The sequence below is a fragment of the Nicotiana sylvestris genome, chromosome 6 (genome assembly GCF_000393655.2).
Source record: "Nicotiana sylvestris chromosome 6, ASM39365v2, whole genome shotgun sequence".
In the NCBI taxonomy this organism is placed as follows: Eukaryota; Viridiplantae; Streptophyta; class Magnoliopsida; order Solanales; family Solanaceae; genus Nicotiana; species Nicotiana sylvestris.
Window position 1 is genome coordinate 165,093,020 of NC_091062.1, and position 72,089 is coordinate 165,165,108.

Consider the following 72,089-nt stretch of genomic DNA (forward strand, 5'->3'; position numbering starts at 1 on the left):
CTGCATTTACTGCTGTGTCGGGGTCATTTCCTTCGATATCACCTAAATACAATGCTCCTCTTGGCAATATTTTCCTTACGATGTATGGGCCTTTCCAATTTGGGGCAAACTTTCCTTTTGCTTCTTCATGATGCGGCAGAATACGCCTCAGTACCAGCTGACCTACTTCGAAATTCCGGGGTCGGACTTTCTTGTTGTAAGCACGGGCCATCCTTCGTTGGTATAACTGTCCGTGACAAACTGCGGCCATTCGCTTTTCATCAATCAACGTCAATTGCTCTAACCGAGTCTTGACCCACTCGTTGTCCTCGATTTCTGCTTCGACAATGATTCGAAGCGAAGGAATTTCTACCTCTGCCGGTATTACAGCCTCGGTCCCATAAACCAAAAGATAAGGAGTTGCTCCCACCGATGTGCGTACCGTAGTGCGGTACCCCAACAATGCAAAGGGCAACTGCTCATGCCACTGTCGGGAATTTTGGATCGTTTTCCTCAAAATCTTCTTGATATTTTTGTTCGCCGCTTCCACGGCACCATTGGCCTTTGGCCGATAAGGCGTGGAATTCCTATGCATTATCTTGAATTGCTCGCATACATCTCCCATCAAGTGACTGTTCAAGTTTGCTGCGTTATCTGTAATGATAGTCGCAGGAATACCGAAGCGACATATAAGATTTGAGTGTACAAAATCCACCACAGCTTTCTTAGTGACCGACTTGAGAGTGACAGCTTCTACCCATTTTGTGAAGTAATCGATGGCTACCAGTATAAACCTGTGTCCATTCGAAGCCTTTGGTTCAATCGGTCCAATGACGTCCATGCCCCAAGCGACAAATGGCCAAGGGGCGGACATGGGATGCAGTTCCGTGGGAGGTGCATGAATCAAATCACCGTGCACCTGACACTGATGACACTTCCGGACAAAGCTAAAGCAATCCTTTTCCATGGTCATCCAATAATAACCTGCTCGGAGGATTTTCTTCGCTAAGACATACCCGTTCATGTGAGGTCCGCACACACCTGCGTGTACTTCGTGCATGATCTTTCTCGATTCCTCGATATCGACACATCTTAGGAGATTGAGGTCCGGGGTCCTCTTATATAACAATTCACCGCTCAAAAAGAAACCACTTGCATGTCGCCTAATGGTCCTCTTTTGATCTCCAGTAGCGTGCTCGGGGTATTCTTGCGTCTTCAGGAACCTCTTGATGTCATGGTACCAAGGCTGCGTATTTGATCCCGCCTCGATTACACTGCAGTAACCGTGTCTTTCCTTGATTTGGATTTCCAAAGGATCGACGTGGGCGTTGCCCGGGTAGGGTAGCATTGAAGCCAAAGTAGCAAGTGCATCTGCCAGTTCATTGTGACACCTCGGAATGTACCTGAATTCTATTGATGTAAAGCGCTTGCTGAGGTCCTCCACATGTTGTCGGTATGGGATAAGTTTGACATCCCGAGTTTCCCATTCGCCTTGAGCTTGCCGGATGATCAGGTCAGAGTCTCCCATAATCAGTAAGTCTTCGACATCCTGATCGATTGCCATATGCATGCCCATAATGCAGGCTTCATACTCAGCTGTATTATTTGTGCAAAAGAAACAAAGTCTAGCTGTGGCGGGGTAATGCTGACCGGAAGGCGAGATCAGAATTGCCCCAATCCCTACACCCTTGGCATTCACGGCTCCGTCAAAGAACATCTTCCAAACATGAGCTTCCTCCGAGATCACTCTTACGGTGTTTACCTCTTCATCTGGAAAGTAGGTATCTAACGGTTGGTACTCCTCATCGACCGGATTTTCGTCCAAATGATCTGCTAACGCCTGGGCTTTCATTGCCGTGCGAGTGACATAAACTATGTCGAATTCCGTAAGCAAAATTTGCCATTTAGCCAGTCTCCCAGTAGGCATTGGTTTCTGAAATATATACTTCAAAGGATCCAACCTGCTTATGAGGAACGTAGTGTGGGCTTGGAGATAATGTCTCAGCTTTTGAGCAACCCATGTGAGAGCGCAACATGTCCTTTCCAGCAGAGTGTATTTGGCCTCGTAGCCGGTGAATTTCTTGCTCAAGTAGTAAATTGCTTGTTCCTTCTTTCCGGTTATGTCGTGTTGCCCGAGGACGCAACCGAAAGAGTTCTCCAAGACTGTTAGATACAAGAAAAGTGGCCTTCCTGGTTCTGGAGGGACCAAGACCGGGGGATTCGAAAGGTACTCTTTGACTTTATCAAAGGCTTCTTGACATTCGACTGTCCATTTGATCGCCGCGTCTTTCCTTAACAGCTTGAAGATGGGCTCGCACGTGCTCGTCAGCTGGGCAATGAACCGACTGATGTAATTCAACCTGCCCAACAAACTCATCACGTCCTTCTTTGTTCTTGGGGGAGGTAAATCTCTGATGGATTTTATCTTAGTTGGATCTAGCTCGATTCCTCTCCTGCTTACGATGAAGCCCAAAAGTTTGCCCGACGGAACTCCGAAAGCGCATTTGGCTGGGTTTAGCTTCAAGTCATACTTCCTTAATCTCTCGAAGAACTTCCTCAAGTCTTGGATGTGATTGTCTCTGCGTCCTGGACTTGACTATCACGTCGTCCACGTACACCTCTATTTCCTGATGCATCATGTCATGGAAAATGGCAGTCATGGCCCTCATGTAAGTAGCCCCAGCATTCTTCAAACCAAATGGCATGACCCGGTAACAGTAGGTGCCCCAAGGCGTGGTGAAGGCAGTTTTCTCGGCGTCCTCTTCATCCATCAATACCTGATGATACCCAGCATAACAATCTACAAAAGACTGTATCTCGTGTTTGGCGCAATTATCAACGAGGATGTGGATGTTGGGCAGCGGGAAATTATCTTTAGGACTTGCTCTGTTCAGATCTCGGTAATCTACACATACCCGAGTTTTCCCGTCCTTTTTCGGTACTGGAACCACATTCGCCAACCATGTTGTATATTGGACTACCCGGATCACTCCCGTTTTCAGCTGCTTGGTGATCTCCTCTTTAATCTTGTCACTGACCTCCGTTTTGAACTTTCGTTGCTTTTGTTGAACTGGAGGACAATCAGGATGAATCGGCAATTTATGAACCACTAGATCAACACCTAGTCCCGGCATGTCATCATATGACCAAGCAAACACGTCTTTGAATTCAAAAAGAAGTTGAATTATCGCCTCTCGCGTTTTCTTGTCCGTGTGAATGCTTATCTTGGTCTCCCGGATTTCTTCCGGGGTTCCTAAATTTACCGGTTCAGTGTCATTCAGATTTGGCTTAGGTTTATTCTCGAAATATTCCAACTCTCGGTTTATCTCCCTAAAAGCCTCTTCCGCATCATATTCTGGTTCTGGGTTCATTAATTCGCAGTTAAATAACTCATTGTGATCCGGGCGTGAAGTCCGCAAGCATGTCATATTTAAAGCCGCATTATTAGGACTGAAAAGGAAAATAAAAGGAAAAATGATAAAAATCAGAACAAAAGAAAGAATAGGAAAGCAATGATGATTTTTTTTTATATTTTCTTTGGAAAGTTGGAAGACAACAATGTTTACAACTAGGAATTCAAAGCAACAATTGAAAAGAAGAAAACGTTCAAGTTATGTCATGGAGATAACTTGTGACACAGGAAAGGTGGCAGGACAGGTCTACCCGGACTTCCGTCTAGTCGGGAATGGCGTAGCCTCCCAGTTTTGGAGTTGGGCGTTCGGCCCCATGTACAGCATCCCAGCAGTGCTTGTGCCTTCACCTGGTTGAACCATGTGGACCTCGTAGAGCATCTCTCTCATTGCCCCACATATCTCCTCGATTTCCTCAGCTGTGAAGACCTCATCATCTTCTTCTTCAGTGTACCTCGGCCTGATGAAGGTTGCATATAAATCCGGCAGTGGTTGAGGTAACTTCCAACCCTCATTTCTCCTTTTCTTTGCCCATTCTTCGTCTGCTGGAGTAGGTTTGAAACCTAGTCCAAAAGGTTTCTTGATGACTGGCAAAGTAATGGGTTCTGTTATTCCCTGAAGGGTTCGTCCAAGTCCCTTCCCTGGCCTAAATCCGTGTCGGATCATCTCTTTGGCCACCATAACCGAAGCGTTAGACAAGAAAGGCTGGGGGCAGGGTATTCCCTCTTCGTGCTGCTTTGCCAGTACAATCTCGAAAGCTTGATAGACCGTATGTTCGCTTCCTTCTCTCGATTCAAGGTACGGGATGGATGGATCCCGATAAATGGCATGCTCATCTTCCCCGTGGACCACGATCTCTCGGTCTTCGTACTCGAACTTCACCATCTGGTGAAGAGTGGAAGGAACGGCTCCTGCCGCATGGATCCAAGGTCTGCCAAGGAGAAAATTGTAGGATGTGTCCATGTCGATCACCTGGAAGGTTACTCGAAATTCGACTGGTCCTATGACCAACAACAGGTCTATTTCTCCCATGGTATCTCTCTTGATGCCGTCGAAAGCTCTTACGCAGACATTGTTGGGTCGGATTCTTCCTGTCCCAATTTCCATTCTTTGTAGCGTGGAGAGCGGGCAAATGTCAACGCCTGAGCCTCCATCCAACATTACCCGCTTGACATAGTAGTCCTCGCATTTAACTGTTAAATGCAAGGCCTTGTTGTGTGCTGCTCCTTCCGGGGGTAAATCGTTTTTGCTGAAAGAGATTTGGTTGACAGCGAAGAATCTTTCTGTCATCCGCTCTAGTTGTTCCACCGAGGTTTCAACTGGTACATATGCTTCATTCAGGGTTTTCAATAGGATCTTTTGATGCTCAGTCGACCTCATCAATAATGACAGCATGGATACTTGCTCAGGGTACTTGCGCAGCTGATCTATCACTTCGTAATCCGGCATCTTCATTTGTTGGAAGAACACTTCCGCTTCTTCAACACTCACATGCTTCTTTGGAGGGAAGCGCCTTTGTGTGGCGTTGTTCAGTTCTTGGGTATTTGAATACCTTCCAATGAAAGTATTTTCTGGAAGTTCTCCCATGACCTCTTTACCTTTGTACATTACCAAAGTCTTTTGATAATTCCACGGTACTGTGGACGGGTTGGTCATTGGCTTTTGTGGCACGCGTCCGATAACCACTGGCTCATTCAGCCGAGGTGGTTGAATCGTCCCCCGGACCACATAGGCCCCTTTCGGCACGTACATAGGTTTTGCCTTTTTGATCCCGAAGTTCTGCGTCTTTTCGGCTTGACCTCGTGGTATGTAAAGAACTCCACCCTTTGCTGGTACCACTTTCTTCTCCACCTTCTTTTCAGGCTTGCTCTTTACAGCCTTGGCCTCCTCCCCCTTTTCTGATTTTTGGTTTATTTCTGGCCTCTTCCCCGTGTCGACAATGGCAATTATGGCTTTCAAAGCAGGGTCGAACTCTTTGTCTTCACAAATCATGCCGATCAGCGGCCTATTATTGTGAGCGGGCAATGGATTGTTAGTCACATTTGGGATCTCTTCGTCCCTTAGCACTATTTTCCCCTGCTCTATCAAATTTTCGACCACTCTTTTCAATGACCAGCAGTCGTTTGTATCATGTCCCTCGGCTCCTGAATGATAGGCGCATCTGACTCCGGCTTTGTAAGAAGGCGATGTTGGGTTTTGCCTCGTTTGGGGAATTGGTTGCAAGAAACCCAACTGGACTAGCTTAGGGAACAAAGTAGAGTATTGTTCACCGATGGGCGTGAAAGTCCGCCGTCGAGGTGGCTCCTGGGGGCGGTAGTTATTCTGCGGGGGTTGTGGGTTATAGTGGTTGCGGTAAGGAGGCTGATTTCTGGGAGGTGGAGCTGGGCCTCGGTTGGCTTGTTGTGGTGGATGGTTATAAGGTTGGGCATTCATGACCATATAAGGCTGATGAGCATATGCCAAATTTGAGTGGGGGTAATAGTGTTGTGGGGCTCTTTCCGGAAAATGGGGCCTGGGATGACGATACTCCCTTGCTTCAGAGGCTGCCATAGTCGTTTCTTCCTTCTTCTTCCCCCTCGTCGTTCCTCCAGACCCGCTTTGGACGGCCTGGGAAGTTGCCCTTATGGCTGCTTGACTCAGAATCCTACCCGTTTTCAACCCATTTTCCACCATCTCTCCAATCTTGATCGCTTCCGCGAATGGCTTACCCATGGCCGACATCATGTTTTGGAAATAGTCAGACTCTTGAGCCTGGAGAAAGGTAGTGACCATTTCCACTTCATCCATGGGAGGCTTTACTCTCGACGCCTGTTCACGCCACTTAATAGCATATTCTCTAAAGCTTTCCGAAGGTTTCTTCTTCAAATTCGACAGAGAGTTTCGGTCTGGTGCAATGTCGATGTTATACTGGAATTGTTTTACAAAATCTCTGGCGAGATCATCCCATATATGTCATCGGGACATTTCCTGATCCATATACCATTCTGAAGCTATCCCTACTAGACTTTCCCCAAAATATGCCATTAGCAGTTTTTCTTTTCCGCCGGCTCCTCGCAATTGGTTGCAGTATTTCTTAAGATGCGCAATAGGGTCACCGTGCCCATCGTATTTCTCGAACTTAGGGGTCTTGAAACCCATTGGCAGGTGCACGTGAGGGAACATGCACAGGTCGGCGTAAGAGACGCTCTTTTGTCCACTTAATCCTTGCATATTCTTCAAACTTTGTTCAAGGCTTCTCATTCTCTTGGCAATCTCATTTTGTTCTGCAATTCTGGGGTTCTGATCCTGCCCGGGTGCAAGCTCGCACTGAGGTAGTAGAGGATTAGTGTTGGTAGCGAACCTGGTTGGTTCCATTGAGAATGATGGTGCTTGGAATGTAAAAGAGGATGAGTCAAAGCTTGGCTTGTATGTGGTAGGTTGTGCCGTAACCGGGCAAGGCGATGCAGTAAAGACGTTCATGCTTGCATCGGTGGCCGACATTCGGGGATGAGGCTCAGAAGGTGATCCAGCAGAGAAGGCGGAGGTAGCTGGGTACCCAAATGGGGTAGCAGGATAATTTATGGGGACATTAGACGTTCCACTTGACCTGGAGAATAATTCAGGGAATCCGGGGACGACACTTGGCGGCTCTTTCCCATTATTCCAATCGTCCAGCATTTCCAGCATGCGGAGCCGTAGGATTCTATTTTCCTCCGCAGTTGCGGATTCAGGTGTGAGGACGGCTGAGATTGAGCTCTCCTCAGAAACAGGGATCGTTTGCAATGGAATTTCTGAAGACATTTCCACACTTCCTTTTGACCTGGTGAAGTAAGTGTGAGTACTGCTTCTGGCCCTAACAACAGGTAGTTGAACACTTCTCCTTGACCTCGTGAAATATGAGTGCGAGGCTAGACTTTCACCAAACCAACCGTTCTTTCAAAAACCCTGGAGAAATGCTCAATGACAAACGCACGGTTAATTTGTAGCAAATAACAGATAGTTAATCTCACGTTGGGCATGATGCACCTATACAGTTAAGTGGATTACTATATGTTTGCTACGAGAGCATGCGTCATTCCGACATTTTTATTAGTTTTCTTTTTTCTTCCTTTTCTTTTTCTTTTTCTCATTTGTTTTTCTTTTATGTTTTTTTTTTTATTTTGCAGTAAAAGAAATGCGACCGGATCCGATGAGGATTGCCTACGTATCACGATGCCTACGTGAATCAGATCATTACATAGTTCGAAAAACACAGATGATCGTAAAAGAAACAAACTCTTTATTGTTGAAATGCTCTATTACAAACTACATTTTGCAAAAGAAAAAGCGAACTTTGAAAATAAACCTAGATTCAAAATAGACTAAAAATCACCCTGATGGGAAAAATGAGCAGAAGATGCTAAGATACAGATTTGACCTATGAACGCATTATGGTTTTGAAAATTGGTGTCCGCGGGGCATCGTTCGGCCTCACCGCGGTCCTAGGCGTGAGATCCCTCTCAAGTTGCTCTAGCTCGTGCATAGTCTGCTTGACATAAACCATTACTGCCGAGAGGAGGGTAACACTGGACATGTTCTCACATCGTAGACATCGTCTGGTGATGGCATGGGCAATGACCTTGATCCTATCTCTGGTTTGCTTCTTCTCTACAAACAGGCGTTTTATCTGATCGATGCATATCTTGAAGGCTTGAGCATCTTGTACATGCTGATGCTTCAGTCGCCGTACTTCCAACTTCATCTGGGCTATTGAGTCGTACCAGTATCTGCTCTCGATTTGGAAATCCTTGGCTTGATTAGCTGCTTTGATCTCAAGTGCAGCCATCTCTTTCTTTATTTTAGCAACAGTTTTTTCGTGGTCGTCTTCCAATTGATTCAAGTATCGACGATGCTTATCTGCTCTTGTATCCCATTGTGATTTGAGCTCTGCTATGACGTTTTCAGATTTCTCCAAACCATCTTGCCATTCTCTGATCTCGCTTTTTAACCTTTTTATCAGCTGCTCGTCTGATCGACGCCTTGGTTGTCTATCCACATCCACCCTTATTTGTTTGATTTGGGCTCTGAGCATCTCATTTTCTTGAATTAACCTGTTCCGCTCTCCCAGATTGGTAGCAACTTGCACGTTGTGTTCATATTTCAAGTTTTCCACTTGTTGCTTTAACCTGCTGATTTCGGCGCAATAGCCTCTTTCTTTTGCTAACCAATCCCACTGCTTTTGTGATGATTCGGTAAAATTCCGGATGTGGGGTCTCTTAGCTGGCCTTTCATGCTCAAGTTCCCTTCTGTACCATGCAAGGTAACCTGACGCCGTTTCTCCTTTGGCTCGATCCCGCACGCAAGTATCTGACTTCAAATATTGACCCTCATTCCAGATTTGGCGAATCTTTGCTTCTGGGAACTGTCCGTTAGGACTTATCTCAACTGCTTGAGTGCTAAGATCTTCCTCATGAGGTACTGTCTGGCATCTTCCGAACTGTCTCAAAACTCGGCAGGGTGCGTAAGGTTGAATGCTCTTAAGCCCCATCAGTAAGAAATGAGTTTTAGCTGCAGACATATATAGGATCTCATCAACAGGCAACCATCCCAACGTCCATTGTATTTGGCTGGCAGTAAGAGCTTGAAAGAACGAGGTCCATGCCAGGACTCCTTTGGGCAAACTGATCTCTTTGGTTCTCGTGTAAGATTCTTCTATGCAGGTCTTTTCCGGGGAACCATGGCTCAAAATCTCGGAATGATGGCAGAGGTGCTCGGTCATCCATATCTGTAGGAGCAAGTTACAACCTTCGAAGAAATTTCCCCCAGCTTTACAAGCTGTGAGAGCTCGAAAGATGTCGGATACCACCATAGGCGCGAGAGTACTGTCACTTTGCGTGAGTAAAGTGCTGACGACCCCAGATATCTTCAAATCAATGTTTCCATCTTTCCTTGGAAATACCAGAAGGCCCAGGAACATCATCATGAATGCTACCCGTCTGTGCTTGTCCCACTTCTGACGAACTCCCTTGCTGCACATTTTGTTGATTGGATTATTGAATCCCCCCTCATGACCGTACCTATCATATATGAAGCATGGAGTACAAAATCCGGCCGCTAGATCCGGGTTGTGGACTGTTCTAGGTATTTTCAATGAGTCTAGGAACCGATGTACCGTGACGACTCTCGGGGCGACCAAGTATTTTTCCCTCAACGGAAGTTCAGTATTCCCGATGTATCCGGCCATTTCTTCCAAAGTCGGGGTGAGCTCAAAATCAGAGAAATGGAAAACATTGTGCGCCGGGTCCCAATAGGTAACCAAAGCTCTTATGATATCTCCCCGAGGCTGGATTTCCAACAGACCCACAAGACCTTTCAGATATTTCTTAACCTCATTTTGTCCTTCAACACCTAGATCATTCCACCATAGCCGTAACTTGACAGGGATTTTGGTCATTATTGAAAAATGTTCATTTTGCATCGTGCTCATCCTGCACATTTATTAAGGTGATTTTAACAAAGATGACTGACTCAAAAAATATTTTTACAGAGGGGATCAAGTTTTGAACGCGGCCTTTAAACACTTCGGGGACGAAGATTTTAAGGCTGCGTGGGTCAACGGGACAAAATGCTAAACAAGACCCAAAGGTGGCTGTTTATGCAAAGTCAGCCTTCTGGCGTCCCTTTCGGGAACATTCGGCTATTTATGACAAAACAACGTCGCCTGATTTATTTTCGACTCTCTTTTTTTTTTAGTTTGAAACGCATTTTTTTATATTTTGGCTATTTTAGCAAAATGGGGGTTGAACCCGACGAGGGTTGCCTACGTATCTCACATCCGGTGAGAATCAAACCGGCGTAGTTCGGGCATATCGTGAATAGAGAAAATCAAATAAACCTAGAAATCAAGAATAAGTATTTTTTTTATTATTTTTATTTTTTTTTAAAAAAAGATAAAGACTAAAGAAAAATATATTTTTTTTGGCAATATTTGGACTATTAGTCTGAATTTAAAAAGGGGTACTACAAAGAAACAACACATTTTTGAATTAGGAATTTTCCATTTTTTTTTATTATTATTTTTTTTTAAAGTAAATACCTTTTTTTTTTTTGATTTTGGACATGAAATAAAAAAATTTTTTTTTTTAATAATTCAAACTAAAAAGACCAATTTTGTTTTTATTCTCTTTCTCTTTTTTTTAGAAAAAATTCCGGCGAGGTTTTGACAATACTTGGACATTGGTTTTATTTTTTCAAAATAAGTAATTATCTCCCTACACTACTATTTTTTCCCCTTTTTAGAAACCGGTCAGCATGCGGAACCGAAGCAAATAAATGCACAACACAGATAGGAATGCAGCATGATGGTCTTTTCATTTCAGGTTGCCTGTCCTAGACGGACCCAACCCCTGTGTTGAGTCCCCTAAGTCAAATGCAACATGATGCAAATAAGCGTTCCTACTAGGGATCCGGCATGAAGTCAAGTTATTCTAGGTTCGTAACCTGGGTATTTGTTCTAGACTGTGTACCCGAGCGGACAACTCGAGTCGAGGAGGGGGCTACGTACCGGGGACCCGCGAGATCGTCCGGCTTTGTAACTTGTCCGACCTCTTTCTTATTTCAGGTATTGACACTAACAGAATAGGGAGTCTCGACCAGCGAGCTTCTCCCCGGAGGTAAGAAGAGAAGGGTTTCGGCACAGTTTATATACAGTTCAGATAATATCAAAGCGGTAAAAGACAACATTTAGCACGTTATGCAAAAACATGTAATAAAGATCAGATAATAAAGCCAAATATAACAACTATTCTAAGCTCGAATTCTTGAACCCTGAACCAGTGGTTCTGGGTTACAATCCCCAGCAGAGTCGCCAGAGCTGTCACACCTCCTTTTTGCGCGCCCGGCCCCGAAGGGTTAAATGCGCGGGTGGAGTTTTTTCCAATTTAAGTGACAATATTCGAAATGGGATTATTTATTTAATTCAGAGTCGCCACTTGGGAAAGGTTTGGTTTTTGGTGTCCCAAGTCACCGGTTTATCTTGAATCCCAAATCGAGGAAATTTTTGACTTTTCCAAATGAAGTCTGCGAACCAGAAATTCTAAGTAAGGAATTCTGTTGACCCGAGGGAAGGTGTTAGGCACCCTCGAATCCCGTGGTTCTAGCACGGTCGCTTAAATTGTTATAATGGCTAAATATCTGATTTAAATACATGTTGTGACTTATGTGCTTTTATTAAGTTTAAACCGCTTTTATTATTATCATTTATTTTTATAGAATTGCAACGTCGTGAAAATGCATCTCGAACCACGTCACAATCAATGCACCCGTAGTTGTTAACACATTTCGACTCCGTTGAGATTTGAATTTGGGTCACATAAATGCGCACCCGAATTTAAGAATGTAATTTAATTAAGCCGCGCCTAAAGAGTCTAACGCGTTATTATTTTCTGAGAAGGCCATGAGGTTCGCTAAACGGCCTAGCCCGAATTCTAAATATTGTGATTAGTTGTTGAAGGCCCCCGCAATTTGCATTTTTTTCTTTTATTTGGCGAGGCTCGTCTCATTATTTTAAAGAAATGGATAAAACCTATAATGACTACATTTCTTATTGTTTTCGTTTCCAGAAATAGAAGAAGGAAAGATGTATGCTAATTGAAATATATGTTTTGACCAAAAATGGATTACTATCAATTTCTAATCACTTATAAAATGAAAAGACGCCATACCTTATGAAATATTTTTGGTTGAACAAAGAAGCTATATGGAGGTGGATGGAATGCAATACTTAATCCGAACATTTTCCCGAATCGAGCTTAACTAGACTTATTTAAGCTAGGTTAAGGAAATTGAATGCTAGGCATTGTTACTAATGGGGATTCGAACATGTACCTATATGTTGCCTAACGGTCCTGATAAATGGAAAGAAAATAACACAGAACATTATTGTGTAGGTGGAAATATTCTATCCTATACATGTCATTAGTTGACGGGAATCCAGTCGAAAGTTCTATGCCAATTATCCACACCTTCTATATATTATACCATTACATCTTGTACTTAGCAAACAACTAGAAACCACGATGCAAAAAGCTAAACTTGATTAAGTATTGTCTAACTAATCTTTCACTACTGAATCACACTAATCAATTTATACAACAGAAATCAGTATATCACAAGCAGTACAAAACAGACATCTGAATCTTCTTCAAGAACTTCTTTCATTTCATGCTTTTGAACTGTTACAGTTAACACCAAAGTTGGATTTGAAATGTGTACCTGGAAAACACTGAATACTGAAATGCAAAGAAGAAGTGAAGCAGAAAGGTCAGCAGCAGCAGGAAACCAAATAGCAGCAGCAACAGCAGGTAACCAAATAGAAAGCAAAATCCTAGTGCAAGATGCAGCTGGAACCAATGAAAGATGACAGAGTGTGGCAAGTTCCCAGTAATATGAATCAGAATTTAGGCGAAACAGATCTGGGGATGCACTGATGCTACACACAACTAAAAATCTCAAACAGAACTCAAAAGAAATCGATATGGAACAGGGAAATCCGGCCAGATGAGAATCAAGACAAAGAGGAAAGATGCAGTTCCTCTTTCCTGTGTTATCCTCCCTCTATCTATTTCTGTCTGTGTGTATATATCTGTATGTATTTCCACTCTCTCTTTCAAAAATTCCTCACAGTGTGTGTCTTTTCTCTTCTCAAATCTTCAGGGTTCTCTAGCCTCTAATCCTCCAGGTCCCCTCCAATTCTGTCCCCTTATATCTCTCAATGTGCCCCTCTTTTTCGTGTGTGTGTTTTTCTTTTTCAGCTCTCAAAGTCCAGTGTGTATCTCCCTCTCTGTATATCTATCTCCTCTCCGTATATCCTCTCAATGTGCCCCTTTTATCAGCCTTCACATTACTCCTTTTAACAGCCTGTTTAGAATATCACAGTACCCCTCCCATGTGCCCTTTTTCATTTTCAGATTCCAATTAGTTATTTAAGTATATAACCTCCATCAACATTCCCTGGCAGACTTAACTTTTAAAAGGTTTAATACTTTTTAAACTTAAAGCAAGGTATGGGCAGTAGAATATATCTGACAGCATATGCTGTCAAATTGTTTAAAACTTAACAAAGACCTTTATGCAGGCCACAGGCTGTGCACAAAGCACATGAGGTGCACCAATGCACATGCTGTGCACGAGTGCACATGCCTTCCAATTCAGAATTTAAACCAAACAATCCTTTTTACATTACTGATCAATTCAAACAACTATAAGTAAACAAAAACTGGTTCTTAATTGACTCAACAAATGCTTAGCAGAAGTAAATCGATTTGTTATTGTTCGGACAGTTGAAATTAATTGACGACACATGTCGACTCGACTATATTAGCATTAACATACACAATCGTAACCAAAAATCCGACATTTAACAGTATCGACCCATAATTCGAATTATACTGACTGAGCAAAGTGGTACTCGAGGAACCAATTGCTCAGTCAACATTTGAAGCTCAATGCACATGCCTTATCAGAATAGGAGGGGGGATTCAGACAAACACAGAGGTTCAAGTAAAATGGACAAACAAAAGTTGATAAAATTAAAACAAATATGAACAGACTTTTAAAACAAATCACACGGACTAAAACAAATAAAGGAAAGAAAGCAGACTCACCTTAAAACTTGAAAAGTTAAAAGTTTGAACTCGGATTTGGACAGACCTTTCTTAAGGCTGAACGGACTTTAATCGAAGTGTTTCTCAGATGAGAAACACTTCGATTAAGGTCCATTAGACCTTAATCTCTTTGGCTCGGACGGACATGGGCCAGTGATGAAGAACTACAAAGTTCCAAAACTCAGATCCGGGATTCATGCTTCCCTTGGTTAGATTCGGACCAAACCAAGTATGGTTTGGTCACGAGGGGGGTCTGGGGAGTGTCTGGTGTGAAGCTGGGGTTAAACTGTGTAGATCGAGTTTTGACTCGAATCTTCAAATGAAGATTCGAGAAGGTGAGGAGGATTCGAACTACATGGTTAACAGATCCATGTTCAGGAAGGCAAGGGGATTCTAGGGTGTTAAGGGGAAGGTCACCGGCGTTCATGCCGCCGGTTTTCATGGTGGGGGATACAGGGGCGGCTCTAGGGTTTGAAGGGGATGAGGTTGTGGAGACGAAGGCTGGGGTTCGGATAGGGGGGCAGGGTAGGATTATGGGCTTATATAGTTAGTGGGTGGACGGATCTCGACCGTTAGATCAATTTAGATCTACGGTCTGGATCTGATGGTTAAGTGGGACGGTGTCGTTTCAAGTGTTGAGGGTTTGGGTTCGGTCCGGGTGTAAACGGGTCGGGTTCCTCAGTGGGTTGTGGGGAAGTGATCTTGGCCGTTGATCAATCTGAGATCAACGGCCCAGACCACACTGGATTGAAACGACGTCGTTTGGACTCTCTAAGCATCAGCTGGACTTGGACCGGGCAGGCCTGGTTTGGACGCTGTTTGTTTTGGGCCAATTTTAACAAATTGGCCCAATCCGGAAGATGATTATTTCTTTTTCTTTTCTTCTTTTTTTTATTTATTTTATTTTAAAAACAAAACTAAGCAAAAAAATCAAATTAAAAATTAAATACACGCTCAATACAATTATTCACACACACTACAATATTTCAAAACAGGTAAAATCAAACAAATCAAAATCACGGACGAAGATGCCTAATTATGATTTCTTTTTTTTAACGACCGGATTACGGTTCGAATTACGCCTGACACACACATTTTGTATTTTAAATAAATAAATAAGAAAAAATAAAAATGGGCAAAAGTCACAAATAAATCAACAAAGTGCCGCACAGAAATCCGAAAATCGTACAGCAGGGCCAATTATTATTATTTTTATTTCTTTTTGGAGCGATTGTCGTGCGAAACAAAAATCACGTGCTCACACTTAGCCATCCGAAATGACCCCGAGGCCCCCGGGACCTCAACCAAAAGCAACAACACCTGCTAAAACACCATCCAAACTTGTTCCAATCATCAAAACACCTCAAACAACACCAAAACCATCAAATTACATCGAATTCAAGCCTAAGTTCTTTTAAAACTTCCGAAACACACATTTGGTCAAAAATTCAATCAAATCACCTCCGAATGACTTGAAATTTTACACACACATCCCAAATCACATAACGAAGCTACATCAACTCTCGAAATTCCATTCAGACCCTCGAATCAAAATCTCACCTATCAACCGGCTTTCGCCAAAATACTAACTTCGCCAAATTAAGCTTATTTCTACACCGGACCTCCAAAACCACTTCCGATCACACTCCTAAGTCAAAAATCACCTTTCGAAGCTAATCGAACCATTGGAACTCACATCCGAGCCCTCTAACTCATAAGTCAACATCCGGTTGACTTTTCCAACTTAAGTCTTCTTAAAAGAGACTAAGTATCTCATTTCTTACCAAAACCACGCCAAACGCAAACCAACCGACTCGACCACATAAAATATGGATAACGAAGCATAAAGAAGCGGAAATGGGGAAAACGGAGCGGTAACTCATGAGACGACTGGTCGGGTCGTCACAGTAAGAGAAATATTTCTATCATTAGATTATAACGCAATTTATGCAAATTGCATGATAGAATTAAAAAGATATCTTAGCTATAAGATTTGAATATGTTGATCAATTAAATAAAAGGTTGATTGCAAAATTTTATAGTAAAAAGAAAATATTTTTCTGTTTTTGACTCAGCAGACAATGATACCAATAATTACTATCAAGAAGAATACTTAAATACTTTAATATTTTAATACCAAATGGCCTTCTATGATACATGTTTGTTGTCAAGTTTATTGTTTCTTACGTATATTAGTGCCACCATATATATATATATAATAGACTAAGTTTAAATTGATCTTCCATTGTATATAGGTTGTTTTGAAGAAAAATATGCCCGTCATACTACTGAAAACCTTAGATACGCCGAATAGCTTATGTAATAGCACACATATGGTACATAGAAGTTTTGACAATAACGTCATATATGATACTGGTCAATGTGCTTCTAAGTATATTCTTATCCCTGAATTCAACTTTCGTCTTTCGAAACTAACGAATTTCCTTTTTAAATTTGTTTAAAATAATTTTTAGCATGTTCATATTTTGCAAATATAACAAAAAAAGCACATGGACAAACATCCTAAATATTGGACTATATACACCGCAATATATTTTCTTGCACGAACAACTGTATGTTGCACTTTCAAGAGGGATATCAAGATCGACAACAAGAGTTTTGGTTAAGACAGAAACATAAACAAAAAAATATTGTCCACAAAGAAGTGTTCGTTAAGATACCATCACATTAAATACTTTCAAATTATAATACATAATTATCTAACTAACATGATAAAATTAATCATTTGTGTAAGTTTGATGATGTCCTTTTATTTTAAAGTCATGTATTATGCTAATATAATAATATTTTTCGATATTTAGATGATTGTTATATTATTATACATAAACTTTTTTTATTAATTAAATTTTATTGTTCTTTCATATAAATAAATATTTAAATTACCACGTGTCATTATTAACGTGCAATGCACGTTCATAGAAACTAGTATATATATATATATATATATATATATATATATATATATATATATATGTTATTGTTTCACTAGGGAATTCAACGGAAAAGGGTCAAATATGTCCTTATACTATTGAAAAAGGTCTAATATTACCCTCCGTTATACTATCAGTCCAAATATATCCCTAACGTCATACTATCGGTCCAAATATATCCCTGACATCATGAAAGTGGTACAAACCTACCCTTCCTCCGTTAACTGCCTCCCCTATGAACACATTTTATTGTTACCTCAGAATAGCAAAATCAGAATTTTCTCGGTTCACATTGTTTCATATTATCTTTAGTTGTTAGCATTTCTTTTGATATAGTTTGTTTGTATATCTATGATATGTGATTTTCTTCAAATGAAAGGGAAAGAAAGGTTGTGGGGAAGGGATGAAAATGGGAGTATGATAGTGAGATAGCAATGAAATGTTGTCATAGGGAGACAGTTAACGGAGAAAAGGTAGGTTTGTACCACTTTTATAATGTCAGAGATATATTTGGACTGATAGTATAACGTAGGACAATATTAGACCTTTTTTAATAGTATAAGGACATATTTGACCCTTTTCCGGGAATTCAATTAGATTCGACCAAGGAAAAGAAAAACGAACAGATGCCTCTATGAGCTGAAGGCTAAATAAACACTGTGTTTCAAGGGCAAATTTGTAAAGGTATGTCTGAGGTCTGACCGGACCGACTCAGACAAAATCAAAACAAAGGAGAATTTATTTCTTTTAGTGTTATACTGGTCGCAAAAGGGAATCAAAATCTAGGGCTCTGTAAATGTGAAAGTGGAGGGCTCGACGTCTATGGCCAGAAGTTTGAGTAACCAATCCATGGAGAAAATATCAGACAGGCTTTCAGGACTTGATAACCTCTATTTCCCACGCGCTCAGCAATCATCCGCCTCCACTGCCTCCCAACGGAAATCCCTTCTTCTCGACCTTCTCACGCGCGACGTGCCGCTTTTTTTAGGTACTCTTCCCATGTCTATATACTCCATTAATATGCACTTTTGCTCGCCATATGTGTGTATTCTATGTGGCTGATAATATGCAGTTAACTTTAACTTCGTGGCCTAGCCAGAAATCTGCTTAAGTGGCTTTTAGTTCATACATTGTGATGGAGCATTTTTTTCTTTCTATGTAGTCTATACAATAGCCTTAATTTCGAAATTTCTCTTGGGATAATTACAAGTTTGAAGTAAATAGGATAATTTAGATTTTAGAACCCCTCCCCTCTAATCCAGCACTTTCAATTATCAAAGGAGACAACTTTGCTTATTTGAAATTAGAGAATTTCTTGTTGAAGTATGCTTTTCCTAGAATAAATCTTAGTAATGGCATTAGACCTTTACCCATATGGATGTTTACGTTTGTTAGCAGCGGCGGAGCCAAAATTTGATGCTTAGAGGTTCAGGATTCTAGCCTTTTTGAGTTGCGAGGTTCTAAATTTATATTTTTATACATATTAAATGGATTTTTAAAAACAAATCCCGAGTTTGGACCAAGGCTACTGTATTGGGAAAAAATTGAGTCTGAATATTGAAGATGACGTGTCATGACACGTGGACTGGTCAAAAGGTCAAAACGTAATAAATAGCCAAGAGGCACGGGCGACAACAGATATGGGGAGAAGAAAGCAACATAGGTGTGGACCGTTACTCAAATGGCACGAGTCTCGTACCTATTCGAGTCATTTAAAGACCGAAGATCGGAAGAAGTTGAAGATACGAATCTGATGATGTAAAAGAGTCTAAATACAACATTAAATATCAAATACGTTAGAAAATTTGAATTAAATAGAAATGATTGTGTAACGTTTCTTCTAATATTATTTATTGCTCATAATTGCCCCATTAAGACAAAGGCATTACACTTTCTCCTAGAATCAACTATAAAAAGAGAAGGACTCAACATCTGTAAGAACACGAAATATTATTGAGATTACACTGAAATACAAAACTACTTATTACTTTATTATTCTCAGAAATCTTCTATTATTTTCGTCTCCAAATTATCAGTAACCCAAATTTCTCTTTATTTCTAGCTTTGACCAAAGACTCAGATTTTTGGTTAAACAAATTGGTTCTGTTACCGGGAATCTGATAATCTATTCTTTTTACGTTACATTCTACCTGTTGTTATCATCATGTCAAACAACAACGAAAGCATTCATGAAAATCAAGCACATCAAGTGGATGGAGATCAACGTGATGATCTTTCCCCTCAAGGTTCTCCACGTGGATCTCGTGAGGGCACTCCTAATGATCAATCTGAGCATGTTGATGGAAAAGATGAGGTTTTACAGAAAATAATTGACGCACGGGTTGACAAAGCTTTAGAAGCTCTAATCCATCGATTACCTGCTGCACCGTCAACACCAAATGACAACACGTTGGAAAATTGCCGTTCTGGGCTAATTAATTCGGGTAATGGAGCAACCCCCAGTGATTCACAGGAGGGGGAACCAGGTAATTCAACTACTTCTCATTGGCAAAATTTAGTACTAACCTTGCAGAAACAGCTTAAGGAACAAAACGAACGCATAGAGCAAATCCCCGGAGTTCCACCTGTGATTAGAGGAGTGGATATGGACAAATATTCACAACAACCTTGGAAGCCAAATGCTGCTCCCCTTCCAATTCCTAAAAAGTTCAAAATACCCGACATCCCAAAATACGATGGTACTACAGATCCACGTGACCACGTGACTGCATTTACAACAGGCGTGAAAGGCAATGACTTGACCAAACAAGAAATTGAATCAGTACTGGTCAAGAAATTTGGAGAAACACTAACCAAGGGCGCATTAACCTGGTATTCTCTTTTACCTGAAAATTCTATAAATTCTTTTGCTGAGCTTGCAGATTCTTTTATTAAAGCACACTCGAGAGCTCAAAAGGTTGAGAAAAGAATGGAGGATATTTTCAAAATCAAACAAGGGGACTCCGAGTTGCTCAGAGATTTTGTTCATAGATTCCAACGTGAAAGAATGACTTTGCCTCGCGTTCCTGATAATTGGGCTGCAATAGCTTTTGCAAGCAACTTAAATGACAAAAGTTCAGAAGCCACGAGAAGGCTTAAGGAAAGTCTTTGTGAATTTCCTGCAACTACTTGGAATGATGTTTATAACAGGTACAGTACGAAGCTGCGAATCGAGGAAGATACCGTTCCCCAATTTCATCATGAAGAAAGGAGCAGTTCCATGAGATCAGAGATCGAAAAGAGATCAGGTAAGAATAGGTATGATCCATATATGGGACCTGCAGGGAAAGACTCACGGTCAAAGCAGGATAGTCAACGGTATGATCAAAAATCGAGGAACAGGGAATCTGGTTCTTCATCAAGGTTCAGAAACGACCGAAACAGACAAGAGTCATGAGATGATGACAGAAGTTTAAAGGCAAGGTTTGGTGGATATAACTTTAATGTCACTACCTCCGAGCTCGTAGCTGTTTTGAGGAGCATGGGAGATAAGGTACGATGGCCAAAAGAGATGCGGTCAAATCCAAATAGATTGGTGCGAATTCCACAATGATCACGGGCATTAAACTTCAGAATGTAGATTCTTACAAAGTGAAGTGGATCATCTATTGAAACAAGGGTATCTCACTGAGTTATTTAGTGAGAAAGGTAAGCAAGCCTATATGAAAAATAGGCAAGAGCCACCAAAGCCCCCTTCACCCAAGAGAACCGTGAATGTTATAAGTGGGGGAGAAGATATTCACGGTGTAACATATACGGCTTCCAACAAGGTTTCTAAAGTAACGATAACACACGGGAAACGGGTACGGCAGGATTTAGAAAACGAAAGTATTTCTTTCGATGATGCAGATACCGAAGGAGTAATGACCCCACATAACGACGCACTGGTAATATCTTTACTTGTACATGATACTAATGTAAAACGAGTTTTGATTGATCCGGGAAGTTCCGTAAATATTATACTATTAAGTGTATTACGTGAAATGCAAACTGAAGACAAAATGATACCTAAGGCGCATACCTTGTCCGAGTTCGACAATTCAAGTGTGGTAACAAAAGGAGAGGTAATTCTAACAACTTTTGCTGCAGGTGTTGTTAAAGAAACTAAATTTCAGGTAGTAGATATGGAAATGGCTTACAATATGATCATGGGGAGACCTTGGATCCATGATATGGATGTTGTCCCATCAACTCTACATCAAGTTATTAAATTCCCATCACCGTGGGGAATTTGCCAAATTCGTGGGGATCAGCAGACACCCGAGAGTATCAACGCTGTAACAGATACGAGCACCGTAAATAAAGAAAAATAGTAATTACAGGAAACAGTTGAAGGTATCAAGGATCAAACCTCAACTGAACAAGAAAAGACAGATTTAGACTCGAGACCTAATACAATTCAAGAACCTGAAGAGAATGAAAATATCAAAACAACAATCGAAGAGCTCGAGGCTGTGATATTATTTGAGCAATGGTCTGAACGGAAGGTTTATGTTGGAGTCAATTTAAGCTCAGACATGCGAGGTATGTTGATTGAATTTTTAAAAGCTAACGTGGACTGTTTTGCTTGGTCCCATGCTGATATGACAGGGATACCACCGGATGTGATGACTCACAAACTAAATGAAGACCCATCCTTCACACCAGTAAAGCAAAAGAAAAGAAAGCAAGGAGCTTTCAAAAATCAGGTGATTCAAGATGAGGTCCAAAAGCTATTGAAAATTGGGTCAATCCGCGAGGTAAAGTATCCTAATTGGTTAGCAAACACAGTTGTTGTACCTAAGAAAAACGGTAAGTGGCGGGTTTGCATGGATTATACAGATCTTAACAAAGCTTGCCCAAAAGATTCTTTCCCTTTATCGCATATAGATCAGTTAATTGATGCAACTGTAGGACATGAACTTTTGAGTATTTTAGATGCATATTCGGGGTACAACCAAATTAAAATGGACCCCAGTGATGAAGAAAAAACTTCTTTCATCACAGACAGGGGGACTTACTGATATAAAGTAATGCTCTTTGGTCTCAAAAATGCTGGAGCAACCTATCAAAGGTTGGACACCAAAATGTTCCAAGAATATTTAGGAAAAACCATGGAGGTATATATAGACGATATGCTCATCAAAACCCAGCATTCTCATGATCATATTTCTCATTTATCTGTTACATTTGAAATTTTACGAAAATTTAATATGAAACTCAATCCAGAAAAATGTGCATTTGGGGTTGTCTCAGGCAAATTTTTGGGTTTTCTCGTTTCTAACCGTGGTATTGAGGTAAATCCTTCTCAGATCAAAGCAATAGAGGAGATCCCTGATATCCTTACGAGTAAAAAAGAAGTCCAAAGGCTAACGGAAAGAATTGCAGCCTTGGGGAGATTTATTCCCAAATCTTCAGAAAAATGTTTTAAATTTTTCTCCGCACTCAAAAAGCAAGATCATTTTGAATGGAACGAAGATTGCCAACAAGCCCTTAGAAATTTAAAAGTTTACTTGTCAAATCCACCACTATTGGCAAAACCAAAGGAAGGAGAAAAGCTACTCATCTATTTGGCCGTGTCAGAAGTTGCGGTAAGTGCTGTCTTAGTCCGTGAGGACCAAGGTAAACAATCTCCTATCTATTATGTAAGCAATTCTTTACTAGATACTGAAACACGATATCCACAACTAGAAAAATTAGCATTAGCTTTGATCATGACATCTAGAAAATTAAGACTTTATTTTCAATGTCATCCCATTGTTGTAGTTACTGCTTTTCCATTACGAAACATTTTGCATAAACATGAATTGTCAGGGAGGTTAGCAAAATGAGCTATAGAATTAAGTGAATACGAAATCATTTATCAACCTAGGACTGCTATAAAATCTCAAGTATTAGCCGATTTCGTAGCTGATTTTAGCCAGGGGATGCATTTAGAAGCAGAAAAAGAATTACAAGTTTTTAATGGTGCAAACCCGAGGACTTGGATTTTATTCATTGATGGTTCGTCTAATGTAAAAGGAGCAGACCTAGGGATAGTTCTCATACCACCTACGGGTGAGACTATTAGACAGACTATAAAATGTCATTCTATAACTAACAATGAAGCAGAGTATGAGACTGTAATTGCAGGTCTAGAATTGGCACGAGAACTCGGCATAACACAGATTATAATCAAGAGTGATTCTCAACTCGTGGTCAATCAAATGCTGGGGACTTATACAGCCAGGGAGACATGAATGCAAGAATATCTCGAAAAGGTACGGGAACTAATAAAGCAATTCCAAACTTGGAAGGTAATGCAGATCCCAAGAGATGAGAATGTGGAGGCAGATGCTTTAGCTAATCTCGCATCTGCAGCTGACGTAGCAAACGCTTCAGTCGTACATTTATTTCATTCCGTTCTCGAACCTGATAAGAATGAGGTAAATTTTAATCATTTAACGTGGGATTGGAGAAACGAAATTATTGCTTTTTTACAGCGCGGAACCGTGCGTGATGACAAAAGAAAAGCTTATGCACTTCGCAAAAAAGCTGCTCGTTATTGTTTACATCAAGGAAATCTTTATCGAAAGATGTTCGGTGGACCATTAGCAAGGTGTCTCGGACCTTCCCAAACAGAATATGTGATGAGGGAAGTACATGAAGGACATTGTGGAAATCACGCAGGAGGAAGGTCGCTAGTAAAAACGCTGATTCGAGCAGGGTATTATTGGCCTAAAATGGAAGAAGAAGCAAACGGTTTCGTGTCCAAGTGTGATAAATGTCAAAGATACGGCAATAATATGCATAGACCAGCTGAGCTACTGCATCTTGTCATAGCTCTGTGGCCCTTCATGAAATGGGGAATGGATATCGTAGGTCCATTACCACAAGCAAAAGGTCAAGTGAAGTTTCTACTTGTACTTACTGATTATTTCACTAAATGGGTAGAAGCAGAAGCATTTAAACAGGTACGAGAGAAGGAAGTTAAAGACTTCATTTGGAGAAATATAATATGCCGTTTTGGAGCACCAAAGGAAATCGTGTGTGACAATGGTCCGCAATTCATAGGAGCTCAAATCACAAAATTTTTTCAAAGTTGGCAAATTAAAAGGATAACATCTACACCATACCATCCAGTGGGTAATGGACAAGCGGAATCCACAAACAAGGTCATTATCAACAACTTGAAGAAAAGGTTACAGGATTCAAAAGGTAATTGGCCTGAGGTATTACCTGGAGTATTATGGGCTTATCGTACAACGACAAAAACAAGCATGGGAGAAACACCATTTTCAATGGTTTATGGTGTGGAGGCCTTAATTCCAGTTGAAATAGGAGAACCAAGCACACGGTACGTTCAAGCAACGGAGGAATCAAATGATGAAGAGATGCGGGTGAACCTTGATTTGCTCGAAGGAAGAAGAGAAACTGCATTAATAAGGATGGCAGCACAAAAGCAAGTAATTGAACGGTATTATAACAGGAAAGCACGCCTCAGATTCTTTAAAATTGGGGACTTCGTGCTTAAAAAGGTTTTCCAATCTACAAAAGCTGCTAATTCAGGAAAGCTAAGTCCAACATGGGAAGGACCCTACAGAGTTCGTGACATTGCGGGAAAATGAGCATACGAGTTGGAGACAATGGATGGCAAGGTTCTACCCTCACATAGGAATGCTGTCCACCTAAAGAGATATTATTTCTGAGAAAGTACCTACGATCAGGTATCGCTATATTAGAATTTTTCTTTGAATTGTTAAAATTTTACTAACGATTTTAGATGCTAGGCAAAAACCCTAACTCGTGCCAAATGATGAGTCACGACCTGCACGGCAAAATGGAATATTCTAAAATTGCCAGCCCAGGGTTACAAATTAATCTGATGGAAATATACACGGGTTAGACAGTCTTCATCTCTAATCGCACCTCCGAGTCCCGTATATTTTTCTGTTTCAGGAAAAGGACCAAAATTGAGAGAAACAAACAAGTGCTCGAGGCTTCATACTTCACCGCTCAAACACTTGGGGGACTACATATACACAGATACGTGCAAAAAAAAAAAACAGATACGAAAATCGAACAAGATTGAGCAAGATTTAAGAGAAAAATCAAGCTACAAAGTGACAAGTGTTGAGCAAAAGTTATGGAGTTTTCAGCATTCATCATAGTGTTCTTTCCCATTAGAACAAAGGGAGATTTATATCATCATAGTGTTCTTTCCCATTAAAACAAAGGAAGATGCAAAACATTCATCATAGTGTTCTTTCCCATGAGAACAACGGAGTCACCTCTCAAACCCTTCTTAATACATGAAGATAGGGTCATGACTATGTACTGAAACGGGTTATGAGGAAAAACCTTGTTGAATAATATTTATTTTGTAAAAATCTGTTAAGAGAAAAACAGTTACGAGAAAGTTATAGATGTATTTTAATACATGTAATATTCAAAAGCTTGTCCAAGTCCATGAATAAAAATTTGTCAAAGTTGTTTCAAACAAAACATGTGTATTCCTATTTCTTTCATCGTATTGTAACACCATTATGAAGGTGAGACGTCTTCTTCATTAAGTGTCGATATATATAAAAGGGCCCTCTTTTATAAACATCATGTTAATAAGTCATGAGAAGAATCATAAAGCATTTTCAAAGGATAAAAATGCGAAACTATTCTATAAGTCCTAAATAGATAAGGAAAAGGCAAGAATAGAACACATTGAAGTACTAACAAACTTCTTGATATAATTAAAAAGACTAAGTAGAAACTTAAGTCAACAAAAAGTTTATACAAGTGCCCCATTATGATAACTGGGGACTTTCACCAAAAAATCCCTTAAAAAATACCTAAGGGATAAAACCATCATCCAACAAAGAAAGTAAAAACAAAGTCTGGAAATTTAACTGGTCACTGAAGGGGTTGGCACATCAGAAGTTGCAATATTAATTTCACTTTCAGAAACAGCCACAGGCACGGTGGCAACTTCTGAAGAAGCAGCAACAGGAGCGGTTTCAGCTGGGCTTGAAGTGTTAGGTTCAACGAGGGAGCAAGAGTCACGGAAGTTTCAGCTTCCATAGACTGAGTCGTAGAAATTTCACCCTCGGGAGCTGGAATTGCAACATCTTCAACTTCAACTGCCACAACAACGGCTTCGTCATTTACAGGTTCCTTAGCCACGGGAGCTTCAATTGCCGGAGAAGGAAAGTCAAGTGGTTGTTGGGTTCTTTCAATGGTTTCTAAAACTTTGGCCAACTCTGAGTTTAAGTCAAAGTTTTCTTGACTGGCCTCCATTAAAGCATCACGGCGAGAGTTTAAGAAAGCCCAACTCACCTCTAAATCAAACTTCTCCTCAAGAAGTTCATACTCACTTTCCCACATAGCAAGATCATTCTTTAACACTTGATGTTCAGCTAAATGAGAATCAAGGGAAGCTTCAAGGGAGGCATGGGAACTCTCTAAGGCACGTACTTTGTCAGAGGAGATCCTTAAATCAGCTTGAACTTGAGTCAAGTTCTGCACTAATTCTCCTGCATATTCTTCTTTCTTGTCCAAGAGTGCCTTAAGTTCTCTGATTTCTTCACTTGACTTTGATAACTGTTCTGAAAAGCAACATTTAAGGCACTCCTTTGTCTTTTTCAAATTGACTTGAAGAAGCTTTGGCAACTGCTAACTCAGAAGTCAAACCTCGCTTTTGCTGCTCCAGGTGATTTCTACTCTCTTGCAATTCTTCTATAGTTCCCTGAGCATTCTCAAACTGCTCTTTCCAATTAGCTGCTTCTAGCTGGGCTCCCTTGGTTATTTCCTCAGCCTCGTGGATAGACTTTTCAGACTCACGAGTTTTCTTTTCCAGAAAGGAAATTCTTACCATCAATTCTGTACCAATGAGGTTAGCCTACAGTGACAACTCATAGAAATAAGAATTTAGAGATTAAAAATAAACTTGTTAGTAAGTAAAGAAAAAATACCTTCAAAGTAGAATGAACTATGTCATTCATCAGAGTTAAGCAACTGTGACTGCTCATCTTCTTCTTCTCAATATCTCCCATCAAAAGCCCAAGCCAGGCATCTGCTCCACCAGACTTCCTTAAAAGACTGTTATTAGCAGGAACATCAAGTGTAACGCTCCTCATAGCCAAGCTTCTGTTACTGGAACCCTCCTCTGCATGTTGAACAGAGGAAGGGGAGCTATAGAAGGAGGAGCGGTAGAAGAAGTGAAAATAACAGGAGTCAAAAGACTCGAAGCAGGTAAGGGAGCAGAGACAGGCAAGGGAGCAGGAACATATAGAATGGGCAAGGAAGCACTTGAAACCAACAGAGGAAGAAAAAAGAACTTCATCTAAAACTGGACCTAGTTCTCCACTTTCAAAACCACCAATGAAGAGACGTTGAATAGACTCATTGGTGTCCATCGGAGTGGTTTCATCATCAGAAGGAATGTGAACAGGTTCGGTAAGAGAGGCACGGACAGGGGTAACTTCAGCTTCATCCTCGGAAACGATGCGTCTCCTAACTCTTGGTCTAGCTATCAAAGAGGTGTCTTCATCTTCATCATCCTCTTCTACAACTTTCCTCTTCGATAACGTAGCTTGAGTTCTCTCCAAAGAGAGTGAAGTACCAAAAGAGGCTCGAAGGGCAATAGCTACTTCAGATGTCATTCATCGAATAGCAAATCCTTACAAAAAGAAGGATAAAAAAGTTAGAAACAAGAAAGGACTTAACATACGAAAAAGCATAAAGAGATGCATACCGTGAGTTTTCACTTTCCAACCATGTAAATTGGAAATGGATTTCCAAGTTCTCGCCTCCATAGGCACGACTTTCAAGATTGAATCTACCCAACCACGGAAATTAAGAATGGGTTCCACATCTCTCATAGTTGCTACAGAAAAGCAAAAAGAGACGAAATTAGAAAAGAAATTGAAATTCTTAAAGATAGGTACGGTAAGTAAAAAAAACTTACGTGCAAAGTTCCACTTCTCAGGGAAGGGGATATTTGTTTCATCTACCAAATCAACTGTGCGTACAGCAACATAACGAGTGTACCACCCACGATCATTGTCATCTTCAGGGCTTACCAAGACCCTTTTACTTCTTGCAGTTAAAGTAAAAACCCCATGGCGGAATAATTTGGGATGGTAAAGATGAATAAGGTGGGGAAAGGTAAAGCTAACATTGGCTTTTACGGACAAATACCTCAAACAAGCCACTACCCTCCATACAAAAGGGGCCAATTTGTCCCAAACAAATTTTGAAAAAACGACAGAAATCAAGTATAACTGGGTCAATAGCAGGAATAAATCCCAAAGTGAAGGGGTAAGTATAAACAAAAGAAAATCCAATCCTAAAAGAAGATATTCTCTGGTTTGGATTAGGGATCACTATACGAAGATCACTTCTCAAGTTGCAATCTTTTCGAACAATAGAAACCAAAGGTTCAGTGATTAGAGAAGGAAAAGTGTCAGCTTTCTCTAAATTAACAACTTGTTCACGAAGAGATTTTCTATCATTCTCAAAGGATAAGTCATTGGGTACTATTGAATCCTGTAACCTTTTCTTCAAGTTGTTGATAATGACCTTGTTTGTGGATTCCGCTTGTCCATTACCCACTGGATGGTATGGTGTAGATGTTATCCTTTTAATTTGCCAACTTTGAAAAAATTCTGTGATTTGAGCTCCTATGAATTGCGGACCATTGTCACACACGATTTCCTTTGGTGCTCCAAAACGGCATATTATATTTCTCCAAATGAAGTCTTTAACTTCCTTCTCTCGTACCTGTTTAAATGCTCCTACTTCTACCCTTTTAGTGAAATAATCTGTAAGTACAAGTAGAAATTTCACTTGACCTTTTGCTTGTGGCAATGGACCTACGATATCCATTCCCCATTTCATAAAGGGCCACGGGGCTATAACAGGGTGCAGTAACTCAGCTGGTCTATGCATATTATTGCCGTATCTTTGACATTTATCACACTTGGACACGAAACCGTTTGCTTCTTCTTCCATTTTAGGCCAATAATACCCTGCTCGAATCAGCGTTTTTACCAGCGACCTTCCTCCTGCGTGATTTCCACAATGTCCTTCATGTACTTCCCTCATCACATATTCTGTTTGGGAAGGTCCGAGACACCTTGCTAATGGTCCACCGAACATCTTTCGATAAAGATTTCCTTGATGTAAACAATAACGAGCAGCTTTTTTGCGAAGTGCATAAGCTTTTCTTTTGTCATCAGGCACGATTCCGCGCTGTAAAAAAGCAATAATTTCGTTTCTCCAATCCCATGTTAAATGATTAAAATTTACCTCGTTCTTATCAGGTTCGAGAACGGAATGAAATAAATGTACGACTGAAGCATTTGCGTCGTTTGCTACGTCTGCGAGATTAGCTAAAGCATCTGCCCCCACATTCTCATCTCTTGGGATCTGCATTACCTTCCAAGTTTGGAATTGCTTTATTAGTTCTCGTACCTTTTCGAGATATTCTTGCATTCGTGTCTCCCTGGCTGTATAAGTCCCCAGCATTTGATTGACCACGAGTTGAGAATCACTCTTGATTATAATCTGTGTTATGCCGAGTTCTCGTGCCAATTCTAGACCTGCAATTACAGCCTCATACTCTGCTTCATTGTTAGTTATAGAGTGACATTTTATAGTCTGTCTAATAGTCTCACCCGTAGGTGGTATGAGAATATCCCTAGGCCTGCTCCTTTTACATTAGACGAACCATCAGTGAATAAAATCCAAGTCCCCGGGTTTGCACCATTAAAAACTTGTAATTCTTTTTCTGCTTCTAAATGCATCCCCTGGCTAAAATCAGCTACGAAATCGGCTAATACTTGAGATTTTATAGCAGTCCTAGGTTGATAAATGATTTCGTATTCACTTAATTCTATAGCCCATTTTGCTAACCTCCCTGACAATTCATGTTTATGCAAAATGTTTCGTAATGGAAAAGCAGTAACTACAACAATGGGATGACATTGAAAATAAGGTCTTAATTTTCTAGATGCCATGATCAAAGCTAATGCTAATTTTTCTAGTTGTGGATGTCGTGTTTCAGCATCTAGTAAAGACTTGCTTACATAATAGATAGGAGATTGTTTACCTTGGTCCTCACGGACTAAAACAGCACTTACCGCAACTTCTGACACGGCCAAATAAATGAGTAGCTTTTCTCCTTCCTTTGGTTTTGCCAATAGTGGTGGATTTGACAAGTAAGCTTTTAAATTTCTAAGGGCTTGTTGGCAATCTTCGTTCCATTCAAAATGATCTTGCTTTTTGAGTGCGGAGAAAAATTTAAAACATTTTTCTGAAGATTTGGGAATAAATCTCCCCAAGGCTGCAATTCTTCCCATTAGCCTTTGGACTTCTTTTTTACTCGTAAGGATATCAGAGATCTCCTCTATTGCTTTGATCTGAGAAGGATTTACCTCGATACCACGGTTAGAAACGAGAAAACCCAAAAATTTGCCTGAGGCAACCCCAAATGCACATTTTTCTGGATTGAGTTTCATATTAAATTTTCGTAAAATTTCAAATGTAACAAATAAATGAGAAATATGATCATGAGAATGCTGGGTTTTGACGAGCATATCGTCTATATATACCTCAATGGTTTTTCCTAAATGTTTTTGGAACATTTTGGTGACCAACCTTTGATAGGTTGCTCCAGCATTTTTGAGACCAAAGAGCATTACTTTATATCAGTAAGTCCCCCTGTCTGTGATGAAAGAAGTTTTTTCTTCATCACTGGGGTCCATTTTAATTTGGTTGTACCCCGAATATGCATCTAAAAACTCAAGTTCATGTCCTGCAGCTGCATCAATTAACTGATCTATATGCGGTAAAGGGAAAGAATCTTTTGGGCAGGCTTTGTTAAGATCTGTATAATCCACGCAAACCCGCCACTTACCGTTTTTCTTAGGTACAACAACTGTGTTTGCTAACCAATTAGGATACTTTACCTCGCGGATTGACCCAATTTTCAATAGCTTTTGGACCTCATCTTGAATCACCTGATTTTTGAAAGTTCCTTACTTTCTTTTCTTTTGTTTTACTGGTGTGAAGGATGGGTCTTCATTTAGTTTGTGAGTCATCACATCCGGTGGTATCCCTGTCATATCAGCATGGGACCAAGCAAAACAGTCCACGTTAGCTTTTAAAAATTCAATCAACATACCTTGCATGTCTGAGCTTAAATTGGCTCCAACATAAACCTTCCGTTCAGGCCATTGCTCAAATAATATCACAGCCTCGAGCTCTTCAATTGTTGTTTTGATATTTTCATTCTCTTCAGGTTCTTGAATTGTATCAGGTCTCGAGTCTAAATCTGTCCTTTCTTGTTCAGTTGAGGTTTGATCCTTAATACCTTCAACAGTTTCCTGTAATTGCTATTTTTCTTTATTTACGGTGCTCGTATCTGTTACAGCGTTGATACTCCTGGCTGTCTGCTGATCCCCACGAATTTGGCAAATTCCCCACGGTGATGGGAATTTAATAACTTGATGTAGAGTTGATGGGACACCATCCATATCATGGATCCAAGGTCTCCCCATGATCATATTGTAAGCTATTTCCATATCTACTACCTGAAATTTAGTTTCTTTAACAACACCTGCAGCAAAAGTTGTTAGAATTACCTCTCCTTTTGTTACCACACTTGAATTGTCAAATCCGGACAAGGTATGCGCCTTAGGTATCATTTTGTCTTCAGCTTGCATTTCACGTAATACCCTTAATAGTATAATATTTACGGAACTTCCTGGATCAGTCAAAACTCGTTTTACATTAGTATCATGTACAAGTAAAGATATTACCAGTGCGTCGTTATGTGGGGTCATTACTCCCTCGGTATCTGCATCATCGAAAGAAATACTTTCGTTTTCTAAAACCTGCCGTACCCGTTTCCCGTGTGTTATCGTTACTTTAGAAACCTTGTTGGAAGCCGTATATGTTACACCGTGAATATCTTCTCCCCCACTTATAACATTCACGGTTCTCTTGGGTGAAGGGGGCTTTGGTGGCTCTTGCCTATTTTTCATATAGGCTTGCTTACCTTTCTCACTAAATAACTCAGTGAGATACCCTTGTTTCAATAGATGATCCACTTCACTTTGTAAGAATCTACATTCTGAAGTTTTATGCCCGTGATCATTGTGGAATTCGCACCAATGGTCTGGATTGCGTCTATTTGGATTTGACCGCATCTCTTTTGGCCATCGTACCTTATCTCCCATGCTCCTCAAAACAGCTACGAGCTCGGAGGTAGTGACATTAAAGATATCCACCGAACCTTGCCTTTAAACTTCTGTCATCATCTCGTGACTCTTGTCTGTTTCGGTCATTTCTGAACCTTGATGAAGAACCAGATTCCATGTTCCTCGATTTTTGATCATACCGTTGACTATCCTGCTTTGACCGTGAGTCTTTCCATGCAGGTCCCATATATGGATCATACCTATTCTTACCTGATCTCTTTTCGATCTCTGATCTCCTGGAACTGCTCCTTTCTTCATGATGAAATTGGGGAACAGTATCTTCCTCGATTCGCAGCTTCGTACTGTACCTGTTATAAACATCATTCCAAGTAGTTGCAGGAAATTACGTGGATCTGTAGTACCATCGTATTTTGGGATGTCGGGTATTTTGAACTTTTTAGGAATTGGAAGGGGAGCAGCACTTGGCTTCCAAGGTTGTGAATATTTGTCCATATCCACTCCTCTAATCATAGGTGGTACTCCGGGGATTTGCTCTATGCGTTCGTTTTGTTCCTTAAGCTGTTTCTTCAAGGTTAGTACTAAATTTTGCCAATGAGAAGTAGTTGAATTACCTGGTTCCCCCTCCTGTGAATCACTGGGGGTTGCTCCATTACCCGAATTAATCAGCCCAGAACGGGGATTTTCCAACGTGTTGTCATTTGGTGTTGACGGTGCAGCAGGTAATCGACGGATTAGAGCTTCTAAAGCTTTGTCAACCCGTGCGTCAATTATTTTCTGTAAAACCTCATCTCTTCCATCAACATGCTCAGATTGATCATTAGGAGTGCCCTCACGAGATCCACATGGAGAACCTTGAGGGGAAAGATCATCACGTTGATCTCCATCCACTTGATGTGCTTGATTTTCATGAATGTTTTCGTTGTTGTTTGACATGATGATAACAACAGGTATGATGTAACGTAAAAAGAATAGATTTTTAGATCCCCGGCAGCGGAACCAATTTGTTTAACCAAAAATCTGAGTCTTTGGTCAAAGCTAGAAATAAAGAGAAATTTGGGTCACTGATAATCTGGAGACGAAAATAATAGAAGATTTCTGAGAATAATAAAGTAATAAGTAGTTTTGTATTTCAGTGTAATCTCAATAATATTTCGTGTTCTTACAGATGTTGAGTCCTTCTCTTTTTATAGTTGATTCTAGGAGAAGATGTAATGCCTTTGTCTTAATGAGGCAATTATGAGCAATAAATAACATTAGAAGAAACGTTACACAATCATTTCTATTTAATTCAAATTTTCTAACGTATTTGATATTTAATGCTGTATTTAGACTCTTTTACGTCATCAGATTCGTATCTTCAACTTCTTCCGATCTTCGGTCTTTAAATGACTCGAATAGGTACGAGACTCGTGCCATTTGAGTAACGGTCCACACCTATGTTGCTTTCTTCTTCCCATATCTGTTGTCGCCCGTGCCTCTTGGCTATTTATTGCGTTTTGACCTTTTGACCAGTCCACGTGTCATGACACGTCATCTTCAATATTCAGACTCAGTTTTTTCCCAATACAACATTATTTTTCTGAATAAAGAACATTATAAACACCATTAACATGTATTTCTAAATATATCTTTTTTTATTCTTGGAATCTCAGAACGTTATGGATCGCAGTTAACATCAGATGATCTTAATGAATTTGAAGCGTTAAAAAATGATTATGAAACCAATTGGCATCTGAATCATCTGCGAAGTGTTATTAGCCCAACACAAGAAGATTTGAAGTCCAGGTCAGTTAAGATTAAGAACAGACGGCGAGCATATCTAGACAAATTAGTAAACGATGGACAGTACTTTTCAGAGGACGCAATGAGGGAACGAGATCCATATTTGCACCATGAGTATGTTGGGAAGTTCCAAGATCCAAGTGGGAGGAGCATGGCAAGGCCAGGGGAACGATGGTCTGAGACTCTGATGAGGCGGTCAGAAGAGGCAATGCTTGTTAAAAAAATTAGGGATGAGCAGCAGAGACGAGGTGTGGCTCAAAGTGATTGGGTAGGATTTGACAATCAGGAACTTGAAAAGGTGGAGGAAGAGGAGGAGGAAGAAGAAGAAAGCGAGGAGGAAGAAGAAGAAGAAGACGAGGAGCAGGAGCAATACGAAGGTGAAAGGGGCATCTCAGCTAATAGACAAGAGGTAGTTGCTGTACCTTTTCTCTTTTTATAGATAGTATACCAAAATATTTGTCCTGCCTGCCTGCTTGTTAATTTTAGTTGAAATGCTAACGTGCAGGTTAGTTTTTGGAGGGTGTTTGGCTAAGTTTATAAGCGGATGAAACTGGTTTAAGCATCTTTTGGATTATCTACATGTTTGGTAAACATCCAAGGTGCTTATAAGCCAAAATCAGCCAAAAGTCATAAGTTGGTCACCCCTAACTTATGGCTTTTGAGCTTACAAGCTCTTTTAGTTTGTCCATGACTTTTGCTATTTTATCCTTAATAATATTTTATAATTCGCTATATTTTGTGGAAACTTTAGGGGTATTTTAGTTGTTTTAACAAAAAAACAACTTATCAGCATTTTTAAACCAAACATGTCGACTGCTTATTACAACACTTCTAGCTGAACATGTAGCTGCTTATTTTTAAAATCAATTTCAACACTTAAAAATGCTTTTCAGCATTTCAAGCTTATTAGCTATCTACAATCGACTGAACCAAACGGGCTCTTAGTAGGTATTCGTAATTGTCTCGTGTCTGGTTATTATAGTGCAATTACATCGAGGAAATGATGGGGTTCTGGTTATTTAGTGTACGTGATGCATTTTAAGATATAGACAATCATGTAACTCTGAACAAAGCTAATTCAAGAGTAACCTTAGACAGTGGCTATTCGGAATGAAAGAAAATAAATTGGTTATGTTTTATCGAATGTGGAAAATTATTTTTATATTTTTGTAATGGTTGAGTAGGAATGGGAAGATTGGTTGGAGGTACTTTTAATGTGTAGGGGTTACAGCATAAGGAGTTGCTCTTGTAGTACTTTGCCTAAAGTTTAGAAAGTTTTAGCTAATGATGCCCAAGTTTTTGCAACTTCTGACCCACTTATCTTTGCAATTTGCCCTAAGAGTTAACAAACTCTTGAGAGCTATGAAGTTATGCTTCTTAATTGCAAGTTCGAAAGTCCTACAAGGCTGCCTCTTAAGTAGTGCCAACTTGGGGTGGGTGGTGGGTGGGGGGGGGATGTACTATTTGTAGCTGTCTAACTTAAAGCGCTGTCTTTCCATTGAAATTGAGAAGTAAAAGTGTGTGTTGAAAAAAGTGTATGATTTTTAGGTCACTTCAGCTGAAAAGTTGATGTTTTAAGAGCTTATCTTATGGTGGAAATCTTCTATGAGCTCTCCCAGATATCTGCTTGTTGTAAAAAGCAGAGTGGAGGTCGTCTTTGAACCTTTTGGTTTCTAGTGTGTGTGCTTTTGCTTGCTCCAATTCGAGTTCCTACGTACCTTCATTGATTTAAGGCCTCCTTCAGTGAATTAAGTCTGTCTCTTGCTTAACATGGGGGCCAAAGGAATGCCAGGAGATCCTTACATGTTATCTTTTTCAAGGATTTTATGTTGGTTTCATCCCTCTCCTTTCTCTGTGCTGTTGCCTTCATATTCCTGGAGGCTAAGTGTTCAAGTATATCTTGTATGTTGGCACATTCGGTTTATTCTGAAGCTTTTTAGAAGCTCAACTTATAATCATGTCTAGGCTTTGTTGTGTATGCTTACCTGTCAATAGGGCGCCTCACAATTTTCATTCTCAAATCACGACCATTATTTTCTTGTTTATTGACTCGTTCTAGTTTTAGCGAAGCTGTGTAGAAGCTCAAGTTAGAGATATATTTTGGTTTCGTTGCCTGCAATAGTACTCTCACAACTTTTATTCTCAAAATATCGTAGATCATTTTTTTGTTTAGCCTGTTACCCTTACTTTTCCTACTTATCAGTGAATGATCCATTCCTTTTCCTATCAAATTTGAAGGTTCACATAAACAATCTTGATGCTTCTAATGACACGCCATCTGAAACGAGAAGACCTGCTGTGATGGAAACTTTGTCAATGGAGGAGATGCAAGAACGAATGGACCAGTTCGCTTACATCATGCAGCGAAAGTTTTTATTGGGAGAAGATAGTCTGGATTACTCAAAAATTGACGAGGATGAGACCTTGGATGATCATTGGATGAAAGAAGAAAATTATGATGCTGAAGAAAAGTACTTTGATGATGATGGCTGAGCTTAAATGCTGACATGACGCAGGGTGTGATTTTTGTTTTTGACATTACAAGTTTCTACCATGTATATGTCGTTAGCACAGTGGCGAAGCCAGAAATATTTCCAAGGGTGTTCAAACTTGAAAGAAGTAGAAAAAAAATTCCGACAAAGGGTGTTCAATATAGGTTTTATGTCTAAAATCAATATTTTACTTATATACACAGTGTAATTTTTCAGTCCCGTTGCTAAAGGTGGCTTCGCCCATGCGTTAGCATTTTATGCAGATATGCCTAGGTTTTGTGGTTGAAGGCAGATTTTGCAAGGGTTGTCGATGGCTAGGTTTTGGTCTTGATTTCTGGGAGTAGCTAGTAAGTTTATACTACAATTCAAGCCTGTCAAAAAAGAATTTATATTACAATTCTGCAGCCACACTAGAGTGAAAGAGATGCTGAAATGCTAACTTAGCAGCCACACAAGAGAAGGATAGAGATTCTTGTCCAGATAAGTGACATTGTGCTCAAGTCGAAGGATTCGGATTTACTTTAATAGCAAGGAATCTATGCCAATTGATAAAGTAGAAAACTCAGGGATTTTGAGAAGCTTCCTTGTTTTGGATTGATTTTATTGGTCTCTGTACAATAACTGACCTTATTGGACATTTGTTGCTCGGGAGTAGGGACTCTGCATGTTGATGTAGAGTAAGTGTCTACTACTCCAATTCCATACAAAGATTTGAACATCTAATATCTTAGGTCTGAATTAACAAGGGGTATCAATTTGAAAATGTCGGAGATGACAGATCAAGTTCCAGAGGTTTTTTTTTTTGGTGCTAAGTTCCAGAGTTAATTTCTTTTGTCTGCTCAAGTATTGGTGGGTAAAATTACTCGGTCTGAATTAACAAGGGGTATCAATTTGAAAATGTCGGAGATCACAGATCAAGTTCCAGAGGTTTTTTTTTTTGGTGCTAAGTTCCAGAGTTAATTTCTTTTGTCTGCTCAAGTGTTGGTGGGTAAAATTACTCACGAGTGAGAAGTAGCAAATGGCATGGACATTACCATTATGAAAAAATCTGCATGATTATTAAATCAACTTTAATCACTAGTGCTTTCTTATTCATCAATGAAATAAAATAGAAAGACAATCAATTTAATACCTGAAATTACAACAATAGGTTACAATTTTACCAAATTGACATGCACAAAAAATGTTCAAATTACTACAGAGTCCCTTGTGAAGTCAGCAGTGACAAAAAATACACGTATACAATCGCACCAAGATAAAATCTCCAAGCGACAATATACTAGCATTACCCATCCGAAAAAATCGTCTAAGCTCTTCCCGCCGGTATATTATCACCTTCTCCGGTCACAATTCCCTCATTTTCTCTCTGCAAAAATCACCGATACGCGTAAATTAGAGAGAGTAATGGGATAACACTCTCCCTTCATCAAAAAGCCCAATTTCTCTCTCCTCGTTCGTTTTCTCCGACAACGAAACCCTAGGGTTCGAGTGATTTCAAGTGTTGTGAAAGCTGAGGAGAGAGAGATGTACAAAGAAAGGAGAGGTGGCGGTGGATCGAAGGCGGAGATGGGACATGTAGTAGGTGATAGGAAGAGATTAAATGAAGCGTTGGATAAGCACTTGGAGCGGTCCTCTCCCTCTACCTCCACTACTACTGTTAGGTGTGCTAACGGAAAGGATAATCGCTTTTCCATTTCCAAATCAAAGGACCAGCTCAGGAACTCTGCTGCTCCACCTCCTGATAATAAGTGTTCTGATGGTATATATACTCACACAGACACGCACTATACTCCTTCCATTCCTATTTTATACTAATGTTAATTGACTTGCACAGAGTTTAAAATGCTAATTTAACTCATACACACGCAAACACACATGTATGCACGTAGTTTTTTAGATAGTATTAGTGATAGTGGAAAAATATATAATTTTCTTTTGAAAATGGAAGAACAATATTAGAGTGATGGTTGAAAAGTTCAATAGGGAAAATATCACGACAAAGTTTTAACATTTGCATAGTTTAAGGAATTTGAATTCTTGAAAGTTGTGAAAGTTTGTATGGAAATGGAGTAATGTTAAACATTTTAGACATCTCAAAGTTGAATTAAAACATCTTTATATAAGTTGGAACAAAGTCTTGAGCACACCTCGACTAATTCCATCGCATACCTGCTACCTTCCACTAGCACAGATATCGGGTAACTGTACCCACTAAGGTTTGGGCAAATAGGAAGAGATCACTGAGATTTGAACATGAGGCCTCATGGTTCTCCCCCACTTTATTAACGACTAGGCCACACCTTGGCTGTGGTTGTTGTTGCTTTTCTTTTTTCAATGTGTGATGTTTGTTAGTCTCTAGTGCACAATTTGAAATTTAGTTTAATGGTTATAGGTTTCAATTGGAAAGAGTATTGATAATCAGAATCACATTTTTAAGGCATGATGTAAACTTGAGGAGTTTACAAGTGTTAAGCTTTTTCTGCATTGGGGTACTGATGAAGAATGTGGCGACATTAAAGCTTCATTGGTCGTATGTTGATTCTGGTGCTAGTCTTGTTGTTATTATAGTTTCAGGGTAACACATGTCTTTTTAATCTTTTTAAGGTCTGAACTCTCTGAATGACAAGAAAATAAAAAAGGTGAGAGTTGATTGAAATGGCATAAGCTTTTCTGGAGTTCAATTGGTAGAAGCATTAATTCACCATGTTAGAGACTTGGTTAAAATAAAAGGATGGTTTTATTGCAGTATCACCTATCCATTTGTTATGTATGGATGAAATTTTTAATGGTAGTTTTACATAGATGATATGCATGTATTAAGTGAAACAAATCCGGCGAATATTCAAGGATGAAAAATATTTGGAGGCGTAGGAGATTCGTTTAGCTATAGTCAGTGTAACAACTCCAGCGAAGCTTTATGTTTTTTTGCTCTTTTTCCTTCTTTTGACATTTCTTAGTGTGGTGGATCATGGATGGGCATCTGTCAGTCGAATGAGACTACGTCATGCCAGTCATTTTATATCTAATTGCTTTCTTTTAAGGTTTCGTGATTCATTATACTAGAGGGTTACAATTAAGGCCCTGATGTAGGACATATACCAAAAAAAAAGTCCCTGATATAGGACCCTCGTGTTTAGTGATTGACTGATTGTTATGGCATTTACCCTTAGAATTTTCCAAGTTCAAGAGAATGGTCACTCTGAGAGCTAAATAGTTGGTAACATGCAGTGACTGTTTATTAATGAGCATTTGAGAGGATCACATGTCTGCTTTTTTTGCTCCTGATTTCCTGGCCGTCTTCCCAGCCTAATTCTTTTTGGTCATATGCTCAAAAGAAAAAAGGACGTCAAACGAACCTCGTCTCCTCTACCCAGTTTCCACTAGTCAAACGACTCCAGATGCAAAGGTATTGTTTCTAATTTTTAAACATATACTAAATTGAGAAATGCATCTCCAAAGTACAGCACTTCCAAAAAGAGATTGAGAGCGTGCTAGTAAGTACTCGTACCCAATAACCTAAAAGGTGCTAGGGTCAATTCTCATCCATGTTCCTCCCGTTCCCTTCTAGTGTTGCTTTTTATCTTCTTGAGCCGAGGGTCTATCGGAAACAACCTCTCTACCTCCCCAAGGGTAGGGGTAGGCCTGCATACACACTACCCTTCCAAGATCCTACTTGTGGGACTCCACTGGGTTTGTCGTTGATGTTGTTGTTGTTGTTGTTGTTGTTGTTGTTGGTCCTCCCATTCCCATCCATGCTCTCAGCTAAACAAGAAAAGAACAACAATAATAAATTATAATGAAAAATGATAAAATCATACACAAGTAGAACATCTTAAATTGGCTTATTCCTCATGAGAGAACTCTTGAAATCAAAACTAATCCTTCTTTTAGTATTTAAAGTTGGTAAATATAAAATCTAAAGAAAATTTTAATAATTTGAAACTTTTAATTGGCTGGTTTGACCAGTCAATCCATCAACTAGGTTTTGATACAAATTAGTTGGGATCAGGCGAACGAATCATCTGTAGTTTTGATAATGCGACTTTCAAGTAAAAATTTTTATGTTCGATAGCAAGTGTGAAAACTTTGAGCCGAGCTGTTTAAGTTGGACTGCCATAAGTGTGAGCGAACAAATCATCTGTAGTTTTGATAATGCGACTTTCAAGTAAAATTTTTTATGTTCGATAGCAAGTGTGAAAACTTTGAGCCGAGCTGTTTAAGTTGGACTGCCATAAGTGTGAGTTATTCAGATAATCAGACCTTTTGATTGTCAGTTTATGATCTTGTTGCTAGAAAATTAATTGTAATCCATAAGCTATTAGGATAAGGGGATCATAATTTATAATATAAGTTTCGTTGAGCAGGTAAAATTGATCTTTCCAAAACCTTCATGTTAAAGTTTGTGCTTGTGTTTCCGTTTTGCAGCAGAATCTGAAACGGACAGTGAGGCATCAGACATTAGTGGTTCTGAAGGAGAAGACACTTCATGGATCTCATGGTACTGCGGCCTACGTGGGAATGAGTTCTTCTGTGAAGTTGATGATGATTACATCCAAGATGACTTTAACCTGTGCGGTCTAAGCAGCCTTGTTCCGTATTATGACTACGCACTTGATCTGATTCTAGATGTTGAATCTTCTCATGGTGAGTTTTGTGTTTCCAGATTGGAGCATTTCTTTCTGCTCTATGCGATGATTTGCACGTCTGAATACACGCTACAGTTTCTCTTGCTGTCATGATTGTCCATTAATTGATTGGCCTGATTCGTTTCTCTCTCTCTTCACTTAGTTAGCAATTGTAGTTAATGAAAATTAGACAGACCATATTACTAATGGTTTGGCATTTAGAGAGATTTGTTTTCCGTTATGGATCTAACAATTATGTTAGCTGATCCCTACCAAAAAAGTAATTATGTCAGCTGATATTTGATACTCTCTTAGGTGGAATGTCTTAATAATTTGTCTTACGTGCATATATTGTAATCTGCATTTGATAAGATGATTGTTGAATTAGTTTGCCATTTGTATTATTCTTGTTGTACTAGTATGCATCCGTACGGCTCTTATGCATTGCTAGTTTGAAGCAAATCATGTCTTCTACTTGAGAGTTTCAAACGACACCAGAGAGGAACGGCATCTGCATTTGAATTCTCTGAGAAGTAAATGTTGCATTGGTGACTGGTCAAATTAAAATAGCTCCCGAGCATGATGTACTGAAAATGAGGACTGGTTTGCTGAGTTAGCTTCCAATATAATTTTGTAATCTAGTGATAAACTTGTCAAATGAACTAACCTACAGTCAAAGAAACATAACATTGGATTTTTAATAAGAATTTATTGAAAGTAAAACATCTTATTTTGGATATGAAGTGCTGTTTAGAGTGGACTCTGTAATCTGTATTTTTCTTGTATCTTAGAGGAGACCTTTGGCCTTCTATAGTTACAACTACTGTAAATTTGAAGATTTTTCTCTATATAAGATTATACTAGCAACTTGATGCGAGAAGCATTTCTCCATGCCATAATAGAAGTCAGGTTTACACCAATAGGATTTAGAAAGGTCTAAGCCTGTTATCTTGTGATAGTTTCTCAAAGGTCCTATGATCGATGAGAATGCCTGAAATGTGTAGGTGATATGTTTACAGAAGAACAGAATGAACTAGTTGAATCAGCAGCAGAGATGCTTTATGGTCTAATTCATGCTCGCTACATATTGACAACAAAGGGACTCGCTGCCATGGTAAGAACTTTTTGTATCATTGAAAAATATATGCTCTAATAGCTATAATAATTGAACATATCTGGTCTTTTCAGTTGGAGAAGTACAAGAATGCTGAGTTTGGGAGATGTCCAAGAGTTTATTGCTGTGGACAACCATGCCTCCCTGTTGGTCAGTCAGACATTCCTCGACAAAGCAGGGTGAATATATACTGTCCTCGATGTGAAGATGTGTATACACCTCGGTCAAGATATCATGAGAGTATCCTTTTTGTTCAACTTTGTTATTACTTAATGCAACATAGTTTAGTGCAAACAATATGTTGAATTAGTAGATTTACTAGTCTGCTTTCTTTCTCCGGGTATGAACTTCTCCCTTGAGGAAGGCCCCTGTTGTGTCAATTCAACCAAGAGGGTATAGTTACTATAATTAATAAGAAGCATAGTAAAGTCTGTGTAGAATAATAGAATCTCTTATTAGCTTATGAAGGAAGGGAGCAAGTGTAGCTTTGGAACCAGCAAGGAGGCATTAGGGAAAACCTAGATTCAAGGTCGGAAGTATTGGAACAAGACTCGAAAACGGAACCCTTTCTCTAGCGGCCTCTTGGCTTCTTTCTTTATGATCAGTCCAGGCCAGTAGCTGCTCCTGGCTCTCGGACAGTTAGAGCACCGACAGATAGAGCGAAGAGTCCATAAGGAGAAGAGCCAAGGCTTGTCGTAGATAAGAGTTGTATACGATAAGTTTGAGTCTTATCTCTTATTCGCGAGAATTTCTTCTCTCCGGTCTTGTCTCCTCACTAAGTGGCTGCACACACCTGTTTTAAAGATGGAGTCAAGCACGAGACGGGTATTTACTTGTTCCGGGAAATTTGGGATGTTAAATCCACCTTAGAGTTAGCAGCCAGCATTTTTAGTCATGTTAGCTTTTATGGGGTCTCTTAGTCCCATTGGGGGTTTATATACACTAGAAAATATAGAGAATCTAGTTCTTTATTATTCTATTTTTTTTTTAATTTTTGTATACTATTGACCTAAGATGAGCTTAAATGGAATCACATATCAGTGAGGATTCTCATAGCTTACCCCAACTTGACACATTTGAAGAGGGAATCAATCTGTGAACACTGTTGAATCTGTCGACACATTTGGACATTTACTACCAAGTAATGCAGTGATGATATTATTATTCTATTTTCCATTTTAGCATCTATAACAATGTTGCTTAAGCATTTCCTTTACTGTGCCAAAGACATTGATGGAGCTTATTTAGGAACTACGTTCCCGCACCTATTCTTGATGACATACGGACACCTCAAGCCACAGAAGATTTCTCAGAGCTATGTTCCCAGAGTGTTTGGTTTCAAGGTCCACAAGCCGTGATCCTGGTAGTGACCTACTGGCAATTGTATCCATATTAATGTGCTAGGAGAGGTAATACTTTTAATAGCACATCTAGAATTATTAAGGTTCTGTTGTAGGTTCTCTATTCTCCTACAGGCTTTCGAAGATACTGTAACGAGTTAACTTGAGCTACTTATGTATGGAGATACTTTCCATGCTAAAATTTGTGGTGTCAGAATCTCAGACTGCATTACATACTTTTTTGTTGTCCGAGTTTTATGTCAATGTACAACCATGCATCATAACTTCCATTTTCCACAGATTTCGTAGGCGGCACGTACTTTTAGGAGTGACAAACGGGCGGGTCGGATATGGTTCGGGTCGAAAACGTATAATGAAAAAACGGATCAATTAACCAACCCGACCCATATTTAATACGGATAAAAACGGGTTAACCGGCGGATAATATGAGTTACCCATATTATCCATGACTTCTTGTATATGATCACTTTTGAGAGAATTTTTAGTCGCCTTAGCTTGAGGAATCCCCAATTTGAGGCTTTACAAATGTAAAAGTTAGACTCATTGATTATCCATTTAGAATGGTTCTTATTCATATTTGACCCGTTTTTAAAGAGTTCATTATCCAACCCATTTTTTAGTGGATAATATGGGTGGTTAACTGTTTTCTTTAAACCATTTTGCCCCCACGTACGATGGACCTTTTTCAGCCTATGGTTTCACCTTTAGTCTGTGATTTATGTCAAAAGGAGTCCTTCAAATATAATTTTCATCACTATCACACTGCGCTCTTGAATAGTCGTTATGATGTGTCTATAAAAGCCTTTTCTTTGATTTTCCTCGACTTCTGCTTAACATTATTTTTACAGGGTGAAAGGGGGTCTTGTGTGCTGAAATAGTAATTTTTCATATTGTGGCCGAGTCGGTCATAAAAATTACAGTCTCAAAGACTTTGGTTTAATGGCAAATGTATAACAGCTCAGGATGTGTGATAGGTGCACATAGCAAATTGAACGCCGACCTCACTGTTACACTGAGTTTGGTACTTCAAATAGAGAAGGGTAAAGGGCAGACTCATTGTCCATTAATCTTAAAAGCTTAAAATAAAGGTAAAAATATTAGTCGCCTAACCAATTGTTACAAATTCTTGTGCATACTAGTAAAATAAACTTATGGTTCAAGTTCAACCCGTAAAAAGCCTTTTCGCTCAAACCTGTGTTAAAGAGAAGAAAATCAATATGCAAGAGACGTTGGCTTTCTTTGTAGATCAGTCACGTTTTGTGGTTATCATCTTAGAAACTGGATGATATTGGTCGAAATTGGATATTATTATAACTTTTTTTTTAATTCATCTTACTCTACGGGCTAACTAACTCGGATATTATCTATTAGTCATTAAATGTCAATCACCTGAACTTAGATGATCAAGAATTTATGATGTTAAATCATAAGTTTTATGTCTCCGATCATGTGGTTAACTTTTGCATGCTAGTAAACTCACATTCCAGTAAAGAATCAGTGCATCAAATTTGAAGCCACATCTTGTTCATCACTAGAAAGGCTGCTGCCCAACACACGTGAATGTAACACAAACCGGTTACCAAGTTTGACCATAATTAATGCATCCAGATAACTCTAAACTTGACTGCAACAAGAGGCAATAATGACAGCAATCATCTCAGATTAAACTAGGTTTTTTCCCTACAGTATACTGAGCTGGTTCACAGCCATCAAAATTTCACGAGGAAAAACAACTCTGATCTTGAAACAGCAACGTTGGGCATAAAAGGTAAAACGTGCTCAACTCTCAGTCTGCTCCCTCAGTCTGCGAATTGTGCTCCTAACTGTCACAGCACTTGCAGTGCTGTTGCAAAGGAAATAAGAATTAGTTAACAATCACAAAAAGTGAAACTTGGTGTTACTGCTAAGAGAAAAAAAGAAATTATTTGACAACAACAAAAGGGGAAACTATGAACACATTCAAAGAGTAATTACTTCAATGTATATGCGCCACCAGCTTTTACTTTGCCACAATCTTTGCAGCCCCATATCCCCACTGCCTTTCTCTTCACAGCATACTGAACATAAAAATAAGAATCCGGCAAGCACAACAAGCACAATTTTAAAGCAGACTAATGCTCCGTAAAGAACAGAAATGCAGAATTGCAGCATAAATATGGTAAATATCACATTCCTAAACCAGAAAACCATACCTTTCCGCAAAACTCACAGAAGTACTTGCTATGCTGGCTAACCTCCATCTTCTTAATCTGCTTCCGCAGACTAGCACCATAACGGGTGCCTGAAAATAGAGAGCAAATCAAGTCAGGAGGACAACTTTATCAAAAATTAAAAGCACATAAAATTTCAACATCACAAGACATGCTAATCATTATCCTACATCACAGGAAGATGTAAAACTATAGCATTCCATAAAAGTTCTCATCATTTTAGCCACAAGAAAATGGGAACTAAAACAAGTTCAGAAGAGCACAAGTTGTCCTTAAATTTACCAAACGGGCCCAGCAGCTATAGAATCAGAAGCATAAACAGTCAAGCATAGCCCTTAATAAAGTTACACTTAGAAATGCATGAATTTTCATAAAGACAAAGGAGACCATAAGAAGGAAAATAAGAGGTAATAAGTAGCCATATACATACCATACTTCCCAACTATTCCAGCCTTCTTTGTCCTCTTAGTCTGCAACAAAGATAAGTATATCAACTTCATAACTTGGCTTTGAAATGGATAACTTTGAAAAGAGCTTGACTGAACAGAGTTCTATCTACACTAGCTCAACAAGGTCTAGATCTAGGTCTTCCATCCAGTTGTAGCCATAGTGAATCCATACAAACTACAGGGTAGCTGGCCTCTATGTCAGTTTTTTTTAATAAGGTAATTAGGATATCATTAATAGGCATCAAGAAGATGCAGAGATTGCAAAAGAAGGAAGATGTCAGCTCTAATAAAAAAAAAACTATCATAAGACTAAGGAGCTGACAAAATCCAAAAAAATATCAGAATATTTACCAGTGAATGATTCACACAACTAAAAGATTAACCAAACACTTAGCCTCTATGTCAGCTTTTCAATCATAAACAAATTGCTAAACTGCAATAATTGACTTCTCACAATGCAAGCCATTTAACAGCAGCCTCAGTTGGATAAACTATTCGAGAAGACATGGTAATAATGCAAAAGAATCAATATCTTGCACATGTTACTATTTACAGTATCTCAATAGATTCTTCAGCCTGACACTGCTAGTGCTATATAAAACATAGTTGATAAAAAAGGAAATCTCACTTAGCTTAGCAAAGAGCCAATAAAAAATTACACCTTATCAATGTGGATCTCGTTTTATTTTGTGAAATAACAATAATATGAACTGCATGTACATGGCGCTACTTACACTGGCTCAACTAGGTCAAAATCTAGCTCTTCTATCGAATTGTTACAAAGTGATCCATGAAAAATACAGAGTGGCTAGCCTCTATGTCAATATTTCAATCATAAGATAGATGCTGAACTGCAATATCTAACCTCCCAATGCAAGCGATCTACCCAGCTGCCTCATTGGGATGTACTATTGTCTATTGAGAAGAAATGGCAGCAATCCAAAAGAATTGATGTCACCCACACGTTACTGTTTACAGTATAATCATTTAAACTTAATTCCAGCAAAGCCAATTTTCTGATGAAAGTTAAGAGACAATTTTAGCATACCCTAATGTGTCATATTCAAAGCAGCGATTTGCTTATTGAACTCATTTCATAAAATATAACTGAACAATTATAATTTTTTTTGAAGGAAAATATATTTATACTAAGTTCATAACCATATCGACAAATAATTATGGCGCTGTGGCATTCTGCAGTCACTAACTTAAAATCCGTCTATCCAAACAGAACTATGATAACCCTTCTGAACAAGCTCTCAGTAACTCATAACACAACTATACTCGCTCAAAATAAGGGCGGAGAAGTCACAAAAAGAAATGAACACCAAAATAAACACCCAAAATTCATGCATAATACAAAAATAGCGTACCATATTCGCTGTGAATGGAGGTTCCCGAACTTGTGAGAGGGAGCAGCTGTTGCTGAAAGGCGATGACAGAAGACAACCCTAGCCATCTCTTTTGTTCGCCGTCTTATACCTTCAGCAAAGTAATCAGTTTCGCACTTCCGTTAGACCATTTGTGGATCGGGTAAGGATTGGCCCATTTGGGTGATGTTCAGATTGAGGGAGAAATTAAAAAATAGCCAGATTTACAAGTGGTCATTCAAAAATAGCCATAATTTCAAAAGTAATCGAAATTTAGCCAACAAATACTATTCAAAAGTAAAGATATACTTTTGAAAGTAAAGATAAATCCAAACGAAAATACTATTCAAAATCCGAAAAAATACTCCAGCATAATATACTGGAGTTTCAGTATAATATACCGGTCCAGCATAATATACTGGAGTTTGGAGCACCAATGCTCCAATCTCCAGTATATTATACTGGAACTACTGGAGTTCCAGTATAATATACCGGTCCAACATAATATACTGGAGTTTGGAGCACCGGTGCTCCAATCTCCAGTATATTATACTGGAGCCAACAAAGTATACCGGTCCAGCATAATATGATGGAAGTTCATACATAGGTGCATCGAACTCTAGTATAATATGCTGGACCGGTCTTTGTTGCATCAAAATAGTGGCTATTTTTCAATGACTTGACAAATGCTGGCTATTTTTGAATGACCAGTCCGAAAACTGGTTAGACCGTGCTATTTTAACTTAGATTGACCCAAATCGTTTTGGGCCTCCGAGCATATAAAGGTTGATTTGCAAGAATGGCCTTGGAAGTAGGTTATCTTGAACTTTAATTTTAACAAGTGTTACCTCTTTCTTACCCCGTGAAAATCACTTTTGATTTTTGACCTTAAAAGTTTGCTCATGGGACAAGCGGCGGTCAAGAAATTAATATCATCCATTTTCAAAATCATTAGGTATAATTTGCTGAGCTTAAAATTATATTTTTGGGCCTCCCAAAAAAATAATATCCGATAAATGAATTTGTTTTGTATATTAAGTATAAACTAGTATTAGAGTACGCGCTTTGCGCGTGTACCTTGCCTCAATAAATATTAAAGTTCATAAAAAAAGTCATATAAATATTATTTTAAGAATTATGTTTGAGTTATATAATAAAGTCAAAAGAAGAAAGTGTAAAATCATGAAAATGATGCTTAATGTTGATCCTATTTAATTAACTTAATAAAGAAAGAAGCTCTACCTCATGAAAGTCCTTAAAATCTTAAATGTTACTTCTACTAAAAATAAATTATTAATTATAATACGATTTCTATTCAACATGAACGACACTTATGAAGGATAAAAGTTAATCAACATTTCATGTTAATATTTCATATTTTTATGATATATTGTGTTAATATATATAGATAGATTAGACTCATCTATCGAAAAGTTTTTAGTGCGAACATTGGTCCTTAAATCATATCCCATCAAAATTATGGTGCAATTTAATTATCTGGATTCAAAATTTTAAATGTTAATATAATTTATTAATACATAATTATAGTTGAGGGAATAGTTTGATTTTCTAATGCTACAAAATTGAATATGTCGACCAACTTCAACTTTGTGACAATTAACTTCATATAAATTACTCTACAAAGTTTTAGATTGTTAGGTGCCTTGAATATTTTATTTTTAGTTAGGTTTATTTCCAAAACTTTATATTTATCTTATACTTTCAGATTATTTATTTTCAAAATTAACATATAAAACAGAAATGTGTAGGTAATTTTCAAAATTTATTCTTTGAAACTACACTAATTAATACTTCCAAATCTAAAATCCTCGTTGTTTTCAATCAATAACCTTTTTTTTTGGCTTTCTTTGTACTTTTAAGCTTTATAAATGTTTAGGTAAATATACCCATATTTATAATAAAATATATTATATGTCTACTTAACGTGAGAGGGTTCAAATTTTTGGAGTTAAAGAATAATTATTTTACCCAGTAAAGAATGTATCTATATATATCTTAAATTTATTTGCTTTTAAATTCCTAAATATTAGGAATTTATATGTAGTTCAAATAAGGAAATACTTAATAGCTAAAATTGTATTTATTTTAAAATCCTAAATATTACTAAGTAATAGTTAAATGACGATATTGTCTAATGTAAACTTACTTTTAAAAGGGTAAAAAGAAGAACGATATTTTGCTAAGGGTTGTCGTGCTTTTAATATAGTATGGATAAATAAATATATATACATATATATATATATATATATAAATTTACCTCTAACATACATATAATATATAAAATCCGTGTATATGTTTTGTATATATTTGACTATTGCCTGTAATTATCCGCCAAAAATAAAAAAATTCCAATCGTCTAATTACTTGTTTAGAAACTTCTTTCTTTAAGATGAAGATTTTGACTGTGGAATCAAATTTTTGTAAATGCCAAAATTCTTTCCACACGATAGCAACCTCGTCACTTGCTGAGTAGATATTATTAGCTTACATCCAAAGTACATACATAAACTTAAAAATATGTATTTTCCTTAAGAAAAGATTTTCTAAAGAGTTTCTTGTCACATAATCACAAGTTCACAACAACAGAAAATCCTTCACCTGCATAAAGTATAAGCATACAATAAGCAAAATTAGACAATTTTTCTGAACTTATAATTTATTGCACTGAAGTACCTAACCTCTATCTTCATGTAACAGAAAGTACAAGTCCATATTTTTATTACTAATAAAAGACAATTTTTCTAATCAGCATGTTCGTCATCATTATCACATCCTCGCTACTCATCTTTTAATAACGAAATTTTTTATGCCCCTCAAAATTATACTAACACTCTACTAACCACGAATTTTGGACGGTCTATGAGCAATTTAAAATAACAACATATATATATATATATATATATATATATATATATATATATATATATATATATGCTACAATAAAACCAGTGGTATAATGCTGCCGCACCACGACACAAATAAATGACAAAGTACGAGAAGGGAGACTAGGTAACAACTTCCTAATATAAAGTTTTAGAGCGAACCTGTGCAATAATAACAACTATTAATTAATTTGTTCAACTTGCAGTTTTAAATTCATATGCATCATGGGTCATACTTCACTTATTGGTGCTCAAAATCTAGTTTGTTCATTTCTAAAAGGATCTTTACTTAGGTGTTTGCAGACTTTTAAATAATAAAATAAGTATTTTAAAGTATAAAATTAATTTTTTAAACTTTAAAGTTTTAAATTTCAATTTTGAATTTAAAATTTGAAATTAAAATTAAGTGGCTACATAAAATTATTTAATAAGACCAATATGTAAGGATTAAACTTGTGTTACCTTTGTCCAAAAAAATATGTAAGGATCAAACTTCAAAGACTTTCATTTCATATTTCATTGCATAATAATACTTCAAATTAACTTGTTTTATAAACTAACTCATTAAGCTTAAATAAGTCTAACAAATTCAAAATATCCCAAATTATCTCAAATCAACTTAAATATGAATTCCTGGAGGACGCACAAGACAACTCTTGTTATGCCTCCTTAAACCAGTTGTGCTCTCCCACTTTCGATAAACATTAAAGACTCGATCACCGTTCTTGCACTCTACTTTGCGAACTTCTTCATTTTCTTCTACCACCTCAAAGTGTTCCCAAATATGTGAATGCACTCTAGAAGCATGGGGCATGATTTAACGTGAACCTAACAAAAATGGTAACCACTTCGCTTGATAATTGTTATTTTGTAGTGGTTACCGTAAATAATTGATAAAACTTGAAATATCAATTAATTGAGAACTTGAAAGTAATAAGCAATTCAATAATCAAAAGGGAATTGAGAGAGAATTAAAGTAGAAGAAGAGAGTAAGTTGTGGAAAAAAATAAAGAAGAAGGGTGTAACGACCCGACCGGTCGTTTCGAGAGTTATAACCCCGTTTCCCCATTTCTGCTTCTTTTTATGTTCTTCATCTATATTATGATATGTCGGGTCAGTTGGCTCGGGTCTGGAGTGGTTTCGAAGAGGATTTGAGACACTCAGTCTCTTTATGAGAAGCTTAAGTTGGAAAAGTCAATCGGATGTTGACTTATGTGTAAACGATCCCGGATTTGAATTTGATAGTTCTGTTAGCTCCGTTAGGTGATTTTGGACTTAAGAGCATGTCCGAAATATGTTTTGGAGGTCCGCAGTAGAATTAGGCTTGAATTGGCGAAAATTAGAGCGATTTCGGTCGGTAGTGGAAAATTTGATATCGGGGTCGGAATGGATTTTCGAAAGTTGGAATAGGTTCATGTGTGATGTGTTATAAAATTTGAGGTCATTCATACGTGATTTGGTAGGTTTCGGCGTCGTTTGCGGAATTTAAAAGTTTAGAAGTTCTTAGACTTGAATCCTAGGGTAATTTGGTGTTTTGATGTTGTTTTGAGTGATTCGAAGGCTCGACTAAGTTCGTATGGGGTTATATAACTTGTTGGTATGTTTGGTTGAGGTCTCGGAGGCCTCGGGTATGTTTCGGGTGATTAACGGAACAAGTTTGGAAATTGGAGGAGTTGCTGAAGTTGGAACTCAGCTATCATAATCGCACGTACGGATGTCTCATCGCAGGTGCAAGCCCGCAGAAGCGAGCGGGGGATTGCAGATGCGAGATTGGAGGAGCTGGGCAGAAGGCGCATGTGCGATGAAGTTCCCGCACTTGCGATGGTTGCAGAAGCGGAAAAGAAGGCGCAGGTGCGTGTATTGGTCCGCATGTGCGATGTCAATTCTGCACCTGTGATGATCACAGATGCGGTCTAGAGGCACAGAAGCGGTCAAGGATTTTAAGTGATTTTCCGCGGATGCGGAGATTTTTGCGCAGAAGCGGCACCACAGGTGCGCATATTGAGTCGTAGGTGCGAAAAGCCTGCACAAAACCTATAAATAGAAGACTACACAAATTTTTCTTCATTTCTACCATCTTGAACACGAACTTTGGAGCTTTTGGGAGTGATTATGAAAGGGATTCAAGGATATTCACTGAGGTAAGTTTCTTGAGCTCTATTATCATTAGCTATGGTGTTCTTCCGTTGATTTCTCACCCAATTAGTGGAGTTTTGAAGTAGAAATTGGGGGTTAGGGCTTGGAATTTTGGAGAGTGGATTTTGGGGATTTTATGGAGCAATTGATGTCAATTTTTGATGAAATTTGTATGGTTAGACTCGTGAGTGAATGAGCGTTTGGGTTTTGTGACTTTTGTCAAATTCGAGGCGTGGGCCTCGGGGTCGGGTTTGAGCCAATTTCGGTATTTGGGTCCAATTTAGTAGTTTTGTTTTGAGGAATTGGTTCCTTGGCATATATTGATTGTGTTGTATTACTTTTAGCTAGATTCAGGACGTTTGGAGGCTGGTTCGGGAGGTAAACGCATCGCGGAGTAGGGTTTTGCTCGGATTGAGGTAAGTAAAAGTTATAAATCTGGTCCTGAGGGTATGAAACTCCGGATATCGTGTCGTATTACTATTTTGGAGGTGACACATGCTAGATGACGGGTGTGTAGGCACGCACCGTAGGAATTGTGACATGGTCCATCCCGTGAGACTGTAGAATCTATTAGCCTACTGTTTACTATGTGTTCCCTGTGTGTTTATGGATATTGATTGCACTTCATGTTAGAAATCCTGTTTAGGCCTTGTGATATCACTGTTGAGACCCGTGAGGTCGTGTACTTGATGAATTAACTGTTGTTAGTTGTTTTGTTCTCAGTCATAATATTACTTGCGTATTTTTACCTCCATCCCCTCCTATTTATCATTAATACATGTTATTATCTTTGTTTTGGCGGAATTATATGTTTTTCTGATAGCCCGAGGGACTGGAGAGGTTGGTGACTGAGAGAGGGCCTGAGTGCCAAGCTGTGTGCTATGTGAGAGTATATAATGGATCGGGTTGCACACCGCAACAAGCCCCAGGGCTCTCTCTCTCTGTGTATATATATATATATATATATATATATATATATATATATATATATATATATATATATATATATATATATATTTATGATCAGGTTGCACACCGCAACGAGTCTTCGGGCTGATTATTTATATTGGATCAGTTTGTATGCTACAACGAGCCTTATGGTTGTTTATATATTTAATCGGGCTGCAAGCCGCAATGATATAGCTTTTGGGCTGAAGGAGCCCCTCAGGATTTTGCACACCCCAGTGAGCGCAAATACCTATTGAGTATGATTATTGAGGGCTGAGAGCCGAGTGTTTAAGCTGTTGAGATGAGCAGAGTGACTGTTGCCTTGAGAGGCTGTACTTGCTTTCAGTTAATTGTTGCACTTAAATGTTATTTGTCCTTGTTGTACAAATTTCTGGAAGACTTGATATCTAATTTACTTGAGCACAAACTGATGTGTACTAAACTATTGAATTTGAAAGTATGATTGTTCTTATTTGAAAGATATTGAGATAACTGTATTTGCATAGCTCGTCACTACTTCTCAGTACCTTATTTGTTTCTGTTACTTACTGAGTTGGAAGTACTCACGTTACTCCCTGCACCTTGTGTGTAGATCTAGGTGAGACTGGTTACAGGTATCGTTGAACTCATGCATGGTTGACTGCTCGGAGATCTACGAGGTAGCTGCCAGCGTCTGCAGCCCTTGGCTCTCCTTCCATTGTTGTCTTTCTTTCTATTTTTGTGGCATTTGACGGATTATTGTAAACTTTGATTCTAGACCAGTTGTAGATGCTCATGACTTAGTGACACCCCGATGTCGGGCTATCTTTTCGCATTTTGTATTTGAGTTGAACTCTTTTATGAAGTTTTTTTAGTATGAAAAAGCTTTAACTTATCTTTTAATGAAATATTGAAGTGTTTTAAAAGTGTGTCGGCTTGCCTAGTACCACTATAGGCGCCATCCCGATAGGATTTAGTTTTGGGTTGTGACAAGTTGGTATCAGAGCCTAGGTTACATAGGTCTCACGAGTCATGAGAAGGTTTAGTAGAGTCTTGTGGATCGGTACAGAGACGTCGATACTTATCTTTGAGAGACTGTAGAACCCTTAGGAAACTTTACATTCTTGAACTCTTGTCGTGCGAATCTGTTGATTTTGGTAACTAAACTTCTGTTATTCTATTCTCTCACAGATGGTGAGCACACGTGCTACCGTCAGGATGGACAACCACCAATACACCCAGTTGGGGCCGCGAGAGGCCGATGTCATGATAGAGGTCATGGTAGGGGCAGGGGTGTAGCCCGCACAATAGCTATGACAGCATATGCAAATCCACTGGTTGCCCCGGTACAAGATCAGGTCCCCAGTTGTGGATGCACCAGCGGGACCAGCTCAGGCACCAGTTGTGCCCTTTGTGATTCCAGGTCTTTAGGAGACCTTAGCTCAAATTCTAACCGTGTCCACCGTTCTTGCTTAGGTGGTCTCTGTTTCTGCTACAGCAGCCACTTCCCAGGCTGGAAGAGGCACTCAGACTCTCGCCGCCCTGATAAGTAGGGATTTTGACCGCTTATTTGCTCTCTTTTACTTGCGTTTTAGCTCAAAAATGCTTAAAGGTATTTCCGAAAACTAACAGAATGTGCTTACTTGCAAAAATATTAGGAAACGAGCCAAAGAAGTCAAGATCAACTCATAAAGGAGACAAAAGTGAACAAGAACCAAAACAGGGCAAAAAGGGCTAACAGTGCGGACCGCATAATTCTAGTGCGGCCGCAGAAAGAGTTCAGAGAGTATGTTTTGGCCAGTTCAGGGAGTGCGGACTGTACTGAAATTGTGAGGCCGTAGGAGGTCAAGGGACCGCAGGATTGAGATTCAAAGAGCTGGAAAATTAAGGAGTGCGGACCGCATTACTTTTATGTTGTTGTAACCATTTTTATACGGACCGCAGAAGACCTCAAGTTCCAAGCCCAAGTTCCCAAGAGTGCGGACCGCAACACTTTTGTGTGGCCGCAGAACTCCATTGTGCGGACCACACCAGAATTATGTGGCCGCACAACCTTCGTAGGAGCATTTTTTTCAGATATTTTCAGCTTAGTATAGATAGTACTTTTAGTCATTTTTAGGTTAAGTTTAGTTAGCAAAGGTGCACCCGAGCATTTTTCTTTGCTTCTTTGAGTAATTTTGTATTAGATTGACTTCTTAACACTAGATTTTCTTTGTTTAATCAATGATTATACATTCTATCTTAATTTCTTCTTGCATTTCTTTATTTTTCATGAGCAGCTAAATCTTTAGCTAGGGTTGTGGCTAAACCCTAGTGTGGGTACTTAATGAGTATTTAATTTTAGGGCTTGTTTGTGATTGGGTTAGTGATATTTAGCCTTGTTTATGCTTAAATCCTAGAATGGTTGCAAACATTGATTCATGCCTTTTTGACCTAGTCTTTGCTTGAGAAAGAGAGACTAGGTTTAGGAAAACTTGGCTAATAAGGAATTGGTCAAGAAATTGATAGCCTCAATTAAAGGGTCAAATCTAGAGATAATAAGACCCGACTTGAGCATATCACTTGATTTGTGCAATACCCATTTGTGCTTGAGAAAGCCAAATTGGGCAAAATTACTCAAACTACTGAGAGGCATAGAGTGAGCAATTGTGTGTGATTGCTATACCACGACCCCGATAAATCAAACTTGCCCTATAGTTTACAACCCGTTAGGTAGCCACCTAGGTGCAAGTCACGACCTTAGATTCCTTTATCATTTGAAAAACAACCAAAATGAAAAACATTGTCTTCTAGTTTATTACTTGCAATCATTAGTTAAAAGTAGAAATAGAAACAACCAATGAATATGTAAAAGTGCAATCTAAGGCACATCATACATTTACTCTAGTTATATACCTAATCCAAATTCTAAGTCCCTGTGGATTCGATCCCGACTCGTGTTGGGTTTATTATTGCTTCAACCGCCTCACTACCTAATTGTGGTGTGAGTTTTGACGAGATCAATTTTTGGCGCTGTTGCCAGGGACTTAAAGAGATTTAGATATATATCTAGGTTTTTATATGTTTTCTCTTTCTTTCCTTCCAAGTCACTAATTTTTTGTTTGAATTGATTTTAGGTACAAAAATAGCTCTCAACAACGATCCCCTTGGAAATGTACCATTGGGGGAGAACGTGGACGATGATGCAATGGATGAGGTTCCTATTGAACCTCAAGCTAATAGACGAGGCCGCTCGCCTCACGATAATGTGCATGTCCCTCCCCCACCGATAATTTCCAAATGAGGGTTATGCAAGTGCTATAGTCCCGCTCCGCATTAGGGCAGACAACTTCCAAATTACCAACGTGATGCTTACACTCTTGAACAATGGTATTTCTTCATCGATACTTGTTGGGGGAGAAAGCAAACAAATGTTTCTGAGGACGTTCTGAGGTTGAGGTTATTTCCCTTTTCTTTACAGGGAAAAGTATTGGACTGGTTAGAGAGGTTGCCCAACCATTCCATCACCACTTGGGATGTGTTGGCAGAAAAGTTCATTTCCAAATTCTTCTCTCCGAGACATATGGCAACGCTTTGGGATGAGATTCTTGCTTTCAAGCAAGAACCCAATGAGCCATTGCATGAGATTTGGAAAAGATATCATACCATGGTTAAAGAGTGCCCGAACAATAATATGACTGATGACATGATCTAATAGACCTTCTACAGGGGGATCAACACAACTAATCAATGTATAGTTAATCAACTCGTCAGGGAGAACTTCATGAACACGCCATATGTGAAGCTTGTAAAATTCTTGATGAGATGGCGTATACCTCTTTGGCGGGGCAAACTAGAGCCAATGTACCAAAAAGGTGACCCTAATGTTATTCACCTACACAAGGAGCCACGTGATCATGGGCAAGCTATTGCCAAGTTGACTTCTACCATGAACCAATTGGCCAAGGTTCAGCTTCAACAAGTTCAAGGGCCAGAACAAGTGCATGCAATGGAAAGTGTGAATATTATGGTAAACAAAAGATGGAAACAAGGTCACAAATGCAAAACCATCCGGAACAATTCATGCAAGATGATAGTGGTTATGATCAAGGTGATTCATTCAATGAGCAAGATGAAGAAGTTCAATATTTCAACAATTATCAAGGTCAAAGAATCAATGCTCAAGGGCAAAACCAACAACAATGGAGATCATAAGGGAACTAAGGTAATTGGAACAACCAAAACCACCAAGGCAGTTAGAGTGGTGGCAATTCTAATCAAAGCAATTGGAACAATCAAGGAAATCAAGTCAATTAGAGTAATCAAGGCAATTGGGGTAACAACAACCAAGGCAATTGGGGAGGTAATAATCAAGGAGGGTGGAACAACAACAACAACCGGGGGCCGGGTTTTCAAAGGCCTCCGATGTTCCAACAACCAAGCAATCCACCTCCATATCCTTCCCAAGGCCCGAGATCTTCTTCCAATGAGATGGGTAGAATTGAAAACATGTTTAAATAGATGATGGAGAAGAATGCCGACTCCGATACTCAAATAGCCTCGCACGACACTTATATTCGGAATTTGGAGGTTTAATTAGGCCAAATCTCACAAGCGTTGAACACTCGTCTTAAGGGGGCACTACCTAGTGATACGGTGGTGAACCCGAAGGGTGGGAATAATATGGGACATGCTATGGCCGTGACTACTAGAAGTGGTAAAGGCGGAGATGTAACCACCTCAAATCAAAGAAGGATTATGGATGAATATGTTGTGGTTCAAGAGGATGATATCCAAAGAAATATGGTTCAAGCTAATGAAGAAGTGAGAATTGACATAGATGAAAGTGTGGAGGAGACGCAAGAAGAGGTAAACCCGTCTAGGGAACACATAATTGACATGCCAGAACCAGTAGTGCCAAAGGCTAAGGCACCAATGCCAAGGCTCCCTCCTTCATACCCTCAAAGGCTTTCAAATCAAAATAGTGAGAACCAATTCAAAAAGTTTATTGATATGATGAAGAGTTTGTCCATAAATGTGCCATTGGTTGAGGCATTAGAACAAATGCCCAGATATGCAAAATTTATAAAGGATTTGGTAACCAAGAAAAGATCAATGAATTGTGAGACCATCAAGATAATTCATCAAGTGAGTGCTATTGTGCACTCAATGGCTCCAAAGTTGGAAGATCCAGGCACTTTCACAATCCCTTGCACTATTGGGAGTGCCGATTTTGCGAAAGAATTATGTAATCTCGGTGCAAGTATCAACTTGATGCCCTACTCTGTGTTCAAAACTCTAGGAATCGGGCAACCAAGACCAACATCCACGAGGTTGCAAATGGAAGATCGGACAATAAAAAGGTCTTTGAGCATTATTGATGATGTATTCGTTAGAGTTGATAAGTTCATCCTCCCGGCGGACTTCGTTATTATTGATTGTGAGTTGGACTATGAGGTGCCTATCATTTTGGGTAGACCTTTACTTGCTACGGGGAAGGCTTTTGTTGATATGGAGGCCGGTGAGCTCACTTTTTGGGTGGGTGACGAAAAGGTAGTCTTCCATGTGTGCAAATCAATGAGGCAACCGAATAGTAATGAAGTTTGTTCATTTGTGGATTTGGTGACCGACGTGATAGTTGATGATGCTAGTGCAACAATGAATGTTGAGGACAAATTGGAAGCAGTTTTGCTCAATCTTGATGATGATAAGGAGAGTGATGGCTATGTGGAGTGTGTAAATGCATTGCAAGGCATGGGTTCGTACACTTATGAGCCCCGAAAGCTATCTTTGGATCTAAAAAACCGGAAGACTCATCCAATAAAGCCCTCAATCAAGAAGCCTCCTACCTTGGAGTTAAAGCCATTGCCCCCGCACCTCAGGTATGAATTCCTTGGCCCTTCTTCTACTTTGCCAATTATTCTTTCTTCGTTCTTAACTAACATGCAGGTAAAGTCCACATTGGAGGTACTACAAAGGAGGAAAAGAGCAATCGGTTGGACTTTGGCGGATATCCGGGGCATAAGTCCCTCCTTTTGAATGCACAAGATTATCTTGGAAGAGGGTTCCAAACACTCCGTTGAACATCAAAGAAGATTAAATGAAGCAATGCAAGAGGTGGTGAAGACGGATATAATCAAGTGGTTAGATATCAGGGGTGTCTACCCCATTTCCGATAGCTCGTAGACCTCTCCGATGCAATGTGTCCCAAATAAAAGGGGGCATGATTGTGGTAACAAATGAGAAGAATGAATTGATCCCAAAAAGGACCGTTACCAGGTGGAGAGTGTGCATGGACTATAGGAAGCTCAATAAAGTTACTCGGAAAGATCATTTCCCGCTTTCATTTCTTGACCAAATGCTTGATAGGTTGGCCGGACGTGCTTTTTATTGCTTCCTTGATGGATACTATGGCTATAACCAAATTCTTATTGCTCCCAAGGACCAAAAGAAGACCACTTTCACATGTACTTATGGTACTTTCTCATTTTCAAGGATGCCTTTTGGGTTGTGTAATGCATCGACAACTTCTCAACAGTGTATGATGGCTATTTTCACCGACATGGTGGAGGACATTCTTGAGGTCTTTATGGATGATTTTTCTGTGGTTGGGAATTCGTTTTAAGATTGTTTGAAAATTTTGGATAGGGTATTGGCTAGATGTGAGGAGACAAATTTGGTGTTGATTTGGGAGAAGTGTCACTTCATGGTCGAGGAAGGCATTGTCCTCGGCCATAAAATTTCAAAACATGGTATTGAGGTTGACCAAGCCAAAATTGAGGTGATCTCCAAACTCCCTCTCCTACATCCGTGAAGAGAGTGAGGAGCTTCTTGGGTCATGTGGGTTTCTATCGCTGATACATCAAGGACTTTTCCAAGGTGGTGAACCCATTGTGCAAACTTTTGGAGAAGGATGCCAAGTTCCATTTCAATGAAGATTATATAAAGGCATTCGAGTTGCTTAAGTTCAAGGTGACTACTACTCCTATTATCACCACACTAGATTAGAGCTTACCTTTTGATCTCATGTGTGATGCTAGTGATGTTGCGGTTGGAGCTGTGTTGGGACAAAGAATCAACAAAATTTCCATCCAATATACTATGGTAGCAAGACCATGAATGATGCCCAAGTCAACTACACAGTGATTGAAAAGGAGTTACTTGCTATTGTTTTTGCCATGGAGAAGTTCCAGCCATATTTGATGGGTACTAAGGTAATTGGTCACACCGACCATACGACACTTCGGTATTTGATGAGCAAGAAAGATTCTAAGGCAAGGTTGATGCAGTGGGTGCTTCTTTTGCAAGAGTTTGATCTAGAGGCTCAAGACCACAAGGGTAGTGAGAATCAAGTGGCGGACCACTTGTCCCATTTGGAGGAGGAGGGGAGGCTAAATGATGGCCTTGAGATAAATGATTCCTTTCCCGACGAATAATTGTTAACCATTTCAATGACCGGGATGCCATGGTTCGCGCATCTAGCCAATTATCTTATGAGCGGCATTGTACTAAATGAGTTCTCTTCAAACCAAAGAAAGAATCTCAAACAGGATGGCTTGAATTATTATTTGGATGAGCCGTATCTTTTTCGGATATGTACCGATGGTGTGATTCGGCGATGTATACCGAAAGAAGAACAAATGGAAATTATTGAAGCTTGCCACTCTTCACCGTATGGTGGTCATCATGGTGGAGCTAGAATGGCTACAAAGGTTTTGACTTGTGGATTCTATTGGCCTACCCTCTACAGGGACGCTAGTGAACTTGTCAACCGTTGTGATGAATACCAAAGGGCCGGTGCGGTGGGATTTTAGAAAAGAGTGAGATGCCCCTTACAACTAGTTTAGAGATTGATATCTTTGATTTTGGGGTATTGATTTCATGGGACCGTTTGTAAGCTCTTGTGGAAACAATTACATTTTGGTGGCTTTCTTGAAAAAGAACATCTTTACAAGGTTTGGTACTCTGACGGCCATTATTAGTGATCGGGGTTTGCATTTTTGCAACCGGGCTTTTGATGCTTTGCTCATAAAGTTTGGTGTCACTCATAAAATCTCAACCCCCTACCATCCTCAAGCAAGCGGACAGGTTGAAGTCTCCAACCGGGAGATCAAGAGTATTTTGTCAAAGACTGTGAATGCCAACCGAACAGATTGGTCAAGAAAACTTGATGATGCTCTTTGGGCTTATAGGACGACCAACAAGATGTAGATTGGGATGTATCCACATCGATTGGTGTTTGGGAAGGCATGTCATCTTCCGGTAGAACTTGAGCATAAGGCCATGTGGGCGTTGAAAAAGTTGAATCTTGAGTGGGATGTCGCTGAAACCTAAGAGTGGTACATTTGAATGAGTTTGATGAATTCCGGTATCATGCCTACACAAGTTCGTTGCTTTACAAGGAGAAGATGAAGTACCTCCATGACAAGTATATCCACAACAAGGAGTTCAAAGAAGGTGGTTTGGTGCCATTGTTCAATTCCTGGTTAAGGATGTTCCGAGAAAGCTGAAATCAAAATAGAGTGGGCCCTTTGAAGTAGTGAATGTAACCCCCTTTGGTGCTCTAGATTTGAAAAATAAGAATGGTGAGTTTTTTAGAGTCAATGGGCACCGGGTTAAACATTATCTTGGCAAGGTTGATGATGGCCACATTGTGGTGGTTCTTCATTTTAAGTGATTGGTAATTTGCGTCGTGCCACGATGTTAAATCAAGTGCTTTTTGGGAGGCAACCCATGCATTTTTCTTTCTTTTGTTTTTCTCCTTTAGATTAGATAGGCTTTGTTTTGTACTAACCAGTTTTGAAGTGTATGCAGGAATGGGTGTGCATTGTAGGGACTGTGCATGAAAAAATTGGCTAAGTGTCAAATGCATAGTCTCTGAAGTTGGCCTGTCAAAATTGCTTAAGGAATTGCGGCCGCGCATATTTTTGTGCGGTCTGCACTAATGCTGTGGCTGCACTCATTTTTGTGCGGTCCGCAGCCAGTCGTCTCAAGGGCAGGTAAGGAGTGCGGACCGCATTAAAATTATGTGGCCGCACTCAGGTCAAACTGTGGGTCTGACGGGTCAATAATATAAATAGATCTTTTCTCCTCATTTTACAACTTTACGACCCTGAACTCTTATCACCCAAAACTACTACAGTGCACCCCATTTGTTCTCAATATTCTATCATTTCATCGACTTAGATTCTCACCTGCATCTTCATTACTGGTATGTTAATTTCTTCATTAGATTCTTCATCTTGTTTGATTTTGTTCTTAGATTTAGGGTTACTTACATGCCTAAAAATGTCTATGTTTAGTTGTTTTTACTTAGAATCATGTGGGTAGTTTCTTAAAACGTTAATTGGGATCTGGGTAAGTAGCTAATGATGTTTGATTCGTAAAATATGACCACTTGAGACCAAAATTGCATGAACCCTAGGTCAGTGCCAGTCAAATTTGAATTGTGCGGCCGCACACATTTTTGTACGGTCCACAGTGGAGGCTATGCGGCCGCACTCATTTTTGTACGGTCCATAAACCTTTGAGTTAGGCAAATGGTGAGCTTGACTTATGCGGTTGCACCCAAAATTGTGCGGTCCGCAATGACCTTGTACGGCCACACTCATTTTTGTGCGGTCCGCAGTGATGAACTACAGAGACCCCATCAGTCTGAACCTAGGGCTCTATGGCTGCACTCATTTCTGTGCGGTCTGCAATGGGCACGCTGTGACCGCACTCAATTTTGTGTGGTCTGCAATGGGCAGTCTGCGGCTGCACTCACTTTTGTACGGTCCGCACTGCCCCTTTTGAGAATGTTTTTTCTGCAACTTCTACTCATGTTCATGCATACATTATAAGCTTCAAGTGTAAATGATTTCTAGTTCCTATGTGTTGGAGATAATGGTCCGTTCATGTGGTAGAGGATATACACCACAAAGGAGGGAAGAACCCTCTCGAGGCCGGGGTCGAGGCAAAAGCAATCTACTTCTAGCAACCCAAAAGGTTATCAGCAAGAAAACAACAGCCAATAGAGCCCCTGACACCTCAGAGACCAGTAAGTACATCCCATCTGGGGAAGCTTCTGAGGATAACTTCGTGCAAGCATAGTCGAAAGCCCAATCACAACACTTCCAATAGAGATTTCATTTGGTCAATAAGTCTTCTTCAGGTGCCAGTTCATCTGAAGGTTCGGAAGAGGGAAGCCAAGACTCTGAGCCGTCTTCCTCACATGCCCCCCTGCTCCAATAAACTTAGATGATGATGATGTTTCAGATGATGGGAGAAGGAACGATATAGTAGTGCCGGGTTTAGAAAGATCAAGGAGGCCAGAGATATGTGAGGACAGATTTGTTAGTGCCAATGCCTTCGCCAAGTTCAGGGAACGGTGGCCATAGAGGTCGCTCACTCTTGAGTGACAGTTCTTAATAAAAGACCTGAACAAGCACAACCCTAATGTCCTTAGACAATTTCAAGAGCAAAAAGGTTGGAAATGGTTCATCTCCAGTGTCCTAGATGCAAATGAGTACCTAGTCAAGGATTTCTATGCAAATGTTTCTCACATCAAGCAGGGAACTAAGGTGAGAAAAGTGCGGAATCTGAAAATCCGCTTTGACTCCTGTGCACTAAACAAATATGTGGGGTTTGATGAAGTGAAGGCAGTGCAGTATTTGGAGAGTCTAGCCATGGGTGATGCAGCTCGTCCATGGTTGGCTGAGATTCTAGCAATCCCAGGGTCAACATCTCTGTGGTTCACAACAGGGTTTTTTCTGGGCCACCCTAAACTTTGAAGCAAAAGAGTGGCAAACGTTTGTGAATAGCCGCATTGACCCATGCATCAATGAAAACATGCTCCCATTGATTCAGGGGAAAAGCTACTACCTCCACTGGCCAATCTGAAGAGCCAGCGGTAGTGGTTACTGATGCAGTTGTTGAGCCTTCCACAACAGTCGGTACTTCCACCGGGACAGCAACCATGCCACCATCTTCATCCTCTAGTCCACCAGCTTCTGCTAGATTAGCAGTTCCATTAACAATGCCAGCTTTATCTACCTATCCTCAGACTGCGCTGCAAGTCTCCTAGATATTGGTAAGTCTCAACAACTGGATGCAGGCAGCTACTACAAAGCTGACTAATATATCCAGTGCTGTTGCAGCACAGTCCTCAGCCCCAGCAGAGCCACAGGTACCTCCGTCAGTGGAGGAATGTTTAACCTAAAAAATAGTTTTCAAGGTCAAAGCAATAATTTTATATGATGGGCCACAAGTAACCGATTTAATCTGAAAGATATAAAATTTTGTTAATACAACGTGATAGAGAAGTGGAAAATAACTTCTATGACAAATAATATAATAAAAATAAAGCAGAGAAGAAAAAATTCTTATTAAATGATCCTTGATAGGATAATGAGCCGAAGAGAGCTTGAAACGCCGAACTATGGCTAACTTGGGAGTAAGATGCTATGAATATTACAACGTATAAAATTGTAGAGAAGAAAATTAGATCCCCGAGATGGTGGTAAAAGTATGTCTATTTATATGGCTAAATCTAAGTAACTAGTCTCCTTGAATTATGGGTCCATTATGAGCAGTTACTCAATCCATCCATTACTTTTGGAAGACTTGTAACAACTGTGTAAATGCTGGAATTCCGTAACTGATAAGTTAATTCCGTAACTGATGAGTCAATCTCGTGCCTGTTGAGTCAATCTTGTAATTGATTGCCTTGTTGAGACAGTTACAATCATTTATTGCATTTATTAATAATTGATTTGCAACTAATGGTGTAATGATGGTAAATCCCATATTATCCGGGATTAATTAATTCCTTCCTCATATGTAATTATGAGATATTCTCTCGCACCTGATCCGGGCTATTTCATGATGATCAATTCTGAGGCTAACAGGCACGGTACGAGTATGTTCGGTCCCGGGGGTGTTTCACATATCATTTTTACATGTCATTCTTCACTTTTCTTCAAACTCTGCTGACACGTGTTGCCATTTAATAGACCCACATGGCGAGTCTAATTTTTACTAATACAGATAGTCCCCCCACTTTCCTGTTACTCACTATGATGTGACCGGAAAGTGGAAGATTTTATCTTTTCATCCTTGCCTCTGCCTCATTAAAAACCTTGCCGGAAAAACCCAATAGGGACAAAAACTGGACGAAGGAAAAAAGAGTGCAGAACTTAGAAATTCAGATGATAACTCAACCGCTTATGTTCCTTTCGTCAATAATCGGTTGATTTATCCCTCTCTTGTTTCGGGGTTTGAAGACAAATCTTTGCCTTATGTTTGCTATATATATATATATATATATATATATATATATATATATATATATATATATATCGGCTTTATTTTCTGCCTATTTTAATGTTGGGGTTTTTGTTTCACCCTTTAACTTTGCATTAAAAATGCTTCAATGCTCCATGACTTTTTTGAATAAGCACGAATTATAAAAGAGTTCCCTTTTATGAACGACACTTAATGAAGAAGACGTCTCAACTTCACAATGGTGTAAACATACGAAAGAAGAGATAGAAACACACATGTTTCTTTGAACAACTTTGTGGAAAGATTTGTATCATTCTATCTTTCGACTTATATAATACTTTTTGTGTATTTAAGTATCATCTATAACTCTTTCGTAATTGTTTTTTTTACAACATATTTGTAAAAAATTCAAGGGTATATCTTGCAACCCATGATTAAATATTGCCTTTAACCTAAACATTCGTAAGATTTTGAAATTTACATCCACAAGTGTAGTTTTCACAGGTTTTTGAATCAGGCTTGTGTTTTTGGCTCGTGACTTTACTCTTAACTTTCGATTAGATGGGTAGACCTTAGGCTTGACTTGAATTTTGATTTTTATAGTCTTCTTTGCCTTCCATATATATAGTCCCCCGAGTGTTAGAGCTTTGAAGTATGAAATCTCGAGCATTTGATTATTCCTTCCATGTGGTCCATTTCCTGAAAAGAAAAAACATACAGGACTTGGAGGTATATATTTAGATGATGACTGCTTAACCATTTTTTTTATCAAAAAGGGTTGTAACCTAGACCGGGAATAATACAATGTTCCTCGTGTCTTTCGGGTCTAATATCATCATTTGGTATTTTAGAAAATTTATCCGAGTACTAACTTTTCTTGGCACTCTAGAAAATTATTTGAGTGCTCATACTTAGTCTTCTAGACTTAAAATATATGTTTGGATGCATCGTTACTTGTGCGATGTCTAAAGTTGCACCTTTGGGTGTCTAACTTTTAAATAAAAAAGACCATTTTATATACTTTAAACGCTATGAATAGGACGTCTCCTTTTCATTCGGGTGTAAAATAGGATCGATTGATCCGAGTAGACTTTTAGACTGAGGGATTATTAATCCCGGTAGGATTTACAAGAGTATTGACCCCATTAAAATTTACGGGAGTATTGATCTTGGTAAGACATTGAGTTTGAGGGAGTATTGATCCCAAATAAATGTACATCTTAGTAGATTTATCCTGAAGAGACATTTAATCTGATTGCATTTTGAATCTAAATTGGAGTATATGAACATACTTCCAAGTAGAGAGGGACACATGTCCGAAATAATATTTGAGATTTACGGGATAATCGATCTGAGTCATAATACAATTAGCCATTAAGAAAGGCTTATATATTTAGCTTGAATGGTCGTTGTTGAACCGAATATAAGTCGCGTGTTTGTTCAAAGTGAACTTTATTCTGGTGGCTTATTTGCCTATATTTATCTTGACTTAGATGTAACACTCTCATTTTTTATCGTGGGATTCTTGACTCTGACATGGAGTTCTCGATCATTTTTGTGTACGTGTAGTATACGTATTTTTGAAGAACTCATTCAACACTGTTTGAAGTTTTTATGCTTGATATGAGTAATACAACTAATTGAGTTGAGCGGGTAAATAATGTCGGTATACTCTTAGGAATTCTATCTCCCAAGGCAATCAATTGTTTGTATCACTTCTTATAATGTCAGGTTAAATTGACTAATCTTCAAGTAGAAGTAATATCCCTAGTGTTTGAGTTTTAGGTATGAGAACTCAAACATTGGAATCATAATTTGACAATCCATGGTCTAATAGTCCCCGGTAGGATAGTTAGTTTGGATATTGATGGACTTTCAAATGGTCCAGTTCCAACATAGGGACGGTATCAAAGCTCTTTTATCAAATATTTTGTACTCTGGCCGGGAACTACGGAGGTTCCAAAATGTTGTCGAGGATCATGTCATATCTTGATTTGAGCTATTCATACTCACTTTGATGAGTTTTTGATTTAAAGCCTTATTACCGGAGTAATTTTTACTGCTTTCTTTATAAATTTCTCACATCATATATTTTGTTTGTTTGGTCCATACGACATTTTAGCTTTTGGAGCCTTGAATATTCTCAAATATAATTCTCCTTCAACAAGACAGGTAGTACGGGATGAGACGCACTCAGAGTTATCGAGAGCATGCTTGTCTTTGGGTAAAGTCCCATTTTACAAGTAATAAATGAATTTATTATGCCAATTCCAAATTAAATTAGTCAGGCTTACCTCATTTTCATTCTAATTGATAATACATCAGGGGTCGCCTAAATAAGAGATGGCTCGATCCCGAGACTGTTTGATCCGGGAACGATATTTCTCAATAAGTGTCCGGAGTTGCTTTCGGAGTCAGTGATATCAGCAGTAGATCCGAGACTAGCACATCCAGTTCGATTTTCTTGGGCTGCATAGTTTTCTTAGATTTGATCAATCGTTAAATCAATATTTTTGCTCTGAGTCCCCCAGCTAATTCAAGCCCTGTAGCATATGCTTCATACTCGGCTTTGTTATTAGTAATAAAATAACTTTTATGAATTATCTAACTGCTTTCCCTGATAGGCATTAAGCATTGTCCCTAACTCGAATATTTTAGTACTTATGGACCTAATTGTGTAGAAGGTCCATATCCCAAGAATTATCCCAGAAATAATGTGTACTATTTTTTTTAGCTTCGGGTAATGTGTTCAAGCTAAGATTAATCATGAAATCTGCTAAAATTTGTGATTTTATAATCATACGTGGCTGATAAATAATATCATATTCACTTAGTTTGACTACTCATTTAGCTAGCTTTCCTGACAATTCATGTTTATGCAAAATATTGCGTAATGAAAATATAGTGACTATGGAAATTGAATGGCATTGAAATAAAGCCTTAGATTTAGGGCAACTACAATTAATGCCAACTTATCAAAATGTAGATATGTAGTTTCCGTATCTAAGAGCATTTTATAATAGATAGGAGAATGTGTACCTTTATCTTCTTGAATTAAAATTGCATTTACCGAGACATCCGAGATAATTTGGTGTACCGGCAATCATCTTTCTCCTCGGAATTTTGAAAGTAATGATGTGTTGTTGTTAGATAGCAAGTTCGAATGATTTGACTTTTCAAACTAAACCGATCTTTCAAAATTCTGTAACTTTATCTTTTATTATTTGACTCTAGTTTCTGTGAACACGTGATTTTTGCCCTATGAGAACTATTCCCAAAAATTCAAAATAAAATGGTTTTGTGTTGTTTGTGATTTATTTGTATTTTTGTCTGTGCATGTTTATTTCTACTTTAATTAAGAAAAATACAAAAATATGTGTTGCATGTGCATTTAGGATTTAATTTTACAATTTAGGAATTAATTAAACAATCAAGTTTGTTTTACAAAATGAAAAAATCACAAAAATATGTACTTTGCATTTTTTGCATTTAATGTCCGAATTGTGTGATTTTATCTTTATTTGATGTTCAATTTCGTGTGATAATTATTATTAAGAGTTAATATTTTTAGTTAATTGTCGATTTTATAATTTAATTAGGATTTTTAGTTTTTTTGTTGAAAAGGAAAATTGGAAAGGAAAAAAAAAGAATAAGAAGAGGAAAGTTCAGTTGGGCCAATTTGGCCAAGCCCAAATCCAAAACACAGCCAAACCTGACCAAAAAAATAGCCCATACCCGCCCCAAATCCAGTCCACCTGCGACCAATCCAAACGACATCGTTTTAAGTCAGTCAATCTCAACCATTCGTTTGATTGGATCGAACGGTCCAGATCAGCTCCTCCAATACCCGACCCATTCCCATCCAAGACCGATCCGGTCTCGAGGTAAGTGAAGCGACGTCGTTCCTATTAAGGAATGGATCCAAGCCGTTGATACGACTTGATCAAACGGCCAGGATCTAATTACCTCCCCTGTATATAAGTTCAACATCTTACCCCACACCCCCTAAGCCATATCCTCATTCCTATCTCGTCTCTCTCAGAGACTAAACCAAACAAACCTCCCCTGAAACCCTAGCCGCCCTGAAACCCCTTCGCCTGAAAGCCGGCGGCAACGATGCCGTTGGCCATGAAACTAACACCCCTAGAGCACCTAACCACCCTCCCCACGAATCCCTTATCCGTTTTGCTCGAATCAGCCTGTAGCTTCTCGAATCTTCAATCGAAGATTCGAGCAAAACTTGAAACTACCCCAACCGGCCCCAAACTCATACCAGACATCTCCCTGACCTCCCTCGTCACCAAACCACCGTTGGTTTGGTTAGAATCAGACAAAAAACGTTCGAACCCCAAATCAAACCCCCAAGAACCCTAGAAAACCAAAGGTTGAAGTCTGTCCAAATTAAAGGATGATTTGGGGTCTAATCGACCTTAGTCGAAGTGTTCTCAGTTGAGAACACTCGATTAAGGTCCGTTCGACCTCAAAGAGTCCGAGTCAGAGTCCAAGTCAGGATCGTCTAGTTTCCGAGTTCTTGAGGTATTTTTCCTTTCCTGTGTGTTCCATTTGTATTTGTTTATATCTGTTTATTTGTTTAGTTTAGTTTTATTGATTTTTCAATTCTTTTTTGTCGATTGATTCTGTCCTTCTTCAATGACCTTTTATTTGGTCGAACTTTTTCTGGTCATGGTCAAGTATATGATAAACTATATAATCGATTTGAATGAGTTTCGTCGATTAGTTAAGTTTTATTATAAATCCCTATTTCTATCAATACGACTCGAACCACCTGTGTGCCTGTTTGATTCTGATTTGCTACTGATTGTATGTGTTGTAATTCGTGTAGTCAATTGGATAAGTGTCGTCGATTTAGTTTTACATGCTTGAATGTTAGAATAACCTGATAATAATTTGATTCATACTGCTTCAATTCTGATTGAATCATTGTTTGAATTTGGTTGTGAATTGGTTATAGCTACAGTACTTTAGTGATCAGTTAGAAATCAGTTGTTAAGGTTATAACTTATAGAGTTCTACCATCAGATTAAGAGGTTTAGGGCAGGGCAGTAATTTCAGGGACTTTAGGAGGGTATTTTGGGATTGAAAGGTTTGAAATTGGTTTAAGATTGAATGTTCTGACAGTAGGGTACTAAAGTACCATTAAACTAATGAATTGTTTAAATGCTAATGGGGAACAAAACATAATGGTGGGGGAAGGTTGAAAGGAAATGGATTAAGAAATAGGTGCCCATACCTATTTGAATTTAAATAAAGGGAAGGACAAGGGATAATGGGAAAAACATACTCTAGTAGGGAACAAGTGAATTAAAAGGAGAGTAAAACATGTAGTAGTGGGGAGAAATACTTTCCTAATTAGCTAAGTGCTCCTTAGAGATGGAAAAGGGCTGAGGTTTGGATATATAGGGGGGCTAAAAATCTTAGGAGACGGGGGGGATCGGAAGGGGCTTTTGAATCTGAAAAAAATCACTGTTTGAGAGTTTAAAAAGGGTTGGCTTTTGAAAACACCACTCTTTCAAGAAGTAACACGTTTGTAAATCAATGGAAAAGGGTCCTAAAATCAGTCTAGGATTGATGTTAAGTCAGTTCTTGTTTCTTCTTTAGCTTGGGAGAATCAGTTTTAAAAGGAAAAAAGGTTAAACATTCATGGAGTTTATTACTGTGCCATTGGGGTCTAGAGTTGTTGCTGATTTGATTTTGAGTAAGCTGGGTCAATTGTAGCTGTTTGGTTTCCTTCCTGAAGTTGAAACTAGTGTGTTGTCTAGTTAAAGTTGACTCTTGGACTGCTTTATACTACTCTTTTTGTTTGAAGTTGGTTTCAAGTTAGGTTTATTTTGGGTGTTGTTATTGCTGTGTTGGTTTGTGTTGGTACTGTTTCATTGAGTTGCTGGAATCCTGTTGGTTTTCAAATCTGTCACTGGGTGTTCTGTTTACTGGTTGTTGCTGGTTATTGTTGTTGTTGCTGTGTTACATACTACTCTGCTGATCTTCTTTTTTTTGTATTCCAATACCAGGTACCCTACCTTGAACCACATTGATGTAAGCTTGTTGAAGTTTGAAATGAAATGTTCGAACACATTTATTGTTCAACTGAGAGCTGTCTGCATTTTAATTGATAGTATTTTAGATATTTTCCTCTTATATAGATGGTAGTTATGTGTATAATCAAAACTGTTTCTTAAGGTGGGTTATCTGTTAAACATTGTATAACATTGAACTGTTAAATTGAACCCTTGGAATGACATGAAATGTAGTCAGTTCAATAGGTTTGTGAAATGGGATTGTTGAATCAGTTTGGAGGAACTCGATTGTCATAAGTAATAG

The 72,089-nt window shown here is 39.0% G+C and overlaps 3 protein-coding genes across 6 annotated transcripts; 2 read left to right on the top strand and 1 right to left on the bottom strand.

Annotated features, from left to right (window-relative positions):
* Positions 1–17,642: 17,642 nt before the first annotated feature.
* LOC104242765 (uncharacterized) lies at positions 17,643–36,699 on the top strand. The gene is made up of 3 exons (XM_070147609.1): positions 17,643–17,950; positions 33,791–34,329; positions 36,159–36,699. Exons 1-3 carry the CDS (start codon positions 17,785–17,787, stop codon positions 36,411–36,413), a joined length of 960 nt encoding a protein of 319 aa, XP_070003710.1. The 5' UTR covers positions 17,643–17,784; the 3' UTR covers positions 36,414–36,699.
* A 944-nt stretch (positions 36,700–37,643) lies between these two features.
* On the top strand, positions 37,644–43,727 carry LOC104242763 (casein kinase II subunit beta-3-like). 4 transcript variants are annotated; one of them, XM_009797843.2, is made up of 5 exons: positions 37,644–38,171; positions 40,841–41,056; positions 42,042–42,151; positions 42,226–42,391; positions 43,379–43,727. In XM_009797843.2, the coding sequence occupies exons 1-5, from the start codon at positions 37,937–37,939 to the stop codon at positions 43,507–43,509; spliced, it is 858 nt and encodes a 285-aa protein (XP_009796145.1). In that variant the 5' UTR covers positions 37,644–37,936; the 3' UTR covers positions 43,510–43,727. The 4 variants fall into 4 exon arrangements, with proteins under 4 accessions (XP_009796145.1, XP_009796144.1, XP_009796146.1 ...); XM_009797842.2 differs by having other exon boundaries at positions 37,679–38,171; positions 40,838–41,056; XM_009797844.2 differs by having other exon boundaries at positions 37,695–38,171; positions 40,838–41,056; positions 42,057–42,151.
* A 1,269-nt stretch (positions 43,728–44,996) lies between these two features.
* On the bottom strand, positions 44,997–47,691 carry LOC104242764 (large ribosomal subunit protein eL43). Its single transcript, XM_009797845.2, has 5 exons — positions 47,545–47,691; positions 46,153–46,192; positions 45,705–45,793; positions 45,487–45,569; positions 44,997–45,355 (listed from the first exon to the last, which is right to left on the bottom strand). The coding sequence occupies exons 1-5, from the start codon at positions 47,545–47,547 to the stop codon at positions 45,292–45,294; spliced, it is 279 nt and encodes a 92-aa protein (XP_009796147.1). The 5' UTR covers positions 47,548–47,691; the 3' UTR covers positions 44,997–45,291.
* Positions 47,692–72,089: the final 24,398 nt, after the last annotated feature.

Excerpts from the sequence above, each read along its gene's own strand:
- LOC104242764 (XM_009797845.2), bottom strand. Across the intron at positions 45,794-46,152 it reads TGGAATAGTTGGGAAGTATG|GCACCCGTTATGGTGCTAGT; the intron begins GTATGTATATGG and ends CTCTATTTTCAG. Across the intron at positions 45,356-45,486 it reads GGTGGCGCATATACATTGAA|CACTGCAAGTGCTGTGACAG; the intron begins GTAATTACTCTT and ends CCTTTGCAACAG.
- LOC104242765 (XM_070147609.1), top strand. The coding sequence starts at position 17,785 with ATGGCCAGAAGTTTGAGTAACCAATCCATGGAGAAAATATCAGACAGG. Across the intron at positions 17,951-33,790 it reads CGACGTGCCGCTTTTTTTAG|AACGTTATGGATCGCAGTTA; the intron begins GTACTCTTCCCA and ends TTGGAATCTCAG. Across the intron at positions 34,330-36,158 it reads TCTCAGCTAATAGACAAGAG|GTTCACATAAACAATCTTGA; the intron begins GTAGTTGCTGTA and ends TCAAATTTGAAG.
- LOC104242763 (XM_009797842.2), top strand. The coding sequence starts at position 37,937 with ATGTACAAAGAAAGGAGAGGTGGCGGTGGATCGAAGGCGGAGATGGGA. Across the intron at positions 42,152-42,225 it reads CAAAGGGACTCGCTGCCATG|TTGGAGAAGTACAAGAATGC; the intron begins GTAAGAACTTTT and ends TGGTCTTTTCAG. Across the intron at positions 42,392-43,378 it reads TCGGTCAAGATATCATGAGA|ACATTGATGGAGCTTATTTA; the intron begins GTATCCTTTTTG and ends ACTGTGCCAAAG.